This window comes from Oryctolagus cuniculus, chromosome 12 (assembly GCF_964237555.1).
Source record: "Oryctolagus cuniculus chromosome 12, mOryCun1.1, whole genome shotgun sequence".
Classification (NCBI taxonomy): domain Eukaryota; kingdom Metazoa; phylum Chordata; class Mammalia; order Lagomorpha; family Leporidae; genus Oryctolagus; species Oryctolagus cuniculus.
This window is the reverse complement of record NC_091443.1, coordinates 26,416,621-26,485,674: the sequence shown is the minus strand read 5'-3', so window position 1 is coordinate 26,485,674 and position 69,054 is coordinate 26,416,621. Positions and strand designations below refer to the sequence as shown.

Below are 69,054 nucleotides of genomic sequence, written 5' to 3'. Positions count from 1 at the left end.
GCCAGTATTTTTTTTTTTATAAATCCCAACACAGTTATTAAAATAGAAGGTTAGGGGGATGGCACCGCCTGCAGTGCCAGCACCCAATATGGGTGCTGGTTGGAGTCCTGGCTACTCCACTTCCAACCCAGCTCTCTGCTATGGCCTGAGAAAGCAGTAGAAGATGGCCCAAGTGCTTAGGCCCCTGCACCCACATGGGAGACCCGGAAGAAGCTCCTGGCTCCCAGCTTCGGATTGGCTCAGCTCCAGCCATTGCAGCCATTTGGGGAGTGACCCAGCGGATGGAAGACCTCTCTCTCTGACTCTCCCTCTCTTTGTCTGTAGCTCTGCCTAAACATAAAAAAAATAAAAATAAAAAGTGTACGTCTAAACACAAAGATACATAAACAAAAGACAGCAGTAATAATTGCTACCGTGAACAGACTGTTAGGCGCCAGGGATGGTGATTCTTGGAGGTATAAGAAACAACCAAAGTGCTTTTCGTATTCTCACATACTCAGTATAACACTTCTGATCGCAGATGTGTGGGGACTTCTCCCATCCACACCAAGCAATCAATTCTTCAGCAGACACCAACCGAGCGTTTTATAATTTAACTGCATTCTGACAGTGTCTGCCTGGAGCTGGTGTCAGATCCCACAGGCTAAGGGCTCCGTCCCACAAGGCCACCCTGACTTCAGGCGCCAGTTGCAAGCCCCAGGCTGCAACCTCTGTTACTCACTGATGGGCTGTAAGTCAGGGTTTCTACAACCTCCTCTTCGGGATCAATTAATTTACTAGAGCAGCTCACAGAACTCAGGGAATCATTTTAATTGTGTTTACCCATTTATTGTAAAGGGTATTACAAAGGAGACAGATGAATAGCCAGATGGAAGAGGCATACAGGGTAAGGTATAGGGAAGGAGGTGCAGAGTTTCCATGCACTCTCCGGGCATGCTACCCACCAGACACTCTATGTGTTCAGCTGTTTGGAAGCTTCTGGAACCCAGTGATTCAAGGTTTTTATGGAAGCTTCTTTACACAGGCATAATTGATTGAATCATGGGCAACTGAAGATCAGCTGAGCCTTCAGCTCCTCTCCCCTCCTGAAGGGTTGTCTCATCATACAGTTGGTTTCCCTGGCAAGCCCACCTGCCACATACATCTGATGCTATCCAGATGCCGGCAGTCATCAATGACCTTTCTTATGCACTATTAATATGCAAGAAGATACTTACCACTTAAGTGATTCTGAGGGTGTCAGGACCTGTGTGCCAGGGACTTGGAACACAGCCCAAACACATATTTCTTAAGATATCACATTATTGGGGCTGGCACTGTGGCATAGCAGGTAAAGACACCACCTGCAGTGCCAGCATCCCATGTGGGCGCAGTTCGAGTCCCAAGTGCTTGGGCCCCTGCACCAACGTGGGAGATGTGGAAGAAACTCCCGGTTCCTGGCTTCGGATCAGCCCAGCTCCCACCATTGCGGCCATTTGGGGAGTGAATCAGTGGATGGAAGACCTCTCTCCCTCTCTCTGTAACTCGGCCTCTCAAATAAATAAATAAATCTTAAAAAAAAAAAAAAAGATACCACATTATCACAGTAGTCAATCCTAACAATAACCCTAGAAACTGTATGGCTTGGATACTATTATAATATTAACTTTTACTAACAAATAAGGAAAGGCTTAAAGAAATTCTACAGCCTGGCCAAGGTCACAGCACTGATGTCAGCTTCATGGCCTGACACCAAAGCTCTCGACACCTCCTGCCCTTTTAGAGTCTCCCATGATTGCATAAGTTTTCAATCAAATACCTTAGATACTTTCAAGGTATTTGCATTTTTTCACTGATTATCATAACATAAAAGGGTAGAAGCATGCTTACCAGATGAAAACTATTAGGAGGAGAAACAAACACAACGGCTAGCAATTTAAGTAACAAGCTGATCATCAGAAGGGCTTCGAAAAGATTCCTCATTCAGCCTGTTGACAAGTCCAAATCCCTAACTCCACCCCTGGCCCTCTTTGAAAGAACATGAACACATAAAGTTGGCAATGATTATCAAATCTCGGGCATACGAGAAGTTTTCCTAACTTTTTTAAACTTTATACTTGTTTCCTTTAAGCCTTCACAAAAAACTATCCCTTTCCTCCCATTAAGACAGGAAGCAAGAATTTCATTTTTTTAATTTGAAGAAAGGTTTGGCTGTTTCCTGCAGCTGCATATAAAGCCTTTTAACTGTGTGATTACTCTGCCATCTAGCTTCCTAAGCCCATATAGCTGTTTGTGAGATTCTCCTGGGGCTTATTAGGACTAAGCACTGTTGGGTCTAAAAGACATTGTTTTAGATCACTTCAACAAATGTTCAGTGATGTTACACACACACACGCACACACACAGCAATAATAGGAAGCATCCTACCTCCTCCACAATAGGAAATAGTCCTTGTTTGAAAGGTCAATCCACAATGTTCTAAGAGACCCCTGAGTCAATTGCGAGTTCTTCCTATAAAATAAAGGTCAGATGAGCAGCATTCTTTCTTTTAAGAATCTGGAAGGCACTGGGGGTAGGAGGGTGGGAATGATGGGAAGAATCACTATATTCCTAAAGTTGTGCTTATGAAATCTGTACTCAGGCCAGCGCCACGGCTTACTAGGCTAATCCTCCCTCTGCAGCGCCGCTAATCCCAGTTGGGGGCGCCGGTTCTGTCCTGGTTGCTCCTCTTCCAGTCCAGCTCTCTGCTGTGGCCCGGGAAGGCAATGGAGGATGGCCCAAGTGCTTGGGCCTTGCACCCACATGGGAGACCTGGAGGAAGCACCTGGCTCCTGGCTTCGGATCAGCGTAGCACGCCTGCCGCAGCGGCCATTTTGGGGGTGAACCAACAGAAGGAAGACCTTTCTCTCTGTCTCTCTCTCTTACTGTCTAACTCTGCCTGTCAAAAAAAAAAAAATCTGTGCTCATTAAATAAATGGTTTCTTGGGGGAAAAAAAAGAATCTGGAAGGCAGATTTTGGACTTAAATTGAGTGAGGTTAACATGAAGGCCAACAGATAAAACACTGATCATCTATTTAGCAGTTCGACCAGGTCTTTTTTTTTATTTTTTATTTAGTAAATATAAATTTTCAAAGTACAGTTAATGGATTACAATGGCTTCCACCCCCATAATTCCCCTCCCACTCGCACCCCTCCCATCTCCTGCTCCCTCTCCCATTCCATTCACATCAAGATTTATTTTCAATTATCTTTATATACAGAAGATCAATTCAGTATATATTAAGTAAAGATTTCATCAGTTTGCACCCACACAGAAACACAAAGTGTAAAATACTGTTTCAGTACTAGTTATAGCATTACTTCACATTGGACAACACACTAAGGACAGATCCCACATGAGAGGTAAGTACACAGTGACTCCTGTTGTTGACTTAACAAATTGACACTCTTGTTTATGGCATCAGTAATCTCCCTAGGCTCTAGTCATGAGTTGCCAAGGCTATGGAAGCCTTTTGAGTTCACCAACTTCAATCTTATTCCGACATAGTCAAAGTGAAAGTTCTCTCCTCCCTTCAGAGAAAGGTACCTCCTTCTTTGATGGCCCCATTCTTTCCACTAGGATCTCACTCACAGAGATCTTCCATTTAGGTCTTCTTTTTTTTTTTTTTTTTTTTTTTTTTTTTTTCCAGGGTGTCTTGGCTTTCCATGTCTAAAATACTCTCATGGGCTCTTCAGCCATATCCAAATGCCTTAAGGGCTGATTCTGAGGCCAGAGTGCTATTTAGGACATCTGCCATTCTATGAGTCTACTGTGTATCCTGCTTCCCACGATGGATCATTCTCTCCCTTTTTGATTCTATCAGCTAGTATTAGCAGACACTAGACTTGTTTGTGTGATCCCTTTGACTCTTAGACCTATCAGTGTGATCAATTGTGAACTGAAATTGATCACTTGGACTAGTGAGATGGCATTGGTATATGCCACCTTGATGGGATTGTATTGGGATCCCTGGCATGATTCTAACTCCACCATTTGGGGCAAGTCTGATTGAGCATGTCCCAAATTGTACGTCTCCTCCCTCTCTTATTCCCACTCTTGTATTTAACAGGGATCACTTTTCAGTTAAAATTTAAACACCTAAGAATAACTGTGTGTTAATCACAGAGTTCAACCAATAGTACTAGAACAAAACAAAGAGAAAATACTAAAATGGATAAAGTATTACATTGTACATCAACAGTCAGGACAAGAGCTGATCAAGTCACTGTTTCTCATAGTGTCCATTTCACTTCAACAAGTTTCCCCTTTGGTGCTCAGTTAGTTGTCGCCTATCAGGGAGAACATATGATATTTGTCCCTTTGGGACTGGCTTAATTCACTCAGCATAATGTTTTCCAGATTCCTCCATCTTGTTGCAAATGACCAGATTTCATTGTTTTTGACTGCTGTATAGTATTCTATAGAGTACATGTCCCATAATTTCCTTATCCAGTCTACTGTTGATGGGCATTTGGGTTGGTTCCAGGTCTTAGCTATTGTGAATTGAGCTGCAATAAACATTAATGTGCAGACAGCTTGTTTGTTTGCCAATTTCATTTCCTTTGGGTAAATTCCAAGGAGTGGTATGGCTGGGTTGAATGGTAGGGTTATATTCAGGTTTCTGAGGAATCTCCAGACTGACTTCCATAGTGGCTCAACCAGTTTGCATTCCTACCAACAGTGGGTTAGTGTCCCTTTTTCCCCACATCCTCTCCAGCATCTCGACTGGGTCTTATAAACTTAGCTGAAAAAAGAAAGCTTTTTCTGGAGAGTCTATGTATGTCCTATGACAGGGAGTTTCTTTAATTCGCTACCCTTAAGTTACCAAGAATAGTATTTATTCTAGAAATTTTATTGTTCCAAGGCAATGGTAATACATCCCTCAGGAAATGAGGGGAAATCGCTACCATGGTCTAAACCTGTACTTGAGATTATTTTGAAACACTGGCCTTAAGTAGATTCAACCAATATTAAGAAATAAACATCCTCGCCTCCTTCAGGCTAGTGGACCCTGGGACCAGCAGAGTATGAACAGCAAGAGCACATATAGAGACAGGCTAATCCTATACAGAATGGGACCTGCCTATTCCAGTGAAATTGCTCCTTTGTTATTAAAGGATTTGTACTCAGTTGCCCTGGAGGTCTTGGTATATTCTGTGGTTTTCCAGAGTTGTCTCACAGCATGTGCGTGGCCACACACACACACACACACACTCACTTATGTCTTTCTGTTGAAGCATCAAATTCTAAAATGATTTCCATTTTCAACTGCATACGAATAATCATATCCTTCTTATCCCATCATCAGCTTTTTTTTTTAAAGATTTATGAAAGTCAGAGCTACACAGAGAGAGGAGAAACAGAGAGAGGTCTTCCATCCTATGGTTCACCCCCAGTCAGCTACATCAGCCAGAGCTGTGCTGATCCAAAGCCAGGAGCCAGGAGCCTCCTCCGAGTCTCCCAGGAGGGTGCAGGGGCCCAAGTCCTTGGGCCATCTTCCACTGCTCTTTCAGGCCACAGCAGAGAGCTGGATTGGAAGTGGAGCAGCCTGGTTTTGAACTGGAACCCATATGGGATGCCGGCACTGCAGGCGGTGACTTAACCTGCTATGTGCTGACCCCCATCATCAGCTTTTAATGATCAATTGAAATGCAAGAAAGAAATACGAAGTCATCAGATAGACAATGTGATTTGTCAGGGAAAAAACGTGGAGGATTTAGAATTGGACCCAAAAGTTGTCTGGGTGTTTTTAATGGAAAATATTAGTTGTCTATAATACTCCCTTCTTGATTATCTGGTTCTGCAGGCTTTTGTTGTTTTTGAGCTATTCATTAATTCTGTCAATAATTGGTAATAATGCAAAAAAAAAAAGTCTTGTCTACAGACATGCAAGCAGACTCTGCCTACTGGAAAGACTGGATTTCCCTCCACCAGTAATGTTAAAGAAAAAAAGTAGGCAATGATACTTAGTCAATCCTAGTGGTACACACTGTAGGAGCACAGGGAGAAGACGCAGCACTGCTGCAGTGGGAGTGTGCAGTAGGAAAGAGACCCAACTCAACTTCAGATATAGCATGGACAAGTTGGAGTCCACAGCCAAAGAGCCAGGTGGGAGGGAGTGGGTGGAAATCACTACAAGGAAACTCCGTGGGTAAGGAGATTCTGGCTAGCCCTCCCTAACACGGTTCATGCTGAAGGCACCATCTGGGAGATGGTGGAGGATGGGGAACTCCCAGCTATCAAAGTTCTTTGCTGATACTGGACCTTCAAGGAAGTACACAGATGGGCCTCGGAGAAGCTTCAGGACCCTGACCAAGTTTGGTCAAGCAAAGAATCTCTGTAATACAAAAAGCCAGCTTTGCACACATGTGTAAGTTCATTTCCTGGCCTGTTGCTTCTGCTCTTTGAGCCCTGCCTTTAAACTTGTAACATCTTACTGTTCTCTCATCAATGAATGGGCTATATCTGTAAGAACTAACAAACAGCAGAGGAAATGAACATCAGATCATCTCAAAACTCCTTTTATTACATTTTATTTTAATTTGGGAGAGAGTGAGACAGAAAGAGAGAGGGAGCTCTCATATGCTGGTTCACTCCCCGAATGTCTGCAGTGACTGCAGCTAGGCAGGGGCTGGAGCGAGGATCCAGGAACACAATCCAGGTTTCCATAAGAGTGCGAGGAACCTTCCTACTTGAGCCATCATCGCTGCCTCCCAGGGTCTACACTAGCAGGGAACTGGATTCAGGAATCAAAACCCAGGCACGCCAATGTGGGATGCGAGTGTCTCAATTGTTCAGTTACACAACCACTCCTTTGAGATCCATCACCACCCTGCCCCATTCCTAAGGTCTAGGCATCAGTTCTTACTGTCAGTATTCCCAAGCAATTTGCAACCTTCTTGTCACCACAGGAAAACAAAATACCAGCATTCTACCTCCATTTCCCTCCAAGGAATTGAACTAGGAGTATTCCTAACTCCCTGATAAACTCTGGGGGATAATTAAGGGAAGTCATCAAAACACAGGTAGATTTTGAGAAACTCTTGGGGAAATGAAAGGATGCTTTGTACTAGTGGAGGGGAGGTGGACAGACAGGTAGCAGCCCCACGCAGCTGCAGGGAACGCAAGGAGGGAGAGAGCTGTCCACATCCTCTTCTTGTTTCCCACTCCCCAATACTCTGGGACATTCCAGCCTGCTTCCCTATCAGGACTGATTCACATCAGAATGCAAGTATCCTGAAAAGCAGAATCATGCAAGGAGCCAAGGAAAAAAGACTCAGCAGCCTTGGGAAAGTATCACTGAAAACTGTAAGACAACCATAAGGCCGGCGCCGTGGCTCAATGGCTAATCCTCCGCCTAGCGGTGCCGGCACACCGGGTTCTAGTCCCGGTCAGGGCGCCGGATTCTGTCCCGGTTGCTCCTATTCCAGGCCAGCTCTCTGCTGTGGCCAGGGAGTGCAGTGGAGGATGGCCCAAGTGCTTGGGCCCTGCTCCCCATGGGAGACCAGGAGAAGTACCTGGCTCCTGCCTTCGGATCAGCGCGGTGTGCCGGCCGCAGCGCGCCGGCCGCAGTGGCCATTGGAGGGTGAACCAACAGCAAAGGAAGACCTTTCTCTCTGTCTCTCTCTCTCACTGTCCACTCTGCCTGTCAAAAAAAAAAAAAAAAAAAAAAAAGACAACCATAAGAGAAATCAGAAAACTCACCACGTGGAGGAATTTGCCATTGTGTGGCTACAGCTGTGCATGGCCTGAAGCCAGCTCTGGCTTTTGGCCTAGGTTTCCAGAAGATGATCTCTAAGCTCCTGGAATACCCAGATGCAAGCAGGGTCTTGGGCCAGCCTAAGAAGCACCACGATTCAGGGTGGGGGCTTTGGACCACACCACAATGTGAAAGGAGTAGGAGCGTTGTGTCCTCTGGTGTCCACTTGGCTTCCTCAGGGGCTGGAGACTGAGATCAGCCTTGCAGTCAGTCAGGCCTACATCATGGTAACCCAACAAAGACTCTAAGCTCCAGGCTGCTGGCTGACAATCTTCATGGGTGTTCTCACATGCCAATGCTGGGACGATCATGCTGTCTATGGTTCCAAGCACAGAAAACAGAAGTTCTGCATGGCCTACTCTCCTGGACCACGTGCTTCTTTGTTTGGGTGATTTCAACCTATATCCTTAATCCAAAATAAACCATCGCCCTGAGGGTAAGGATTGTCAGTGAGTTCTGGGAGTTCTAGAAATTATTGAAACTGGAAATAGCTTTGAGAAATTCTGAGCTTGCAGTTGGGTGTCAGAAATGGGGGAGATTGTTAGATTCCAGGAGATTTCTCCCCACTTCCCAGAAAAATCATGAATAGTCATCCATTGATTAGATCATGCCTCCCCTTTCATTAAACAACCTATATAACATTAAGCACAGTTCAGGCAGGGTGCCACTGTCCCCACCCCTTGCCCGACCTGGATGAGCCTGCACTCTGACTGTGCTGTGCATACCACTGTCTTCTCAATAAAACACTGAATGCCTGCCAATCGCTATCTTACAACTCGCTCCTAAATTCTTTCTCACAGCCAAGTAAAGAACTGGGCTACTTACTGGGCAGTGCTCACTATCCAGCGCCCACTTTGGCCAAAGTCTCAGGCATCCTGACTCCCAGCCCACTGTTCCTCCTCCGTTCTTTACAGCATGAATGGTCCAAGGACTCCAGCTTGTAGCCAGCGTACAGGAGTATCCCACACACTGACTGTTCAGAAATGACTTTCCCCCTTACTGGCTCTTGTCTCCCACTTGTGCAGGAAAGTGGTAACAGCATCCTGGGACACTCAGGCACTACACCTCCCAGAGAAAGGCCTGTCTTCAGGACTGGCCCTTGGCCCACTCTGGGAAGATAACCTCTGAGCCCTGCGAATATCACACCTGGTTAAAAAAAAAAAAGTTGTTTTTGTCCTCTTCCTGAGGCTTTGGGCCATGCTGTGTCAGTAGGACCTCTGAGGAGCTAGGTCTGAATAGCTCAGGTCAGTGGGTACTACGTGCCGATGTGACTGACCCCAGTCCAAACCTTGGTCCCCAAGACTTGGGTGAGCTTGCCTTGCTGACAATACTTAGCATATGTTGTCGTCACATAGTCCTGTTGGAAAGTTGAGCAGTATCCATGTAACTCCACTGGAGGGGACAACTGGAAGTTTCTACCCGACTTCTCAACAACTGCACCCTATATGTCTTTTCTCCTTGCCAAACTTTACTGTTTTATGGGCTCAGAAAACAGTACTCCAGAAGACAGGTAGTTTGAAATGCTGGGAGGCCTTACAAGCTGCTTCAAAGTCTCTCTCTCTCTGAAATTCCTTCTTTTTTAAGATTTACTTATTTATTTATTTGAAAGTCAGAGCTACAGAGAATAAGATCTTCTACCCACTGGTTCACTTCCCAGATGACTGCAATGGCCACGGCTGAGCCAGGCCAAAGCCAGGAACCAGGAACCTCACCCAGGCCTCCCATGTGAGCAGCATGGGCCCAAGCACTTGAGCCATCCTCCACTGCTCTTCCCAGGCCATCATCAGGGAGCTGGATCGAGAAGTGGAGCAGCTGGGGCAGCACCGGAGCCCACATGGGATGGCATCACCAGTGGCCCCATCAACCACACCACAACACCAGCCCCTGAAATTCCATTATTTGCATTAAGACCAGAACACAATTGCCTTCCTTTCCTATCCTGAAATATCATTTTCCATGAAAGAAAAGAGGACAGAGGATGGACTTAGTTAGATTTTATCTGTCTCTTGGGCTCATTCACATTCCAAAGAGAATCATTTCACAAGCTAATTGCTATCTCTAGGTCCATTCATTCCCCTAATAATCATTTATGACCCCTCAAAATTAATCCATTCCCCATCACCCTCTCCTCCCATTGGAAAAAGTATCTGGACTTCATTGGGTTATTGGGCTATCACACTCTTGTGACTCTCCCCTATATATATTCTGGGTGAATTTGTAAGGTACACATTAAAAAACCTGTGTACCTTTTCTCCTATTTAATCTGTTGTCAGTTCATTCCAGCAAATCTTCAGATGAAGCAAGGGGGTCCTTTCCCTTCACCTCTACACTGTAATAAGCTGTGAAACCTTACAATGGATCATCAGGCTTGAGGATGGATTTAGGAATCCTGAACTTTTGTTCCTCCAAAAACCCTAAAACAAACACACTATGGAAACTGACCTTTCATCAATACAATTCCAAGCAAAGACATACCCAACAAATTTACCAATTCACACACAAAAAAAACAGAGGCTACTACACGGAACAAATATAAATTGCATTCCAAGTTTTGATGCACCCAAACCTTTTGCTCTGGACACATGGCCAATGAGTAGGGTGAAGAGGATGTATCTTGAGATACATCAGTCTGTGTGTGTGAGTGCTTTTTCTGTGAGTTTAGGAGTAATTACACCCTAAACAATGACCCCTCAGAATTCTCTTCTTTTTTTTTTTTTTTTTTTTTTTTTTAAACTTTTTATTTTCATTTTATTTGAAAGACACACAGAGAGTAACAAATTTTTTTGTTGTTGTTGTTTTGACAGGCAGAGTGGACAGTGAGAGAGAGAGACAGAGAGAAAGGTCTTCCTTTGCCGTTGGTTCACCCTCCAATGGCCGCCGCGGCCAGCGCGCTGCGGCCGGCGCACCGCGCTGATCCGATGGCAGGAGCCAGGAGCCAGGTGCTTTTCCTGGTCTCTCATGGGGTGCAGGGCCCAAGCACCTGGGCCATCCTCCACTGCACTCCCGGGCCACAGCAGAGAGCTGGCCTGGAAGAGGGGCAACCGGGACAGAATCCGGCGCCCCAACCGGGACTAGAACCCGGTGTGCCGGCGCCGTTAGGCGGAGGATTAGCCTAGTGAGCCGCGGCGCCGGCCCAGAATTCTCTTCTACCAACCAAAACTCCACCACTGGCGATTTTTTTAAACAGATTTATTTATTTATTTGTAAGTATTTGAAAGGCAGAGTTACAGAGAGAGGTAGAGACAGAGAGAAATATTCCATCCACTGCTTCACTCTCCAAATGGCAGCAATGCCTGGAGCTGGGCCACATCAAAGCCAGGAGCCAGGAGCTTCTTCCAGGTCTCCCACGTAGGTGCAGGAGTCCAAGGACTTGGGCCATCCTCTGCTGCTTTCCCAGGCACATTGGCAGGGAGCTGGATCAGAAGTGGAGCAACTGGAACTTGAACCAGTGCTCATATGGGATGCTTGCACTGCTGGCAGTGGCTTTACCTGCTACGCCACTGCACCTGTCCCCTACCATTGGTAATCCAAGTAAATTTCTATTCATTGTGTTACATTGACTATACAATTTGCTTTTTACAAACTTTCTGTTATATAATAGAGAACTTGACTGGCTTTTTCCTGGGAGGGAGTCTTAAAATTCTTGGCATTTACTAGTGAGTACCTTGACTGTTCGGGAGTCCCTTGGTTCATACCTGAGTTTATGCTGAGAGATGAGGTGACTCAGGAGCAGTTACTAGAAAAACTGTGCCCATTTTCTCTGTTACTATAATAAAATGTCTGAGGTTGATGACCTTATAAGGAAAAGAGGTTTGTGTAGCTCACCATTCTGGAAGTTCAAGAGCATGACAGCAGCAGCAGTCTGGCTGTGGTGAAGGCATCACAGCAGGTGGTGTCATAATTGTGGGAGGTCACGTGGCAAAGAGAGACCGTATTTCTAGGCCAGAAACCAAAAAGGCTGGGGCATGTCAAGATGTGTGCTTTTATATAATCCTCTTGCAAGAATTAACCCAAGGGCTCCTTGGAGTGCTACTTCAATCCTTTCCAAGGGTATCGTCCCCAGTGACCTAAGGACAACCCCACCAAGCCCCATGTCTTAAATATCCCACCACCTCTTCATTGCCACACTGAGGACCAAGCTTCCAACACATGTATCCCTAAGGGACACACTCAAACTACAGCAAAGACCAATTGTTGATTAAAGAATGAGTGCATTGAGCCAGCCTGACTTCAATAGTGGGGGTGAACATTCAGGTTAATCACTTGGCCAATGATTCAGTCAATCATATCTAAGTAAAAAAATAAAATTAAAAAAAAAAGTTCAATAAAAACTCTGAACACTGAAATATGATGGAACTTCCCTTTTAGTGATCCATCAATGCACTAGGAGAGCAGTGAGCCCTGATTCCGCAGGGAACAGATGCAGAAGCTCTGCATTCGCAATCTTCCCATACTTCACCCTGGGTTCTCTTCACGTGACTGGTCCTGATGTGTACCCTTTATTATAAACCTGTAGGGACTGGCTCTGCACCCTAGCGGGTTAAGCTATGACCAGCATCCCATATGCACGCTGGTTTGATTCCTAGCTGCTCCACTTCCAGTCCACCTCCCTGCTAACCTGCCTGGGAAAGCAGCAGAAAATGGCCCTTGTGCTTGGGCCTCTGCACCCAAATGGGAGACTGGGAAAAATCTCCTGGCTCCGAGCTTCGGTCTGGCCCAGGTCCTGCCGTTGTGGCCGTTTGTGGAGTTAACCAGCAGATGGAAGATCTCTCTCCCTCTAACTCTGCCTTTCAAATAAAATAAATAAATCTTTTTTTTAATCTAATAGAGTATCTGAAATGTAATGTATTGGAGTAAAACAGACATTTTGAGAATCTATGATTATTTATAGCACTTGTCTCTTCCACTGAGGAACAGTGTTTGGTTTTGTTTTCTCTTCACACTATTTGTTGAACTCTTTTACTTAGAGTAGTATTAACTATATGATCACTAAGTATACTGAATAATAAAACAATCATTGTAAAAATTAAGAGTAAGATTCCAAGAGGGAGGGGGAGGAAGGGTTGGAGCAAGGGTGAGACGGAGGGTGGGGGGTAAGTATCACTATGTTCTTAAAACTGTATATATGAAATACATGAAATTTGTATAATAAAATTTGAAAAAATTTAAAAAATCTCTAATTGTAAGCATAGCACTTTGTTTTGTGAGCCATTCAACAAACTATGAAACACTTGGCGGGGGAGGATATCATAGAAAATCAGGTTTGCAGCCACTTGGTCAGAAAGGCAGGTGACTGAGAGACTTCCAAAGTGTGGCTGGCTGTGCTGCCCTTTAACTTGTGGGGCCTGCAAAAACTCCAGTAGTTAGTGCAAGACTTGAATTTCAGAATACTAGTTGATGTCAGAACTCTAAATGATCGCATTTTTCTTTTCACTATTTTAACTGGTATATTTTTTTGTTTGTGGGAATTACTTAGGATCTTGCGGCATGATGAAACAAAAATTTTTCCAATAAAATGGACTTCTTTTCATTTAATAGGCTTAAACTTAGTGATATGGTTGTCAAGAACAAATTAGGCCAGCGCCGCGGCTCACTAGGCTAATCCTCCGCCTTGCGGCGCCAGCACATGGGGTTCTAGTCCTGGTCGGGGCGCCAGATTCTGTCCCGGTTGCCCCTCTTCCAGGCCAGCTCTCTGCTATGGCCCGGGAGTGCAGTGGAGGATGGCCCAAGTCCTTGGGCCCTGCACTCGCATGGGAGACCAGGAGAAGCACCTGGCTCCTGCCATCGGATCTGCGCGATGCGCCGGCCATTGGAGGGTGAACCAATGGTAAAGGAAGACCTTTCTCTCTGTCTCTCTCTCTCTCACTGTCCACTCTGCCTGTCAAAAAAAAAAAAAAAAAAAGAACAAATTAACAAAGAGTCATTAACAAGGAGTGAATGTAAGTCATTAACAAGAAGTAACTGTATTAGAATATGTACAATGAAAGGCCCAAATAAGCAGCAGGTGTCTTGCTTTGTTCTCTTTGTACTAAGGAAGCTATAAAGCGCTAATACTCAGGAGTTGTACAGCAAAGGCTCCTGCCTACAGAGAAAAATGTTCAAGGAAGCAGTGCGGTGGTGTGGTAGCTAGGCCGCTGCCTGTGGTGCCTGCATCCCATATGGGCAACGGTTCGAGTCCCACCTACTCCTCTTCTGATCCAGCTCTCTGCTATGGCCTGGTTGTGGGAGAGGGGGCATTGCCGAGGCCCAAGTGCTTGGACTCCTGCCACCCACATGGGAGATCTGGACAAAGCTCCTCGCTCCTGGCTTCAGCCTGACCCAACCCCAGCCTTTGCAGTCATCCGAGTAGTGAACCAGCAGACAGATCTCTCTCTCTCTCTCTCTGACTTTCAAGTAAATAAATAAATCTTAAAAATAAAAAACTTAGGGGCTGGCACTCTGGTGCAGCGGGTCAATGCCCCGGCCTGAAGCGCCAGCATCCCATATGGGCGCCAGTTCTAGTCCCAGCTCTTCCACTTCCGATCCAGCTCTCTGCTAATGGCCTGGGATAGCAGTAGAAGGTGGTCCAAGTTCTTGGGCACCTGCACCTGTGTGGGAGACCCGGAAGAAGCTCCTGGCTCCTGGCTTTGGATTGGTGCAGCTCTGGCCATTGTGGTCATCTGGGGAGTGAACCATCGGACGGAAGACTTTCTCTCTCTCTGCCTCTCCTCTCTCTGTGTAACTCTGACTCTCAAGTAAAAAATAAATAAATCTTTAAATAAAAATAAAAAACCTAAACAAATATAAAATCCTGATAATACACAATTTCCTAGCTGAAGACCTCTCGTACAAGATCCAAAAAATAACCATTCTGATATTCAAAAGTAGTGTTTTTTCCAAGAACTATGAGTACTTTCTGTCCCAACAACAGATGGTTAACAAAGGAAGATGGAGAAATGAGAGAATTTAAAAGCAGCGTCCCCAAATATAGCCTCCAGTTTCCTATCAGGGATACAAAAGACACCTTCTCACCATGAGTCCTGACTGAACTTCAGTTTAAACCACCCTTGGCAAAGGACTGTTCACAACCTCAGGAGCTGTAACTATTTCACTGAACTTAGCCTGAGACCAAATCCTGCAATGGTGAAGACTGTCTTCTTTCTCTTTTATTTTTCCAGAAACCTTTTATTTAAGGAATACAAATTTCATGCATTTCATAAATAAAGCTTTGAGGAGGTGGGGCGGCATTGTGGCACAGTAGGTTAATCCTCCGCCTGTGGCACTGGCATCCCATATGGGTGCCGGTTCTAGTCCTGGTTGCTCCTCTTCCAGTCGAGCTCTCTGCTGTGGCCCAGGAAGGCAGTGGAGGATGGCCCAGGTCCTTGGGTCCTGCACCTGCATGGGAGACCAGGAGGAAGCACCTGGCTCCTGGTTTGAGATTGGTGTAGTTCCAGCCATTGCAGCCATTTGGGGAGTGAACCAATGGAAAGAAGACCTTTCTCTCTGTCTCTCTCACACACTATCCAACTCTACCTGTCAAATAAATAAATAAAATCTTTAAAAAATAAAATAAAACTTTAGGAATATAGCGATTCTTCCAACCATACCCATCCTCCCACCCTCTTCCTCCTCCCACTCCTATTCCCATTTTTATTTCTTCTGTATCCTTCATATTCTTAGTCAACAACCCTTGGATCTCCCAAGTATCTCAGCACTCTTGGGGAGACCATCTCTCTCTCTCTCTCTCTGTCTCTCTCTCTCTGCTGTTCTAAAGATGAATTACTTTTCACAAACTCTATCCTTTATTGCTCACCAAATGAATACATCATCTGTGCTAGAGGTCCACACTTAATATTCATGAATGTTAGTAAGAGTTAATTACCATCAAAGGCACAACAGATACACAAACAGCATCATGAAACAGGATTTGTGGGTTTGAGAAATAAGAACACAACGTGAACCAGACTCAATCTATGAAACGCAACTAAACAGACTATGAGGAAATGGCTTCCATTTCTTTTTATCCTTTTATTGACTTGCCTGTGATGCCGTGAATGTTCACTTTGTCAACTAGCCCTTTAATATGTAATCTTGTTATTATATAGAAAATACAAGAAAAATCCCCATTAGCATTAATATAATGACATATTACTCTTTATGGGCAACTGTTAAGGATTTTAGTAACCTACACATCGTTGTTTCCCTAGGTAAAAGCTTATTGATTTTTCCAGCACTTGTTAATATCTGATGTTTGGCAATGGCGTCTTGGTCCACACAGGGGAGCTGTTTACACGGTAAGCATAATTATTATTGGGTTGTACAATGTGCATGAGCCTACTGGTACTTACACTCTTTACAACATTATTAACCTAAGCCATTCTTTCATTGCTGCAGCAGATAAGAGCATAGACACCTACAGCGATTCCACTGTGAACCCAGGTCACATACAGTAAGAAATTAGTCATCTCCTGAGGGTGGCCTGTCCTAAAACATGCTCCCAGAGATCAATGGGACCCTGCATTACTGTTGACAGAACCACTGTAACAAGCCAGTGCCGCAGCTCACTGGGCTAATCCTCCGCCTACAGTGCCAGCACCCTGGGTTCTAGTCCCGGTCGGGGCACCGGATTCTGTCCCAGTTGCCCCTCTTCCAGGCCAGCTCTCTGCTATGGCCCGGGAGTGCAGTGGAGGATGGCCCAAGTCCTTGGGCCCTGCACTCGCATGGGAGACCAGGAGAAGCACCTGGCTCCTGGCTTTGGATTGGCGCAGCGCACCGGCCATAGTGGCCATTTGGGGAGTGAACCAACGGCAAAAGGAAGACCTTTCTCTCTCTCTCTCTCTCTCTCTCTCTGTCTAACTCTGCCTGTAAAAAAAAAAAAAAAGACCCACCACTGTAGCACACAGGCAGAAAGAAGCCATCAGCTGCCTCTCCCTCTTCCTCCAGACCTTAGCAACTCTAGCCACAGTCTCTGTGGAAATGTCGAGGGGAGGCTGGGTTCAGGTTGTCTCCAACACAAGAATGCAAGGACAAGATACAGGTAAAGGTCAGCAGAAAAACAAGACTTTTTCTCACCAAGTGCTACCACACACACCGCCATGAAGGAGGGAGGCTATGCTGGGAGAGAACTACACTCCTCGAGCTTCAGATCCACAAGTTTATATGAACTGGAAGCACAGGGGGTGGTGTCTGGGGTGGGGCTTATTAAGTATTCAAAGCAGTGGAGTTTGGGGCAGAGTTTGAGGATGTTCATGTTCTGCCCTTTTTTGGGAAACGGAAATGTCGCAGTGTCAGACGCATCTTGGGAGTAGGTGTCTCAGCCATGGTGATTTCATTATAATGACCTTATAAGGAGCTAAAAGTCATTACAGGGACACAGCTGGCAGCCATGTTGGTTATTTTAGTGGCGGGACTATAAACCACAAAACTTCTAAAGCTTCTGTTTCTGTTGCAAGGAAGTGGTGAGGGAGTTTGGGTGGTCTATCGGGGCTGCAGGGAGGGGCTGCAACCCCCTGCCTGCATCAGAAGCGCGCTGCCTTTCCCAGGTTAGTGATGCTAGTGAGGCCCCCTGAAGGATGTTTCACGCCAAACCTTGAGGGGCAGCCTGCCGCGTCTGCTGAGCTGACCAAGAACACCAAAGGCACTGGTCGGGAAGACTCACCCACGGAGGAACAGGAGGGGGGCTGAGGAACAGGAAGCTGACAGAGGGTCTGTGCTCACGGGGAAAGGGGATGTTGGTCATTTTGTCCCAGAGCACGGCGTCCCCCATGTCCTTTGGGCTCCTGGGACAGAAACCACTTGAGGCCCACACAGCCATCCGTAGTCACAGGCTCTCCATCTTTGAGCAATGGTTCTCAGACCAGAGGCAGGCAGAGAACTCTTCCTCAGCAGAGAGGCACCTGGAGGCTTCAGGCCCTATGCAAAAGTGCAGTGGGTGAGTAATGAAGGGAAGCGGGTGGGCCTTACGGTACTGAAGTTCTAAAGGCTTTCAATACATCTGTCAGGGAACCCAGCACTGGTGTACAGCAATCAGAAGGTTCAGTTTAGAATCCACTTCAGAGGAAGTTGCAGCTGATACACGTGATAGGCTGAATTTAAAAAGGATTTTCAGTAAACAAAGAAAGGCAGTGCTCGCTTTAAATTATTTTCAAATTAATCAAATGACACTAAATGATAATTAGCCCATCTATATTGTTTGTCATATCCAGTCTCAATTCTCTTGTCTGAGACAGAAGACACCTGGAACCAGTACCAATGATAATCTAGTCTTTGGGTCCTATACAGATAACTGTAATCCCCCCCCACACACACACACACATATACTCAACATTTCAATAAACTGAGCCTTTTATGATCTAGGTTAACCCACGAGAAACACCCAGGGGCTCAGCCTTCTCTTTTTCCTATTATCAATTTGAGTGGATATTGAGGAAGTTCAAACATCTACGCCCTTCTAATCATACCAACAGAACAAGTTTGTTCTGCCTATCCAAAAGCGCACATTGCTAAGGCACTGATGATTAGTTTCCAAGAACTATGTCCTAAAGTGCTTTAAAACTGTTGCTGTCTGAAGGTCAGGATGTCTGGTCTTTCTGTAATGCTAAAAGAAAACCCACAAAAACTGAAGAAGCAATATTGCTCAAAATAAAATCATTACCTCATCCAATAAATGCCTGCCCTATGAAATATTATGTCAGACACTGTCAGGGGCTAGGTGAAGAGGTATTCATTCAGAGAACACCAAAGATCACTCTAAAACACATCTTAGAACAGCTGAAATAATCAGGAAATGGTTATCCTGGAAATTAGCATCTTCTAGGAAAACATGGAAGAACTGCTACCTATTTAACCCATTTCTTGCAGGGAAGAGATTAAACTTGTTTTGCACAGAATCACAGATTTAATATCAGTGGGTAGCAACAGAAATCAGCAGAGGGAAGTCACAACGACACTGAGAAATAACTATCCAGTTGGTCTAAAAACAAATATGCAGTTTGGGCAAGGAACAGACTCGGCCAGCAACACTGGTACCAGGAAATTATAGTGCGGTCACTGGATACCCTATTCTACATGAATCCTAATCTGACACTGCTCTAGTTCACCCAAAGGCAATCACCACAAGCACTTTTACTCATTTTTCTTGTTGTTCAGTTTTGAAGCTGCATGGTCAAAGATGAGGTGGGGAGGATGGTAATGGTGAAGTGTGTGTGGAGGATCACATGGTGAGCCAGGAAGCACAGGCCCAGTCCAACCCACTTTTACAGCTCTCAAAAAGAATCACCTTGGAGAGCATTGTTGTGATACAAGCTACCACCTACACATCCCATTTGACCAGCAGTTCAACTCGAAGGTGCTACACTTCTGATCCAGCTCCCTGCTAATTTATCTGAGAAAAACATTAGATGGGTTATGAGCTTAGGCCCCTGTCGGCAACATGGGAGACCCAGGTCCCAGCCCTGGCTATTAAAGCCATTTAAGAGTGAGCCAACAAATGGAACATGTCTCTCCCTCTTTCAAATCTTAAGAAACAAAAACAAAAACAAAAATCACCTTCCAAGGGTAAACCTCCCAGTTAAGTACCATTAGGCCTACCTCCTAACCACCTTGACTTAGCCCTACCCTCCCAGCACTATTAATTCAAATCAACACACCCAAAACTGAGCATCTACCATTAATATACAAGGCATCTTATCCTGTGCTGTGGCAAATATGAAACACAGCTTGATACTGGGGACATTGGAACCAGTGTTATCCTTTAACCTTAGGGTGTGTCGTGAATGTTAAGGGCATAAGCACTGATGTCAGACCAAGTTCAAACCTAGTTTCGTCACTTTGGGAGACTTAGGAGAAATTAATCTCTAAGCTGGTTTCCTCAGCTACATACTGCAGATAATATCCAGTGAAAAGTACTCAGAGTTGAAGTAATGAACCTAAAGCTCTCAGTCTAATGTGATACACAAAAAACTTAAAACAGAATCGTTACCCTAGTTAGCCTAGTAGAGAAGCCAGGCCACCCCATTCGCAGCTTTCCCACTCACCACCATCATACACACAGAGGGTCAGGATGTCCTGCTAAGTGCTTCCCTCCCACAAGCTCCCTAAGGGATCGCTCATGTCTCAGGAGTGAACAGTTCATCACATTGGCCCAGGCTCCTCCAAACAATTCTCAAGACCAAGTCAAACACAGATTTGTCCTAAATCACCAACATGATTCTCCCATTTTCTGTACATCAGCTCAGCTGACCCAGCACCAGATCCAGCCTCACACCAGCTCATCCACTCCCAGAAAACTCCCCTACATTCTCATCTACCTCTTCACCCTGAGAAATCGTCCCTAAACTGCTTCCCCAACAGCAACTGCAGTTTATCATATAATCCTGATACTAAGGGTAATGGTCAGAGCTGGCTTCACTATGAAACTCCTGAAACTTAGGCATCTGTATCCCAACCTTCCAAGAGCTCCTAACATAACAGAAGAGCAACACTTGGAATCTCATTATCATCAAATTCAGGTAACAGAGCCACTATCATTAAGTCGCAGTTTCTTACTCCAGCTTCCCTCTCTTACCTTCCTTTCCATTCAATGCAAATTGTCGGGATCAACTCTCCCTTTACCAGAACACAGCTCAACTCCCAGCTCAAGATTCCCTACTTAGCTTCTAGCACATCAATTTCATGGCTTTCCTCCTTCCACGGAATTTTTTCCCAAAAGGTTCCACCCAGGAGGTACTTGGTAATCTCTGCCTAACAAGCTCTTAACCCAGACATGACTTTCTTCTGGCTTATCCAGCACCTATTTTGAAGTTGTTGAAGGTAACTTTTTATGCACTAGAGATTCCCTAGGCCTGGCACATCAGGAATTCAAATATTCTTAAGAATCTTGTCTGAGTGAAAGAACAGTACTTCTCAAACATGGATACTTATACCACCTAGATATTCCTTTTCTTCAGATACCAATTTAGTAGGGATGGGCCCAAGATTCAGCATTCCTAATTGGATCCCAGGTGATGACAATGTGACAAGTCCAACGTCTAAACTTTCTAATCATTCAAAACTCATTTCATATTAAACATACACCACCAATGTCAAACCCACCACACTACAGCTACGTTTCACCTTTTACTAACCTCCCTAGGTAAACTACTATCTAGACTGTGACTTAATCTGCACTCGCCTACCACTCCAAGTGTCCCAAAATACTGCTTTCCTCAGAAAATACACAACTGCGCTTCACATAAAGCAGGAATCCTACATAATGAACACACTTTTCAACACAACAAAAAACTGCCACTGAGAAAAAAATAAGTCAACTATTTTGAAAACAAATGCATTAAGAACACCCAAGCTTCAGGCGCAGGTGTCTGGTCCGGTGGTTAAGATGTCGGCATCCCCTAGCCAAGGGCTGAGTTTAGTACCAGCTCTACTACCTACCCCAGCTTCCCACTGACACATACCCTGGGAGGCAACAGGCCAACTAGCTAGGTTCCAGGACTGACCCCTCGGCTTTGGTATGCCCAAGCCCTGGCTGTTATGCACACTTAGGGAGCAAACTGGCAGAGAGGAGGTCTCTTCCTTGTACTCTCAACTAAAAAGAAATTAAAAAATACATAAAAAGGAGTTCTTTCCATAATAATTAACTTGCAGTCACTGAAACAGTCATCAACTGAAGTTCTTTATTTTATGTACAGAGAGATGGTATGACTTTCCCATAGCACTGATGTCTTGGAGGATCCATTCAAGGAAATGACTTAGTCCAACTGAAAAAAAAAAAAAAAGATAGAAAGTGAATTATTTAAAATGTTTAAAATCTCAACTTGACTCTCATAAAAGGCGGCTAATTTAAGACTGTTTCAACCCAAACTGTCTACTATCAAGATTTAATTAGCTTAAGATGATACAAGGATTAACAAGTAAATTCTACTAAATACTCTACGCATGACCAATGAAGATTTCATCAAGGAGTCAGCAAGAACAGATTAGCATAGGTTGAATATTCCAAATCTGAAAATAACAAAATCCAAAATAGATTTCTGAGAGCTATCATGAAGCCAAGCAGACATTCACACCTGACTTCACATGACAAGGTCACCAAAATATCGAATTTTAGCAAGTCTTTAAGCCACGTGTACCACACAAAGGAATTTCAGGTACAGCTTTAGGTCCTACCCGTCCAACAGCACACACACGTGTGAACTGCAAACAGGTCTGGTTGCAGGCATTTGGACTAAGATTCTCAACTCGTGCTTAAGGGACTTTCAGGACCAATAAAGGCGTCCAGAGACTCAAAGTCAGTACAATGACGCTAGAAACGTTCTGAGTCACTGTTCAACACACACATCTGACCAGATATAAAATCGAACTTCCAAAGTAAAATCTTCATGGCTGCGTGGAAAGAAACACATGGCTCCTACAACTGGCAGAGCTGGGTCAGAACGCCAAGGGCCCCCACCCTGCGCGGCCGCGACAGCCCGGCTCCAACGCCCACACTAGGGGGCCGCCGCCAGCACCCCCGCTCCCACACGCGGCCCGTGCCTACCTTAATGAAGCCGATGTCCTTCGCGTACTGACGGAAACACTGGCGGCACATGTTCAGCCCGTATTTCCGGATCAGGCCGTGCCGGTTTGAGCAGACGCGGCTGTAAAAAAAAGGAGAGATGACAGGTCTCGCAAGCCGCAAAAGCCATCCAGCCCTCCGAGCGCCGGCCGGAGCCCACCCGAGGCCTGAAATGGCGGAAGGTGCAGCTCCCATTCGGCCTCCTCCGCGCGCCGCCGGCGACCTCCCCCAGTAAGGGTTCTTGGCCCCCTCGCATCCCACGGCAACCCTTCCCGAGTGCCACAGCGCATGTCTCACCAAGAGCGGGAACCCTGGCCGAATTTTCGCGGGTGGCTCCAGTAAAGCTGCTGGTGGCCCATCTTGCTTTCACGAGCGCAACGAGGCAAAAGGAAGGAGAGACCGCACGCATGCGCTCTTTCAACCTTAGAGCGACACGGCTTACCCAGAATGCAGTGCTGAAAGATGACGCGTGCGCAATGGAGCAACATTGGCTGGATTGAGCGGCGAACTGAGAGGCTCTGAGTCGCTGGGGTTGGTGACGTCACCGGGCCTCAGCCTTTAGTATGCTCTCGGCGCTGCCGACGCTCGCCGGGCGCGGTGGCGCGCGCCTGTAGTCCCAGCTACTCGGGAGGCTGAGGCCGGAGGATCGCTTGAGTCCAGGAGTTCTGGGCTGTCGTGCGCTATGCCGATCGGGTGTCCGCACTAAGTTCGGCATCAATATGGTGACCTCCCGGGAGCGGGGGACCACCAGGTTGCCTAAGGAGGGGTGAACCGGCCCAGGTCGGAAACGGAGCAGGTCAAAACTCCCGTGCTGATCAGTAGTGGGATCGCGCCTGTGAATAGCCACTGCACTCCAGCCTGGGCAACATAGCGAGACCCTGTCTCTTTTGACTTCCGAGGAAGTAAATTTTGAGAAAATGAATGATTTTACTCTATTGATTGAACCTTTGGCGTACCTTTAATTAAAATTTTACGCCTAAAAAGAACTTTTTACCTTGACTCAGCACTGACACCTACTGGGACAGACTGACAAAACAGCTCAAAATCAGCTGTAATAATCAGACTGAACGGTAGGAGTATCTTTTCTGTTTTGTTCAACAGAATCCGTTTGCGATTGTTTTTTAAATTAACACACTCCCCCAGGAAATACACTTACACCATTCCAGAAAAAAAGAATGCAAGTCTCCTTAGCCCTTGTTGTACGTGTTTTCTCTAAATATAACTGAATTTAATGGGAGAACAAGAACTGTGCATGGCTTGAACCAGATAGCTTGATACTAAAAGAACTATGGCACAAAAAGCAGATCTCTAAGATGTCGAAGTTCCACGTAGTCATAAATAAGGTTTCTGGAAACCTAACATTGTACACGGTTTTGAAATCAAAGCTTGAACTACAAGTATAAAATGCAGCACAGGGCACAACAGTTCAAGAAACTTTTATGCGTAAACTTTTATATTAGGTTTCTGTGTACATACATAATACAATACTTCTTAAAGTTTGTTGTTTCAGGATTCTAGTGGGTTTCTTCTACCCGGTCTTTAAGTTAGGCCCTGTGTTATATGATGAAAGGGAGAGAAATTTTAAAACCAAATATGACTTGAGTTGTGCTCTCAAAACTTGCAAATCTGTTGTAGAAAGCAGAATTCTCTCAAAGAATTCTTCCAGTTAACTTTTGTGCCTCGATGACATGCATACAACTAAATATGCAAGATGTTCTATGACCAAGAACAGATGTTTTCACGAATTAGGAGAGGAGCAGAGAAGAGAGAAATTCCACCTTGGAGTACATGTGGGGGCCTTTGAGACAGACATGAAAGAATGGGATTTCTGCAGGCAGCGCTTTATGGAAGGGAACACCTGGCAAAAAGCGGCATTTGGAAAGGCTTGGGGGTTGTGAACAACCTGGCAAGAAGATGCACAGAGGCCTATTGACAGGCAAACCTATAAAGGTATTTTATTCTAAAGCCCGACTGTGGAAGGGTCCCATGCCTTGCTTCTACAACTTTCATGGAAATGTAAATCGATTGCTTATATAGGATTTCCAAAGTCTATCTTTACCCAAAAAATGGCTAGGAGCAGACATTGACCTAGCTGTTAAGACCTCAGTTAAAACACCAGCACCCCAGGTTACACTACCTGAATTTAAGTTCTGGCTCCCTTCCTGACTCCAGAAGACTGTGGACACACACCTTGGGAAGCAACAGGTGGTGGATTGCAAGGGAGACCTGGATTGAGTTTTCTGGCTCCCAGATTCAGCCTGGAAGCCCCAGCCATTGCAGGTATTTGGAGAATGAACCAGCAGGGGAGAGCTCTGTTTGCCTCGCTCTCACTCTCTCTCCTTCTCAAAAAATAAATATTTTAATGAAACAAGCCTTTTAAGACAGTCCCCAGCATCATACCAGCAGCCACCCAGCAATTACGTGGGAATAAGGAGCCGTGGACAGAGGTCACATTCCCTCGGCTGCTACCAGGATCCTTTTGAAAAAAAATTTTTTAAGAAAATCTGACATTTTCCCACTTACAGCCTCCTCAGACCTTTCAGAGTTGCTCTGTTTAACTATTAAAAGATAATTTTTCCAAAATAAATTCCCTCAATGTGATGGTTAATTTTATGATGTCACCTTGCTTGGATTGAGGAACACCTGGGAGCCTGGAAAACTGTGATTTGGGGTGTCTGCGTATAGCTGCATCCTCAGCTTCTTGGTTCTGAGGCCCTCAGACTTGGACTGAGCCATGCCATCTGCCTCCGGGGCCTCCACCCTGTAGCGGATCTGTCAGGTGCATTATCACGTAAACCAATTCCCCTAACAACACCCTGTCATATATCTACGTACATATCTTACTGATTCTGCCTCTGCAGAGAACCCTGGCTGATATAAAAATACTTTCAATACTCTGATATATGATCCTTTGAGCATAAGGTAGTAAGAGGGAAAGAAAGACAAGAAGCAATTTATTACATTTGGACAATCTTAAACTATCTTGGTTTTTTAAGTAGTAGTTAAAAAAATGTTCATTCTGGTGTATATGTTGTTGTCCTTGATAGATAGTGCAAACTAGATCTCATCATACTTCTTCTTGGTTTTAGGATAAAATGACAGACACCATCTATCTCAACCAATGGGATTACCAATTTCTTTTTCAATAAGAAAGCTGACAACAAAGCATTAAAAGTTCATTTTAACCCAGTGTTTGTTATAAAGATCTTTTAGCTTAATCCCATACTCTTCTTAAAATTTCCTGGTTCTCTTCTATACTTATACTTGGCTTTTAAATGCTTCTTCAGGAACACTGCTATTGTTTGGATATGGGCCAATTTTGTTTTCCCCAACCCCCAAAGCATCCATGGAAAAGAGGCTTGGTCCCCAGAGTGGCAGTGTTGGCACCTGCTGTGGATCCTTCAGGAGGCAGAATTTGGTGGGAGGTTCTTAGGCAGTTTTCACAAGGGTTGTTATAAAGGCCCATCCTGTCTCCCTCTCTGCTTCCTGCCTCAAGAATGTGACACACGATGTGACTGCTGGTCTGATCACATTTCTGCCATTATCATCTACAGCTTGCCATCCACCAGGGGGCTCTCTCACCAGGACTCAGCCAATGCAAGTATCATGCCCTTGAATTCCACAAAATTGAGCTAAACAAGCCTCTTTAGTTCATAAGTAGCATGTGTCAAATACAAATACATTTTCCTAATATAATATTTATTGGGTTTGAGTTTCTCTCTTTTAATACAGTAAAGTACAAAGTAAAAATACACTTTAATCTCCTTGCCCAGATGTTTATTTTTGAAAAAATGAAATTAATACACTTACATAATTGAAACATTCTAACAAAATAATACAAACCACATCATGTTTTTTAATTTAAGCACATTGGAATGATCTCTTTTAAGACTATTTTTCAGAGGTGCGGGTGTGTGAAAAAAAAAAAAGACTATTTTTCAAAGTATCTTCCATTTTCTTTCTTAAATTGTTCTTACAATCATCTGGATCACAAATCTATAATTTTATCACTCAAAGACCTGCATCTTGAATTATCTTCAGTTTCAGAACTTTTAGAGATAGAATTTTATCTCTTCTTTAAATCACAAAAAAAAAAATCTATTTTTGCCAAAGAGCTTTCGGCTACATGTTTTGCATGCCCAGCTATTACAATGTGTATGTCAGTCCAATACCCTACTTCTTTCCAGTTTATGACAGTTCATTAGTGATTTAATTGACCGTTTTCAAATATTTATTTATTTGAAAGGAGAGTTATAGAGAGGTGCACAGAGAGAGAGAGAGGTCTTCCATCCACTGGTTTACTCCCCAGATGGTCACAATGGCCAGAGCTGCCCTTATCCAAAGCCAGGAGCCAGGAGCTTCTTCCGGGTCTCCCATGCAGCTGCAGGGGCCCAAGGACTTGGGCCATCTTCCATTGCTTTCCCAGGCCACAGCAGAGTTGGATCAGAAGTGGAGCAGCCGGGACTCGAACCAGCGGCCATATGGGATGCTGGCCCCCGAGGTGACAGCTATATCTGCTACCCCACAGCACCAATTCTACCCTTTTTTAAAAGTCCAATGTTTAAGTATCAGTGTGTGCATGTGTATCTATATCCATTTAAAACAAATGTTAATAGTTTAACTATACACTTGAAAATAAAACACACATATATGCATACATTAAATATACTTTTTAAAGTCTTAGACCCCTGTGTCCATACTCTCCCTGCCCAGATCAAGTCATCCATTCTAGGGAAAATCTCCTTTTTCTTCTGAGAGGCAGACACAGAAAGAGACAGAGGGGTTTTGTCTCTGTCTCTCCTCTCTCTGTCTGCTTTTCAAATAAATAATTCTTAAGAAAAAAAATAAAGAATAAAGACAGAGAGAGAGCACACACTCCCACCCAATGTTCTTCAAATGCTCCCAACCTTTGGGGCTGGAGCCAGAGGTAGGAGCCACAAGTCAATCCAGGTTTCCCACATGGCTGGCAGGAATCCAATCCCACGTTCTATCACTGCTGCTTCCCGGGGTCTGCATTAGCAAGAAGCCAAAAACAGAAGCTGGGCCCGAGAATCAAACCCAGACACTCCAATATGGGACTCAGACATCTTCACTGGTACCTCAAACACTGGGTCACACGTTTACTCCTGGGGAATATCTTAAAGAAATAATCTGGAGCCCAATGGTGTGGTGTAGTGGGCAAAGCTGCCACCTGTGGTGCAGGCATCCCCTATGGGGGCTGGTTTGAATCCCGGCTGCTCCACTTCCGACCCAGCTCTCTGCTGTGGCCTGGGAAGGCAGAGGAAGCTGGCCCAAGTCCTTGGGCCCCTGCACCCATTTGGGAGACCGGAAGAAGCTCCTGGCTCCTGGCTTTGGATTGGCCCAACTCCACCATTGTGACCATCTGGGGAGTGAACCAGTAGATGGAGGACCTCTCTCTTTCTCTCTGCCTCTCTCTAACTCTGCCTTTCACATAAATAAATCTAAAAGAAAGAAAGAAAGAAAGAAAGAAAGAAAGAAAGAAAGAAAGAAAGAAAGAAAGAAAGAAAGAGAGAGAGAGAGAGAGAGAGAGAAAGAAAGAAAGAAAGAAAGAAAGAAAGAAAGAAAGAAAGAAAGAAAGAAAATATAGCAATATTTGGAATAGGGTAACTCAAAACCTCTCTTGCTGTGCCACCCAAACATTTTGGATGAAATATGACGGATTTATGGGTCAGTGTTGTGGCACAGCAAGTTAAGCCACCACCTGCACATGGGTGCCAGTTTTTATCCCAGTTGCTCAACTTCTGATCCAGCTCCCTCCTAATTTCCTGGGAAAAGCAACTAAAGATGGCCCCTGTATTAGGGCCCCTGCTACCTATGCAGGAGATCCAGATGAAGATCCTGGCTCCTGGCTCCTGGCTCTGGCCTGGCCCAGTCCTGCTGCAGACATCTGGGGAGTGAACCAGAGGATGGAAGATCTCTCCCTCTTTCTCTCTCCCTCTCTCTCTAATTCTGCCTTTGAAATAAATAATAAAATATTTTTAAAAAGAAATATAATACGTTTTAAATTAGTGTAGAGTTGACCTTCCAAGAAAGGAGGATCTCAATGCCCACGTCCTAAGCAGGGCCTTCGTGCAGCCAGGACACAACCTGAGTTCTGCCCCTGTTCCTGTGAGTCCTTTCCCCTTAAATTCTACATGCTTGCTTCAAAACCAGCTGAGGTAAGTGAGGATACCCAGTGTAAAGGACAAATTTTACCAGTGCCCTGGTAAAGAGAAAAGCAGGAAGCTGTTCAAAGGTTTCTTTGTTTCAGTCTACTAAGAACAAAACATTTGGATACACTCTAGCATGTCAGATCCAAGTATTTCAACTGTTAAAACCACCCAGCTGACCAAGAAAAAGGGGGTAAGTGGCACAAGGTCTCAAACACTGATGTTTGTCTATTTTTAAGTCTACTTAATAAAATAACTTTATTTAAAATATTGTGGGGGGGGGGTCGGCGCTTGGCATAGTGGGTAAGGCTGCCACCTGCAGTGTCAGCATCCCATGTGGGTGCCAGTTTGAGTCCTGGCTGCTGCTCCACTTCCAACCCAGCTCTGCTATGCCCTGGGAAGCAGCTGGCCCAAGTCCTTGGGCCGCTGCACCCGCATAGGAGACCTGGAAGAAGCTCCTGGCTTTGGATCCGCGCAGCTCCTGCCGTTGCGGCCATCTGGGGAGTGAACCAGCGGATGGAAGGCTCTCTCTGTTTCTCTGTAACTTTGTCTTTCAAATAAATAAATAAATGTTTTTAAAAATAAACTGTATCTTGGGAATCACAACTTGTTTTTGAAAATTTTACAATTAGGAAGAAACATTTTGGGCAGTGCAAACCACTGTCTCATGCTAAAATCATCAGTGAATTGTTATGTAGCTCTCATGTATTTAGATGAACATTTATTTACTGAATCCACGGCTCAACAACCTGGTAACACCAAAGAAAGCTTTAAGGCTTTGGGGTGGGGGTATTCTTGATATCTTTGCATGTCTATTTAAAATAACAATGTTTTTACAAGATTTAAGATTTCCCTCGCTCTCAGCTAAATCTAGAAGTCCAACGTATGCTAGTACTTTAGGCTGGTGTTTTATTATTTTCTTCTATGTCATTTCCTACTCAAATAATAGAAGTAACTCCTAGAGTTTCACGGTTTCTGAACATTGTAGTCTTTGTAGTCATGAGATTAACGGTTGCTAAATGCTGACTGGTGTCCACACTACTAGATGTACATGCAAGAACACGAAACAGCGGGAGAGTAACTGTCATTCTCATCACTAAGTTTTTTAGGACGCAGAATCAACGGGTAACACTTTGTTAGGGTCTAAAAAAAAGCCCACCACCCAAGGAACGACTCCAAGAGACTTTTTCTCTCATGCAACCAGCAAAGGGTTAAATTTATTGATCCAACATGTTGGGGCCCTCTGACAAGGACAGAGGAGCAGTGAGGAACTACAGCATAGGGTTTATAAAGGCAAAAACCGCAAAATCGGGAGGAGGGAGAGAATACACGGTTGCTAAGCGGTTGCTAAAATCTTACAATCAGCAATTATGATTTTAAGACATAGACAAATCACATCTTCATTATTAGCCCAGGTAACCCAGGTGCAACCTTTCTACTTTTAAGCTTGAGCAATCATGCTAGGGGGTTTTTGTGCGTTGCCAAGGGTGGTGTAGTGCACTGCTATTGTCCGACTATTTGAGATCATAGTTTCAGACCCGAGTCTCATGGTGGGGGGGTTGCTTTCCCAGAATGCAGTCTCAAGTGCTCCAAAATGGAGTCCCTACTGTCAAGGTGCTACTTTACTCTGTCTTATTTTCACAGCTGCACCAGGAAGGTTTAAACCTGTAAGCTTAAGCTTAACTTTTGACACTCATACATATACAATTTTAACTCTTCATTCCCCACTCCTTGTTGTGAGGATCTCTAATCTTAGAGATTATTCGTTTTTGTCTCTTTTAATGTGACATATTGTTGTCTTACAACCATGAGTTTAATATTTTTAACTTGTTTCCACACGAAGGTGATGAGTCTATTTAACACACAAGGTCCTATGGTTACAATTAGGAGTAGAACAATTAAGGGTCCTGTTAGGGCTGACAGTAGAGTAGTAAGCCACGGGGACCGGCTGAACTATGACTCAAACCATCCCTGTTGAGTTTCCCTCTCCCGTTGCCGTTTTTTCAGTCGTTTTTTGAGTTTGGCCATGGAGTTTCTAACCACCCCAGTTTAGTTGACATAAAAACAACATTTTTTTTTTTTTTTTTAGGGCCGCGCATAACCCACCCCCATGAAAATGAGATTCAACCCCCGCCTGTTCTGTAATACTGAAATGCAGATACTGGGCTGCATCTGGGAGATTGTGGAAGATTTGTCAGGCAGAAGGGGCGGGCATCTCCACCTGGCAGGTTATCAGGTAGAAGGGGGCAGGGCAGGATGCAAAGGCCAGGCTGCCCGTGAAACATTGTCAGGATGACTGAGATGCAGATGCATATGCTGGACACATTAGGCCTTTATGTCACACACACATAAGCTCATAACTGACTTTCTGCCTAATATTTTCCCCTCAAGAGGTAATACCCAAAATTCTTCTTTGGGATTATGGATGGAGTTCCGTTTTCTGTAACTTCTTCGAAGCTGGCATGTGGGCGTCGAGGGGGATTTGGGTATTTCCTCTTGCTACCTGTCTTATGGTGTGCAACAGTGGCCTTGGAAAGACTGTGTTGCTCGGTCCAGAGGGCTGCTCAAGTCGTCCAGTGGAATGGGCTGGAAGTCTTGCCTGATGACCATTTGGAGTTCAACAGCTTTTAGTCTGTTAGAGACAAAACGAACAAGGGCATTAAAAACACACGGTGCAAAGAGAAGCATCAAGATTGCAGAAGTTAGCGGGCCAAGGAGAGGAAATAGCCAGGATTTCCATGACCAGATGTCAGGCCAGAAATCCCAGCTCTGCTTGGCCTGGTCCTGGAGCTGTTTGGCTTTTTCCAGGAAAAGTACAAATCTGGGTTTGTGCCTGTCTAGTCTGATTGACCCAGAGACAATTTTTTTTTTTTTTTTGATATTTAGTAGCCAGTTTTGCTAGGAAGTTAAGCCAATGTACAAGACTAGAGTCTCAGGCTGGGAAAAGGACAGACTAATGAATTATTTACATTTAACCATTTATATTATGGATTATTGTGCACACCCCTTAAGAGATAGGCCCTTTAAGTCCTCAGTGAGGACCTGTTCAAATCGGTGTAGGGCTATCTGAGTTAGCTGTTACCGAAAGCCCTGTTTTTAGGAACTGGCAGGGAGGGCTTTCTAAGCTTAATGTTATTGGATAGACTTTTAAGGCCTGGCTGGGTGTGTGAGGCCCAGACCTATCCATGGGGTGCTGGAAGAGAATTGAAAGAGATGCAAATCTCCTTTAAGGGAGGCACCCTGTTGACTTGCATTACATGGATGGACTAGGAGGAGAGCTGAATAGGAGGCTGATGGAAATAGGCAACTTGCATGTCACTGACCCTAGGCCATCCCCTCAATAGCAGTGGCTGGAGCTGGAAGCTGGGCAGAGGCTGGGCAGAGCCAAAGGCTTTTTAGCTCGGGGCCACAGGGTCAGCGGTTCTGAACCAGGAGTCCTTCGACACCCAGGGCAGTTCCGTGTCCAGTGGCCGTGCTCTTGGCAGGGCTGACAGAAGGCATTTGCTGTCATGACAGCTGCTTGCCCAATGCCCTGTCTCCTTATATCAGCAACAGGTGCCATTTGGGGTGCACTGGCCTTGCTGGGTCTCCTTGATGGCAATCACCGTGTAAAGCAGCCATTGATTGGTCTGTTGCCTATCCTCTGCTGCTAGCTTGCTCCTCACTTTTCTGGTCTCTAATAAAGTAGACCAAGGAGGCAGCCTCTATGATGTCAGTCAAGGGGGTGCTTAACCCAATCCTGATTTTTGGAGATTTTTTTAAATATCAGGGTGAGCTAGAAAAACTATGGTCATGGGCAAATTCTGACACTTAGTATTTTCCTGCGAGTTAAGACCGTGCCCATGAGGAGAACTATGACTCTTTAGGTAAGATTAACTGTGGTGACCTGCTTGCATACTTTGAGGTCGTCAGTGTAACTTTTTACACCGAAAAATTGATCTAGTTGTTACATTATTTTATAGTTCAACCTTTTTTGTTGTTGTTGTTGTTGTTTGGGGCCCTATACTGTGGGCAGGCATTATTACAGAAAAGGTCAGTCATCCCTTACATAAGGTCTGGGGATCAAACCGTACATCACAGTGGAGAGTCCTGCAGAACAGTAGTAACTTCCCTTCTGGAAGAGAAAAGAGGAGAAGTGAGGCAGTGAGTTGGGTCTCTAGCCTGACTTTTTGGGCTTTTAGATTTAACTGGCAGTTTAACCAGTGTTTACTGTGTAGCCTGACTTAGAGGAGAAATTGTGGCAGAGGTCTCTGCCATTCTTTGGCTTCTGGGTATTTACCGTGTAGCCTGTGGACACTAGAGCTTTCTTGTGTTTCTGGAACCCAGTTTTCTAGCATCTGCCACATAACCATAACTTAACAGAGACAGTAGAGTACACAATGGATTAACATGAATTTTATGTCTCTTGTTGTCGAATAAACCAGAAATAAAAAAAACCTTGTATATAAGAGTTTACATAATTTAGGATTATTTAACAGAGTCAAAAAAAGAGCTTACAGGACCTAACTCTAGAAATGGCAGAGTAACCGAATAAGCAGACACTGTTAAAATAGGCATTACAGTTTTTGCAAAAACAGATTTTAAGATTTATGATTTAGACCATTTTTAGATATTTACTAATACAGAGGGATACAGAGGGATCCCTGTCTTCCTTCAGGAAACCCAGGGGCCCGACGCATGAAACGCAAAAACCTCACGAATCTGCCCCAAACCGTTAACAGCCACCCTCGGCTCCCACGCGCTGCGGGGAAAGGACCTTGAGCCCCTGCCAACTGCCGGTTTCCAAGAGTGCAAGCCCGGCTGTCAGACTTCGGAGCCCGCCACGCCCCTGAGGAAGACTCGGTCCCGCAAGGGAGTACGGACGCCGCCGGCCGCGCGGGACTCGAGGGGCCACGCGCCTGGGAGAGCCCGGGACGCGGGTGCGCCCGGCGGACAGGCGCATCCGCGGGCAGCCCGCGCGCTCGAGGACCCCGGCGGCGGCGGCGGCGGCGCGGGGTGGCGGGAAGGAGGAAGTTTGAAAGTCGTGGGGCCGAGTTGTCTCTGCTGGGGCGAGATGAGGCTGCATTGCGAGGTGGAGGTGGTCAGCCGCCACTTGCCGGCCTTGGGCATGAGGAACCGGGGCAAGGGCGTCCGAGCCGTGTTGAGTCTCTGTCAGCAGCCGCGGTCCCGGGCCGGGGGCGAGCCGGGCGATCGCCCCCGAGCCTGCCTGCTCATCTCCACCCTGAAGGACAAGCGTGGGACCCGTTATGAGGTGCGTGGAGGGGGCAGCAGGGGCCGTGGTCAGCCAGGCGATCGGAGCGAGAGGCGGCCGCCCTCGAGCCCCGCGCGCTCGTCTAACTCCGCGGTGGGGTGGGGTCTGCCTTGGGGGGCTTCCAGGGCTCTGGCCCCGAGTCGCGCCACCCTGGGACCCCGAAGGAAGAGGGCTTGGGGGAGTGCAGCTTTTCGTGAGTTTTCTGGTTCGTTTCTGCCGCTCGGGATCCCAAGTGTTGCTGTGCAGCCGCCCCGCCCCTTAAAGCCTGTGAATTTCAGCCTGCGTGAGTCAGGTGTGAATGAAGCAGCTGTCGCTGTTGGGGGAACCCTGAGCTAACTGCACTTAGCCTGTGTGCATTCTGTTTGTCACGGAGTCTTTTCCCCAGTTTGTTTTTCACAGGAGCCCCTGGGGTCAGTAGCCCAGCTTAGTTCAGCAGCGAAACGGCGATGCTTTGGGTTGCATCTTGACTTTTTTTCTTTTTTCAAGTTGTTGGTTATTGTCCTTTTATTTCCCTCCTTAAAATATTGCCCTGATTTCTTAGGTCCACAGCATTTGGTGCTTGAAGAGCAACAGTAAATTCTCTAGAGGCTATTGGAAGTTTACAAAGAATTTTTAAGAGCAGAAGATTTATAAAATTCCTTTTCCTCCATATCCAGCCATTGTGTGGTTCTGTGAAAACGACTGGAATACTTTTGCGTCCCCAAATACAGCCGCGAGGGGGCACTTCACCACCCACCCTTGTATCCAGCTCCTGACTGGATTGAAAGGGTTTCTGAGATGGTTTCTTTTACAGTGTTATATTCCACACTGGACATTTGTAGTTGAGGAAATGGAATGTTACTGTGTCATTGAGAGCCACCTAATTTTTTTTTTTTTAATATTTATGTATTGGGGCCAGCGCTGTGGCAGAGCAGGTTAAGCTGCCACTGCAGTACTGGCATCTTATATGGGCACCAGTTTGAGTCCTGGCTGTTTCACTTCCGATCCAACTGCCTGCTAATGCACCTGGGAAAGCAGTGGAAGATGGCCCAAGTGCTCGGGCCCCAGCCCCCACATGAGAGACCTAGAAAAAACTCCTGGTTCCTGGCTTCAGACTAGCCCGGCCCTGACTGTTGTAGTCATTTGGGGAGTGAACCAGCAGATAGAAGATCTCTCTCTGTAATTCTTTCAAATAAATAAATCAATCTTTAAAAGAAAAAAAAGAAGCCCAGTTTACTTACGCCATCCTTGCTGCGTTCTCAGGAATGCTGGCATCAGGACCTAGAGCTGAGATTTGAACCCAGGCGCTCTGATGTGGGACACGGGTTGCTTAGCTGATAGACTAAATGTCTGCTTCCCTAGTGGGGATTCTGAAGACTGACTGACTTACCTGAAAGGCAGTGTCACAGAGATCCTCCAGCCGCTTCTCTGCTTCCTGAATGGACGCAACAGCTGGGGCTGCGCCAGGCTGAAACAAGGAGATGGGAACTCCTTCCAGGCCCCCAACGTGGGTGATGGGAACCCAAGCACTGGGACCATCATCCACCTCTTCCCTGGCACAGGATCAAGGAGTAGCCAGGACTTGAACTGGGAATCTGGTGTGGGATGCAGCCCTCCCAGGCAGCTCCTTAACCCACTGTGTCTCAACACCACCTCTCCTAGTGGAGATTTTAATCAAAATTTGGTAGTAAACCTTGAAGGTTTAGGCACAATACTCAGGACGTCGTGGATGCTAAATGAATTTAGGTGGCACTAGGGTGGACCCTGAAGAATGGGTGTTCATACTAAGTGAAGGAAATACTTAGGGATTCTTTCTTGTTATACCCTCTGCTTTGCTGCTTCATGTCTTTAGCTACCAGCCGTCTGACTGTGACTCCTAAATCTATGTCCTCGCCCTTAACTTCGAACTAGAATTTAGTGTCTACTGGAAATGTCTTAAGTTTTTATTTATTTGAAAGAGACACCTATAAATATCTTCCATTTCCAGATGCCTGCACTAGCCAGGCTGGGCTAGGCCAAAGACAGGAGCCCAGAACCCAATCCAGATCTCTGTAGGTCACAGGGACCCAAGTACTTGAGCCACTCCCTGCTGCTTCCCAGGGATTGCATCAGCAGGAAACAGGACTCATACCAAGGCACTCTGATATGGGATGTGGGTGTTCCAGGTGGCATTGCAACTGCTGCACCAAATGCATTCCCTCTGGGAATCTAATTGGATTGTTGCAGCATTTCAAATTCATAATACCTGGATATTAATTTTTCTTGCCACACCCAAATCTGCTTTTCTGACAGTGTTCTACATCCACATCCAGAAACCTTAAGCCCTTGTGTTCCCACATGCAATATGGCATTGAACCCTTTTAAACTGACTTTCTAAATATGTTTCAGATTTGTGTATTTCCTTCCATTTCACCTGCGGTCTAAGCCACACCCTTCCTGGCTTGTCTCGTAAGGGATCTCTTTGACTCTCTCTCTCTCTCTCTTTTTTTTTTTTTTTTTTTTTGACAGGCAGAGTGGACAGTGAGAGAGAGAGAGACAGAGAGAAAGGTCTTCCTTTGCCATTGGTTCACCCTCCAATGGCCGCCGCGGCCAGTGCGCTGCGGCTAGCGCACCTTGCTGATCCAATGGCAGGAGCCAGGTGCTTCTCCTGGTCTCCCATGGGGTGCAGGGCCCAAGTACTTGGGCCATCCTCCACTACACTCCCTGGCCACAGCAGAGAGCTGGCCTGGAAGAGGGGCAACCGGGACAGAATCTGGTGCCCCGACTGGGACTAGAACCCGGTGTGCTGGTGCCACAAGACAGAGGATTAGCCTAGTGAGCCGTGGTACCGGCCTCTTTGATTCTCTTGTCCTGCTCTCCGGCCCATCCTCACTTTCCCCCAGAGTTCGTGCTTTATTCCATGCAGTTGAGGGAAATGTTTTTTAAGAACATTTATCGGGGCCAGAACTGTGGCACAGCGGTTGAAAGCCCTGGCCTGAAGTGCCGGCATCCCATAAGGGCACCGGTTCTAGTCCTGGCTGCTCCTCTTCTAATCCAGCTCTCTGTTATAGCCTGGGAAAGCAGTAGAAGATGGCCCAAGTCTTTGGGCCTCTGCACCCATGTGGGAGACCCAGAGGAAGCTTCTGTCTCCTGACTTTGGATCAGCTCAGCTCTGGCCATTGTGGCCATTTGGGGAGTGAACCAGCAAATGAAAAACCTGTCTCTCTGTCTCTACCTCTCTCTGTAACTCTTTCAAACAAATAAAAATAAATCTTAAAAAAAAAAAAAAAAAAAAAAAAAAAAAAAAAAAAGAGGAGAGACAGAGAGAGAGCTGCCACCTGCTCATTCACTCCCCAAATGGCTGCAACAGCCAGGACTGGGCCAGGCCAAAGCCAGGAGCCAGGTTCCACGTGGGTGCAGGGGCCCAAGCACTTGGGCCATCTTCCACTGCTTTCCCAGGCATATTACTGGGGAGCTGGATTGGAAGTGGAGCAGCCAGGACTCCAGTTGGCACCCATATAGGAATGCAGGCTGTGCTTTAATATGCTGAGCCACAGCACCAAGCCCCTATTTTGATTTTATTTGAGAGAGACATCTCTTCCATCCACTGGTTCACCCTTCAAATGCCCACAAAATAGCTGGGGCTGCGTCAGGCTGAATCTTAAGTACCTGGAATTCAGGTCAGGTCTCCCATGTGGATGGCAGAGACTCAAATGCTGAGCTGTCACCAGCTGCCTCTCAGGGTACACATCAACAGGAAGCTGGAATCGGAAGTCAGGCCAGGACTCAAACCCAGGAATTCCAAAATGGCGTGCAGGTGTCTCAAGTGACTTTTTAGCCACTGCACCAAATGCCTACCCCAAGAGGATTTTTTTTAAATATTTTTTATTTTCATCTACTTGAGAGGCAGAGCGACAGAGGTCTTCCACCTGCTGGTTCGCTCCCCAAAGGCCTGCAACAATCAGGGTTGGGCCAGGCTGAAGCCTGAGGCTTAAACTCAGTCCAGGTCTCTCCCACATGTGTGGCAGGGACCCCAACTATTTGAGCCATCACCTGTTGCCTTCTAGAGTGTACATTATGACGAAGCTGAAATCAAAAGTGGAGCTGGGGGCCTTCAAACCCGAGTACTCTATTATGGGATGCAGGTGTCCAAAGCTACATCTTCATTGCTGCACCAAATGCTGGGCTCACACAAAAATGCTAAAACTTGAAAGCCTAAAACACCCCACTTAAGGACTGAGAACCAGACCCAAGCCTGACAGAGTGACTTGCACATTCTAGTTGCTATAAATGTTATTGCATAACACTACCTAGTTTTGTCCCTTTTTTTCTCGTTGATTTTAAGCAGCTGAAGGAGAACATTGAGCAGTTCTTCACAAAATTTGTGGATGAAGGGAAAGCAACTGTTCGGTTGAAGGAGCCCCCTGTGGATATCTGTCTAAGTAAGGTATGGATTAGAACCATGAATAGTTAAGGTGCTTAGCTGTGTTTTCTTTAAAGAAGTCTGAGCATAGTGATACCATGTATAGCTTACTGGGCCTGGGCTGTTGCAGGTGTGTTGAGGATGTGACGGCACAAGAGACAGCCTCTTAAATGTGCTGTGTGCCTTGTAAAGGGCGGAGTCTGTCTAAGTAAGGCTCTCAGGATAGTTAGAGAAAGTAGGTTTGCTTCTGTGCCGGAGATGGAATCTTAACGGTGTTTGACTGAAACTATAAAGCAAGTAGCACAGGTCTACATTTTTGCCAGCTAAACCTCAGGTTCCAATTTGATGGAAGGAAAGGAATAAAATGCATCTTTTCAAAATTTTTTAAAATATATTTACTTTTTTTCTTCCCATTTATTTGAAAGGCAGAAGTTTTCCATCTGCAGGTTCCATGTTTGCAACAGCCAGGGCTGGGCCAGTCTGAAACCAGGAGCCTGGGCCCCATCTAGGTTCTCACATGGGTGGCAGGAACCCAAATCCTATCACCTGTTGCCCATCAGGGTCCACATTAGCAGGAAGCAGAGCCTGGACTTTAACCCAGGCACTCCAGTAGGGAATCTAAGTATCCCAAGTGATGTCTTAATTGCTGGGCCAAACACTTACCTCTAGAATTAATTTTCTTTTTTTTTTTAAGATTTATTTGTAAAGAGAATAACACAGAAAAAGCAGTCTTCTAGCCTCTAGCTCATTCCCCAAATGGTCACAACATCTGGGGCTGGGACAAGGTGAAGTCAGAAGTGGAGAGCTCCACCCAGGTCTCCCACATGTGTGGCCCAGGCCCCAGCAGTTGGGCCATCATCCACCATCTTCCCAGGCAGATTAGCAGGACGTTGGATAAAAAGCCAAGCACTTCCGATGTAGGATATCATTTTCCTAAGCAGTGGCTTTTTTTTTTTTTTTTTTTTTTTTTTTTTTTTTTTTTTTTTTTGACAGGCAGAGTGGACAGTGAGAGAGAGAGACAGAGAGAAAGGTCTTCCTTTGCCGTTGGTTCACCCTCCAATGGCCGCCTTGGCCGGCGCGCTGCGGCTGGTGCACTGCGCTGATCCGATGGCAGGAGCCAGGTACTTCTCCTGGTCTCCCATGGGGTGCAGGGCCCAAGTACTTGGGCCATCCTCCACTGCACTCCCTGGCCACAGCAGAGAGCTGGCCTGGAAGAGAGGCAACCAGGACAGAATCTGGTGCCCCGACTGGGACTAGAACCCAGTGTGCCAGCGCCGCAAGGCGGAGGATTAGCCTAGTGAGCCGCGGCGCCGGCCAAGCAGTGACTTTAACCTATTGTGCCAGTATACCAGCCCCTTGTCTTGTAATTAAAAAAAAAAAAAAAAAAAAGATTTATTTATTTATTTTGAGAGCCAGTTACAGGGAGAGAAGGGAGAGACAGAGGGGGAGTGAGATCTTCTGTCTGCTGGTTCGTTCCCCAGATAAGGCAGTGCCTGGAGCCAGGAGCTTCATCAGGTCTCCCACATAGGTATCAGGATCCCACACACTTGGCCATTTTCTGCTGCCTTTCCCAGGCCATTAACAGTCTGTTGTCATCCTGTATTTCTAGTCCTTTCCTGCTCTCCTCAGCCCTCACATTCCAACAAAACAAGATCACTCGTCCTTCACTATACATTTTACACAGCTCCAAAAGCGTCGTAAGATGCTAGCTGTTTTTATAGATGACTTAATTTAAATGCCATTTTGTTAGTGGTTTCTCCATCTCACTGGGGACAGTCTCTCTTGCTTTATGTGCTCCTTTCCAGAGGGATGTCACTTTGTATGACTCTAGTCTTTGTGAGTGGCACCCTGGGTAGTTTACAGTACACGGCTTCCAGCGTGGCCTATCCCAGAGGCAGTTAAGGTTCTGGTCAGTTCTTCCTAAACTCAAGTCTCACATGGAACCTGTCTTTATTTTATACTTTTATGCTTCTGCCTTTGAACAGTTTTTATTCCCCTTTATAGAACAGTTTTACTTAGAATGTATATTCTAAGCATTCTCAATGTAATTTTTTAAGGTTTATTTATTTATTTGAAAGTCAGAGTTATAGAGAGGCAGAGAGAGAGAGAGAAGTCTTCCATCCACTGGTTCACTTCCCAGTTGGCTGCAGTGGCTGGAGCTGGGTGGATCTGAAGCCAGGAGCTTCTTCTAGGTCTCCCACACAGGTGTAGGGGCCCAAGTCTATCTTCTTCTGCTTTCCCAAGCCATAGCAGCCTGCAGAAGTGGAGCAGCCAGGACTTGAACCCATGCCAGTATGGGATGCCGGCACTGCCGGTGGCGGATTTACCACTACACCACAGCAACGGCCCCAGTTATTTACTGCCTTTCAAGTAAATAACTAAATGTTTTTTATAAAGTTTTTGAAAAAAAAAAAAAAAAAAAAAAAAAAGGCAGTTGCCCAGAAAGAAAGAGCAAGAGACAGAGAGGGAGAGAGAGAGATGGGGCTGGCATTATGGCACAATGGGTTAAGCCACAATGCAGACATCCCATACAAATGTCAGTTGGAGTCCCGGCTGCTCTGCTTCCAGTCCAGCTCCCTACTAATGCCCTGGGAAAGCAACAGAAGACGACTCAAGTGCTTGAGTTACTGCCACCCATGTAGGAGACCTGGATGGAGTTCCAGACTCCTGGATTCAGGCTGACCCAGCCCTGGCCATTGTGGCCATTTGGGGAGTGAACCAGCGGATAGAAGATCTCTGTCTCTCCCTCATCTCCCAAACTTTGCCTTTCAAGTAAAAAAAATAAATAAAATCTTTAAAAAAGAGAGATCTTCCATCCATTGATTCATACTTCAAATGGCCACAATAGTAGGGTTGGGCCAAGCTGAAGTCAGGAACCAGGAACTGCATCTGGGTCTCCCGTGTGATTATAGGAGCCCAAGCACTTGGCCATTCTCTGCTGCATTTTCAGGCACATTATCAGGGAGCTGGATCAGAAGTGAAGCAACCAGGACTCAAACTGGCACTGTCTTGGGATGCCAGCATTGCAGGCAGTGGCTTAACCCCTGCCTCACAACACTGGCTTCTCAAAAAGATCTAAGCTGAAATGTCCAAAATCTTTTTTTTTTTTTTTTTTTTTTTTTTTGACAGGCAGAGTGGATAGTGTGAGAGAGAGACAGAGAGAAAAAGGTCTTCCTTTTGCCATTGGTTCACCCTCCAATGGCCACCACGGCTGGTGCGCCACCCTGATCCAAAGGCAGGAGCCAGGTGCTTCTCCTGGTCTCCCATGGGGTGCAGGGCCCAAGCACTTGGGCCATCCTCCACTGCTTTCCCGGGCTACAGCAGAGAGCTGGCCTGGAAGAGGGGCAACCGGGACAGAATCCGGCGCCCCAACCGGGACTAGAACCTGGTGTGCCGGCGCCGCTAGGTGGAGGATTGGCCTATTGAGCCGCGGCGCCGGCCCCAAATTCTAAAACATTTCTGATTTACAGCCAATTTCAATAAGTGATTGTATCACCTTCACATATATCACTCTCCAGAATTCCTTATGGGAAGAATTAGCATATATGTATTATCTAATGTGGAATTTGCAGTTGTACAACTTACTTTTATTCATTCAGGCCAACTCCAGCAGTTTAAAGCAGTTCCTTTCAACTGTGAGACTGGCTCATAGAGGCTGTGAAGTTAATGCACAACTTTCAACACTCACTCCAGTGAAGACTTCAGAATTCGAAAAATTTAAAACTAAAATGGTTATCACATCCAAAAAGGACTATCCTTTAAGCAAGAACTTTCCGTATTCTCTGGAACATCTTCAGACTTCTTATTGTGGGCTTGTCCGAGTTGATATGCGTATGCTTTGCCTAAAAAACCTTCGGAAATTAGACTTGAGTCACAACCGTATAAAAACGCTTCCAGCTACGATTGGAGACCTCATACACCTTCAAGAACTTAACCTGAATGACAATCACTTGGAGTCGTTTAGTGTAGACTTGTGTCAGTCTACACTCCAGAAGTCTCTTCGAAGCTTGGATCTCAGCAAGAATAAAATCAAGGCACTCCCTGTGCAGTTTTGCCAGCTCCGAGAGCTTACGGATTTAAAACTGGATGATAATGAATTAATTCAGTTTCCTTTCAAGATAGGACAACTAACAAACCTTCGATTTTTGTCAGCAGCTCGAAATAAGCTTCCATTTTTACCCAGTGAGTTTAAAAATTTATCCCTTGAGTACTTAGATCTTTTTGGAAATACTTTTGAACAACCCAAAGTCCTTCCAGTTATAAAGCTGCAAGTGCCATTAACTTTGTTAGAGTCTTCTGCACGGACCATACTTTGTACTAGGTAAGATTTTAATGCCAACCTAGGTTTCTCATCAAACTGTTCCTTATCATAGCTCACACACTCCATTCAGCTCACTGCCCTGGTGTCATTCCAGAAAGGTCTCACCTGTCCACCCCATCTAAAGGATTATTCCCTACCTACCTACATTGTTTGATTGTTTTTTTTTTTTTTGGTCATAGGATCTATTACTTGAGCTTATAAATTTTTGAGCATTTGTTTATTTGCTGTCAGTTTTCCCTACTAAAATGAAAGATCCGTGTCGGCATGGACTTTCTTTTATTCTCCACTATTTCTATAGAGTCTAACATGTAGTATACTTGTCCTGGCATAAATCAGCCACTTAATATGTACTTGAATAGGGGTAGGTATTGTGGTATTGTGGCAGGTTAAGCCCCTACTTGGGGCTCCCACGTTGTATATCAGAGTGCTGGTTTGAGTCCCGGCTGCTTAGCTTCTCATCCAGCAGATGATGGCTCGAACACTTGAGTCCCTGCCACACATGAGACACTCAGAATTCTGGGCTCCTGCCTTTGACTTGGCCCAGCCCCATCTGTAGTGGCCATTTGAGGAGTGAACCTACAAATGGAAGATGACTCTTTCTCTTTGTCTTTCCCTTTCATCACCCTGCCTTTCAAACAAACAAATAAATCAATCTTTTAAAAAAAAAGATGTTAAATGAATGAATGCATTTGAATGAATGCATTGCTTTTTGAAGTGTAGTACTCTGATCTGCATCATAAGCATCACCTAGGAACTTGTCAGTGATGCAAGTACTTGGGCTACACCTCAGACCTACTAAGTCATGAGACGGGTGTAGCTGTGTGTTTCATTTTTAAAGATTGGTTTTATTTATTTGGAAGGCAAAGTGACAGAGAAAGATCTTCTATCTGTTGGTTCACTCCCTAAATGCCTGCAATGAAGCCAAAGTTTGTAACTGTATCAGGGTCTGTCACATGGTTGGCAGGGGACCAGATACTTGGGCCTTCACCTGCTGCTTTCCCAGGTGCATTAGCAGGAACTGGATTGGAAATGGGACATCCAGGATGCAAACTGGCACTCCAGTATGGGATGCTTGTGTTACAGGTGGTGGCTTAACCCAGTGCATCACAATGCCAGCTCTTCTAGCTGTGGTTTAATAAGTCCTGATTCTGATGCACCCTAAAGTTTGAGAACTCCAATCTGCCATAGTGGTCAAGTGAGTAGTCTCTGGAGTCAGACTTGGTTTTGATCCCTAGCCTTAGTCCTTTGTGTGATATTAGCAATTTATTCAACCTTTTTGAATCAGTTTTCTCATTTGTGACACAATACCTACTTTACAAAGTTGTGAAGATAATTGAGCTAATCTAAGTTCAAAGCATTGGGCAGATACTAGGGTTCAGTAGCTGCTGATTCTTTCTCTCTGGTGTTGAACACTGACCACGGTTGTTTTCAGTGACACTCTGAACTCCAATTATTCCTTTTGTTCATGTTTCTTGCATGTAGGTATAGAAGCTAAGATGTGATCCAAATGGTAGGAATATCATATATATTTTTTTAAGATTTATTTATTTGAAAGGCAGAGTTATAGAGAGAGAGCTTCCATCTATTGATTCATTCCCCAAATGTCCACAACAGCTACGGCTGGGTTAGACCAAACCAAGAAGCCAGGAGCTTCTTCTGGGTGCAGGGGCCCAAGCACTTGTACCATCTTCTACTGCTTCCCCAGGCACATTAGCGGGGAGCTGGATCAGAAGTTGAGCAGCCAGGGCTTGAATCAGTGTCCATATGGGATGCCATCATCACTGGCGGCGGCTTAACCCGCATCACCACAACACCAGCCCCATAGAGGAGCTTTTAAATAATATGCTAGATATATAGAGGCCAGTGGGTTAAGCTGCCACCTGCGATGCCAACATCCCACATGGGCACCAATTTGAGTCTCAGCTGCTCTATTTCCGATACAGCTCCCTGATCAAGTACCTGGGAAAGATGGCTCAAGTCCTCAAGCTCCTGCACCCACATCGGAGACTGGATAAAGCTCGTGACTCCTGGCTTCAGCCAAGCTCAGTCCTGGCCATTGAGGCCATTTGGGAAATGAACCAGCAGATGGAAGATCTTTCTCCCTTTCTGTGTCTCTGTAACTCTGCTTTTCAAATAAATAAATGTTTATAAAAAGGGAGCAAGGAGAAATACAGATTCCTAGAGTTAACCTCAGTCCCACTGTTTCAGAATCTCTAGGTTGCTTATTATTTGTTAGGTATTTGAAGTATACATAAAGGAAAGATGACTTTTTCATTCCTGTTTAGTGGGTTATCCTATTAAGTGGCCATGCTGAAAGATATTTTATTGAATGGCATATAGACCATCTTTTAAGTTCACAATATTCCATATGCTGTTTTTAAGTATATTTTCCCCATTCTTACCAGATAAAACAATATAAGTCATTAAGTGATCATTTTATTTTTCCATCATTGTAATTCAGTGTCCTTATGATTCCTGTCCTGATACTTGAAGTTATGAATCTAGTAACATATTATAAAATATTTTTAAACATTTTTTTCCAATAGGATTCCATATGGCTCTCATATCATTCCTTTCCATCTTTGCCAAGATTTGGATACTGCAAAAACCTGTGTTTGTGGAAACTTCTGTCTGCGCTCCTTCATTCAAGGGACTACTACCATGAACCTACACGCTGTTGCTCACACTGTGGTCTTAGTAGATAATATGGGTGGTACTGAAGCACCTATTATCTCTTACTTCTGTTCTCTAGCCTGTTATGTAAATTCATCTGATATGTTAAAGTAACAAATAACACCACAAAAAAGTTCATTCACTTAGAGATTATGTAAGATTCATTCATTATTTAACAGTGTCAAATTGGAGAAAGGGAAGCTTTTTGTATACTTGCTTGAGAGGAAGACTATGTCACTCTACCATTTTAAGTCATTTGGTTCTGAACTTTTAATTTCATTAAAGCAAAATTTACTTTTATTGTGGGGTTAAGTTTTGTTTTTGTGTTTTAAACATTTATCTGTTTGAGAGGTTCTCTGATCCACTGGGTCAATCCAAAGCCTGGAGCCAGGAGCTTTTTCTGGGTCTCCCATGTGGGTGCAGGGGCTCAAGTACTTGGGCCATTTTCCACTGCTGTCAGAGACACATTAGCAGAGAAATGGATCAGAAGAGGAGCAGCTGGGACATGCACCGGTGCCCATATGTGATGCCGGTGCAACAGGCAGAGGCTTAACCTCCTGCGCCACAGCCCCGGGGTTAAGTTTTTAATCTATCTGTTGCACTTGTGTGGATTTCAGCCTAAAGTTTCCAGGATAGATAGGGGTTATCCATTAAGCAGATGTTGACCCTTCAGTCACTCTGATTGTAAGAATTTTCTTACCAGCTTTCCTCCTTAATTTCAATTAAAGATAGTGAGTTTGGGGGCCAGTGTTGTGAAGCAGAGGGTTAAGCCACTGCTTACTGTGCCGGCATCCCATATCTGAGTGCTGGCCTGCTTCTCATCCAGCTCTCTGCTAATATGCCTGGAAAGGCAGTGGAATATAGTCCAAGTACTAGGGCCCCCGCCATGCAAGTGGGAGACCAGAATTGAGTTCCTGGCTCCTGGCTTTGGCTTGGCTCAGGCCCAGCTATTGAGGCCATCTGGAGGGTAAACCAGATCTCTTAATCTCCCTATCTCTCTTCCTCTCTCACTGCCTTTCAAAATAAGTAACTGCTTTTAAAAAAACAAATTGAGTTTTTGTATGCAGAAAAATACACCATTTATTTATTTATTTTAGTTTATTTTATTTATTTGAAAGAGTTATAGAGAGGGGTAGAGACAGAGAGAGAAAGAGATCTTCCATCCACTGATTCACTCCCCAATTGGCCGCGACGACTGGAGCTGTGCCGATCTGAAGCCAGGAGCCAGGAGCTTCTTCCAGGTCTCCCACGCAGACGCAGGGGCCCAAGGACTTGGGCCATCTTCTACTGCTTTCCCAGGCCATAGCAGAGAGCTGGATCAGAAGAGGAGCAGCCGGGGCCGGCGCCGTGGCTCACTAGGCTAATCCTCCGCCTAGCGGCGCCGGCACACCGGGTTCTAGTCCCGGTCGGGGCGCCGGATTCTGTCCCGGTTGCCCCTCTTCCAGGCCAGCCCTCTGCTGTGGCCAGGGAGTGCAGTGGAGGATGGCCCAGGTGCTTGGGCCCTGCACCCCATGGGAGACCAGGAAAAGCACCTGGCTCCTGGCTCCTGCCATCGGATCAGTGCGGTGCGCCAGCCGCAGCGCGCCAGCCGCGGCGGCCATTGGAGGGTGAACCAACGGCAAAAGGAAGACCTTTCTCTCTGTCTCTCTCTCTCACTGTCCACTCTGCCTGTCAAAACAAAAAACAAAAAACAAAAAAAAAAAAAAAGAGGAGCAGCCGGGACCAGAACCGGCACCCACATGGGATGCCTGCACTTCAGGCCAGGGCTTTAACCCTCTGCGCCACAGCGCCGGCCCCAAAATACACCATTTATAAGACGTTCTAAGTTACAATGAATACTTACTATGAAACTAGTCTATATAAGATTGAACATCCTTAACCTAGCAATCTTAAGTCCAAAATGCTCCAAACTCTGAAACTTTTTGAATGCAGATAGGACATCACAAATAAAAAAATTCCACAACTTTGTGTGACAGGTTACAGTTAAAATGCAGGACCACTAAAAATAATGCATAAAATTACCTTCAGAGGTCGGCATTGTGGCTTATAAGTGAAACCACCACCTCTAGTCCCGGCATCCCCTGTGGATGCTGGTTTGAATCCCAGCTACTCTACTTCCAATCCAGCTCTCTGCTATGGCCTGGGAAAGCAGTAGAAGATGGCCCAAGTCCTTGGGCTCCTGCACCCACATGAGAAGACCCAGAAGAAGCTCCTGGCTCCTGGCTTCGGATTGGCCCAACTCTGGCCATTGTGGCCATTTGGAGAGTAAACCAGCAGATAGAAGACCTCTCTGTCTCTCTGCCTCTGCCTCTCTCTTTAACTCTGCCTTTCAAATAAATAAATAAATCTTTAAAAAAAAAATCACCTCCAGGGGCGGCACATTTGCCCTAGCACTTAAGATACCTATTGGATTCCCATATTGCAGTCTGGGTTTGAATCCTGGATCCACTTTTGATTTCACCTTCCTGCTGATGTGCACCCTGAGAGGGAGTAGTGACAGCTCAACAGCTGGATCCCTGCCAACCATGTAGGAGACCTAGATTGAGTTCCATCTCCCAGCTTTAGCCTAGCCCAGCCAGCTGTGGCCACAGCAGACATTTGGGGAATGAGCCAGAGGATGGGAGCTCACTCTTGCTCGTTCTCAAATAAATACAGGGTTTTTTTTAAGATTTATTTATTTATATGAAAGAGTTACACAGAGAAGGAGAGGCAGAGAGAGAGAGAGAGAGAGAGAGAGAGAGAGAGAGAGAGAGGTCCTCCATCCAGTGGTTCACTGCCCAGTTGGCTACAACGGCTGGAGCTGTGCCGATCCAAAGCCAGGAGCTTCTTCCAGGTCTCCCATGCGGGTGCATTCGACTGCTTTCCCAGGCCATAGCAGAGAGCTGGATTGGAGGTGGAGCACCCAGGACTTGAACTGGTGCCCATAGGGGATGCCAGCGCTGCAGGTGGCAGCTTTACCCACTACACCACAGTTCCAGCCCCAAATACATTTTTTAAAAATTACCTTCAGGGGGCTGGCATTGTGGTGCAGCAAGTTGAGCCACTGCCTGTGATGGCAGCACCCTATATGAGCACCTATTCGAGGCCCAGCTGTTCTACTTCTGATCCAGCTGCCTGCCAATGTGACTGGGAAAGCAACAGAAGATGGCCCAAGTGGTTGGGTTCCTGCTACCCTCATGGGAGACCTGGTTGGACCTCTAGGCTCCTGGCTTCAGCCTGGCCCAGCCCTGGTCATTGTAGGCATTTGGGGAGTGAATCAGAGGATGAAAGATATCACTGTCTCCCTCTCTAACTCTTGCTTTCAAATAATCTTTTGGTTTTTAAAGATTTATTTATTTATTTGAAAGGCAGCATTATAAAGAGAGAAAGAAGGCTTCCATCCACTGGTTCACTCCTGCAATGGCCGGAACTGGGCTGATTCAAAGCCAGGAGCCAGAAGCTTCTTCCTGGTCTCCCACATGGGTGTAGGGGCCCAAGGACTTGGGACATCTTGCACTGCTTTCCAGGCCATAGCAGAGAGCTGGATCAGAAGTGGTACAAACGGCAAAGGAAGACCTTTCTCTCTGTCTCTTTCTCACTGTCCACTCTGCCTGTCAAAAAAAAAAAAAAGAAGTGGTACAGCCAGGTCTGGAACCAGCACCCTTATGGGATGCCGGCACTGCAGGTGGCAGCTTTACCGCTATACCACAGCGCTAGCCCCTTTCAAATAAGTAATTTTTTTAAAAAATTTACCTTCAGAGGCCGGCGCCGTGGCTCAATAGGCTAATCCTCCACCTTGTGGCACTGGCACACCGGGTTCTAGTCCAGGTCAGGGTGCCGGATTCTGTCCCGGTTGCCCCTCTTCCAGGCCAGCTCTCTGCTGTGGCCTGGGAGTGCAGTGGAGGATGGCCCAAGTGCTTGGGCCTGTACCCCATGGGAGACCAGGAGAAGCACCTGGCTTCTGCCATTGGATCAGCGTGGTGCACTGGCCGCAGCGCGCCGGCCGCGGCAGCCATTGGAGGGTGAACCAACAGCAAAAGGAAGACCTTTCTCTCTGTCTCTCTCTCACTGTCCACTCTGCCTGTCAAAAAAAAAAAAAAAAAAAAAATTTACCTTCAGGCTACATGGATAAGTTGTATATGAAACATAAATTAATTTTGTGTTTTGACTTGGGTTCCATCCCTGAGATATCTTGTTAAATGCAGATATTCCAAAAATCTGAAAAAGTCCAAAATGAAATACTAGTCCCAAGCACTTGGGATAACAAGTGCTCAACCTGTATTGTTAAGCATTCCTTATTTTGTTTCTCATATTCCTTTCTTTAAAAAATTATTTGACACCTGCAGCCTGGGCGCCTCGCAGGGTCGGAGGTCCCCAGCGCTCACCAGACTTGCAGACACAACATACTCCAGAGGGAGCTGAGGCATGGCTGCCCCAGAGCTGGGGGCTCCATGTGCAATTTTCCTCTGATAGCTCCTGGCTGCTATTGCCATGGAGATGATGGCTATGCCCTGTCATTATCGATCCACCAACAAGAAGAGAAGCTTTGCAGTCGAGATACTGTTTGGCAGATGGAGTGGTTTCTTTTTTTTTTTTTTTTTTTTTTTTTTTTTTTTTTGACAGGCAGAGTGGACAGTGAGAGAGAGAGACAGAGAGAAAGGTCTTCCTTTGCCGTTGGTTCACCCTCCAATGGCCGCCGCGGTTGGCGCGCTGCGGCCGGCGCACCGCACTGATCCGATGGCAGGAGCCAGGAGCCAGGTGCTTTTCCTGGTCTCCCATGGGGTGCAGGGCCCAAGCACCCGGGCCATCCTCCACTGCACTCCCTGGCCACAGCAGAGGGCTGGCCTGGAAGAGGGGCAACCGGGACAGAATCCGGAGCCCCTACCGGGACTAGAATCCGGTGTGCCGGCGCCGCTAGGCGGAGGATTAGCCTAGTGAGCCGCGGCGCCGGCTTGGAGTGGTTTCTGTTGGACACTAAGTACTGCTACAAATGAAAAAAATAAATTAATTAAAAAATTATTTGAAAGGCAGAGTTAGAGGAAGAAATGGAGAGATCTTCCATCCTCTGGCTCACTCCCTAAATGGCTGCAATGGCTGGACCTGGGTCAGGCCAAAGCGAGGAGGCAGGAGCTGCTTCTAGGTCTCCCATGTATGTGGTGGAGGCCTAAGCACTTCAGCCATTTTTTCTTGCCTTCTTAGGCACATAAGCAGGGAGTTGGATCAAAAGTGGAGCAGCCTACTTACTCTTAGCTCCTTGATAATGTGTCTGGGAAAGCAGTGGAAGATGGCCCAAGTACTCATGGGAGACCTAAAGCTCCTGGCTCCTGGCTTTGGACCAACCCGGCTCTGGCCACTGCAGCCATTTGGGGAGTGAATCAGGGTATGGAAGCTCTGTCTCTTCCTCTCTCTGCAGACTCTTTCAAATAAATCAATCTTTAAAAAAGTCAGTGTCTCCTGTTCATTCTCTTCATTACCACTGCTCCACTTCAAATCAGACTTTCTACTAGACTACTCAGCCTCAGCTTGTTTTGGGGAACAAAGGAAAGACTCAGTTTCTGGAGAAAAGCCTCCTTGGTGTTGGCATGTCATTGCTGTTTTGTGCTTGGAGGTAGGTTCTCCAAGAAAACTCTTTCAGAATAACCGCATCTATTGTCCTTAAAATGTTTGAGAATGTTTTTTGTCTTCTCAAAATTCAAATATTCGTGAATAAATTGTTTTAAATGTTAGAACAGTTATGCTCTCCAAAACAGTTTTGGGTGTGTAGCCTAGTGGTCATGATGACTGCATTCTGCATCAGAGTGTCTGCGTTCGATTCCTGGCTCCAGCTTCGTACCAGTTAAGACCCTGGGAGGCAATGGTAATGACTCAAGTAATTTGGTTTCTGTCACCACTTGGGAGACCTAAATTCACTTCCTTCCTGCAGTCCTGGCAATTGCAAGCCATTTGGCAAATGAAACCAACAGATAGGATGCGGCTATCACTCTGCTTCTCAAGTTAAGAAAAAAGCTTCTACTCAGAGATCTTTTCTCTGAGAGGGTAGGCATTGGTCCAAAGAAATAATTATTTGTACTTAAAATTTGTATTGCTAGAGGTCAAATTCTTTTTTTAAAGATTTTTTTTTTGAAAGTGTTACAGAGGTAGAAAGATAGGTCTTCCATCTGCTGGTTCACTCCTTTAAATGGCCACAACAGCTGGACCTGAACTGAGCTGAGCAGATCAAAGCCAGAAGCCTCTTCTGAGTCTCCCATTGGGTGCAAGGGCCATCTTCTACTGCTTTCCCATATAGCCTACTATGTCACAGCAGTGGCCGCTGTTTATTTTTCCTCTTACTTAATACTCAGCTTGTTTTTGGCTTTCACAGGTTATTAATAGTGTTGATTCTTTTCTGAGTTTCAGCTTTACTTTGTCTTCACTCATAAATGCTTGCCTTCCACTCTCTTGTTAAGAACTTTAACATTTGTGTATTCCTATTGGATATGTTCTAAGTTCAAAAAGTTTATACTTTCATGGACTGGTAATTTTTTCACTTCCATTAGCTTCCTACTTTTGAGGCTGGAAGTCAACTTTAAACTCCTGCCTTTATATTTAAGACCATGTGTTGCCCAATAAACTAGCCACATGCAGCTACTTAGCACTAGATCGGAGTATAATTCAGGAACTGCATTTTTAATTTGAATAGCTATATGTGGCTAGTGGCACAAGGTCATTTCTTCTAAGTTCTGTGGCCTAACTTGGATCTTCTGCTCCACCTACTATGTACAGGCCTGGTGTAGCCTTTTTTCTTGAAGTTCAATTGAGGTCCTTACCAGCTGCTTATCAATCAAGATTATGAAGTCACTCAACATACACAGTAACCATCCCTCATCCTGAGTTTGTTACCCACAGTCAACCAGGTTCTAGAAATATAAAATGGAAAATTCCAAAATTCAAACTTTACATTGCATGCTGTTCTGATAGCATGATGAAATCTGCCATTTGGGGCTGGCACATCATAAAATTGCCAGCATCACTACTATTGCACTTTAGTGCTTTTTTTTTATTTTATTTGAAAGGCAGAGTTACAGAGTGACTTCCCCTACAAAGGTTAAGCCTCTGGGATCCCACATGGGTGCCAATTTGAGTCCCGGATGCTCCTCTTTCAATCCACTGATGGTCTGGGAAAGCCATGGAAGACCCAGAAAAAGACCCTGGCTCCTGGCTTCCAGTCAGCTCATTTCAGCTCAGCTCTGGCCATTATGACCACCTAGGGAGTGAACTAGTGGACGGAAGACCTCTGCTTTCCCTGTCTGTAACTCTGCCTCTCAAATAAGTCTTTTAAAAGTGTGATCAAATAACACAAACTTAAAAAATCTTGCCATTCTGCTGAGAATGTAAAACCATTGGTCACCTTATACACATGTTACTATCACATTATCAGTGTGGTGTGTCACCCTTGCACCAGGGACCAGTGCAGCACCAGCATCCCATATGGGCACTGGTTTAAGTCCCAGCTGCTCCACTTTTGATCCAACTCTGCTATGGCCTGGGAAAGCAGTAGATGGCCCAAGTCCTTGAGTCTCTTGCACCCACGTGGGAGACCTGGAAGAAGCTCCTGCCTCCCAATCCGCCCAGCTCTGGCCATTTGGGGAGTGAACCAACAGATGGAGAACCTCTCTCTAACTCTGCCTTTCAAATAAAATCTTAAGTGATGCTGGCAATTTTATAATAGCACATTGTTATTACTGTTCTTAATCTTACAAATTAAACTATCATACATAGAGGAAAAAACAGTATATATAGATACCATCTACAGTTAGTCTTTTTTAACATCTCCAGTTTATAAGGAGAGACTACTATGTATTTGAAACTAGCAGGAAGGCAAAGTTTAAAATGCCAGGTTTTTCCCCTATTATTTTCTATAATCAGGTTATAAGATTTGAGGCAGGATTCCTGTAAATACAAAGTATCAATTCTTAGGAAAAGAACTGTTATTAACACTAAACACCCGATTCCATATATTAGCCAAAAAATACAAAAGACTTGGGTATGAATATCACTGTATTTATTTTCCTACAGGTTAATTTTTATAAAGCCTCAACATATTTGTCCCAAAATTAAGTAAGAACCAAAAAAAGAAAGAAAAAAATCCCCCAAGTTTAGAACTGGATCACTTGGCCCTTTCTCTTCTTATCTCCACCCAGTTCAAAATGCTTGCATCTCTTAATGGCCAGCATCCTCTTGGATCTGCAGTTGGGCTCAACACATTCAAGCCGTAGCACAATCTTCTTCGTGGTTTTAGCTTTCTTCCGGAAAATTGGCTTTGTCTGCCCACCATAGCCACTCTGCTTCCGATCATAGCGCCTCTTCCCCTGGGCATACAGGGAATCCTTGCCCTTCTTATACTGGGTCACTTTGTGAGGCTGATGCTTGCCACACTTCTTACAGAAAGTCCTTCGGGTTTTAGGTACATTGACCATTTTTTTCTTTTTTCAGTACGATGAAAACTGTAGTCACAGATGTAAAACAAAGTAGCAGGCATTAGACATTTTTCGAAGTCAAAGTGCTATACAAAATAAGCTATTTATAGGAATGCAGCACTACCTAAGTGATTTAGAACCGCACCAGGCCCTCATGCGCCGCACCGTCACGTGCACACCTCTATGGAAGGCTTTTAAGCTACTGCGGCATTTACAGAACAAGACTCGCTTTAAAAAGCAAGCGCAGGAGGCCCAGTACGGTCACTTCTCTATACAAAGTGGCTTCCCTTGACGCTTAAGTTTCCTTAACTGTGGCCCAAAAAGAAAAATCGTGGCGATGGTGCGATCTAACCTTCCACAGAGGGAGATGCTGAGACGTGAAGTTTCTTCGCTACTTCCTGCCCCACACCCACCTGCTCCATTTTCTAGCTCCCGGCTATGGCTACTCAGTACGCAACGTAGCAGGCTACGGCTATGACCCGCCCCGTTCCTTCTCCGAGAACCGCACCAGTCTGGCTTCACGCTTCCTCCCCGAAGCCCGGGCCCCGTCAGCAGCCCCGAGAGCTGACGTGTCCTTCACAAGCCGGCGTGCCTTGCGGCCCGGGAGCCGCCATGCCTGAGCGCCTTTCCCAAACGGCCACGCCGGCTCTTGACTTCAACTAAGCCAAGGCAGCAGGTGTTGCTCTCCCTTTTGCACGACGCCCTTATCCACCCCCCGGATTCTGAGCGACAGCGCCTCCCGGTCAAACGGCTACAGCCTGGCTCTCAGCTTACCGGGAAACTCAGCGACCGCACTCCTCGCCTCGCGCCGCTCGCGCCTCACAGGAAAGGGAGGGAGGAGGCGGAAGTAGGAACTGAACCTGAGCGACAGTGCCGCGAGCCAATAGGCAGCCGGCCACGGCGGCCGGGCGCCTCGGGACGCGTCTGGGAAGCGCCAACCAACGGCCTAAGGGGGCGGGCCGGAGGGGTGTGGGCCAGAGGGCCGCGGCGTTCCGCGGGCAAGTCGCGGATTGTCAGAACGGTCGTCGCCGAACAGGGGCGAGGTTGCGTCGCTCGGTGCTGCCGGTCCGGGGCTCGCCTAAGAATGAGAGCGCAAAGGACGCAGGGCCGCTGGAGGCGCAGGTAACGGAGCTGGGGCGCGGTGGGTCTGCTTCCGGGACCCGTGGTGCTGAATGGAGGGGACTGAGGCGACGCCAAGCCGCGGCTCCTAGCCGCGGGGCCGCTGCTTGAGCTGCAGCTGCCAGGCGAGGATGTGTGGAGCCCGAGCGGCGTGAGGCAGCTGAGAGCCTTCGGGTCCCAGGACCCCTGGGGCCCGATATGAGTTAGCGCGGGCCGCCGCGGGGGCCAGTTCCTGCCGCTGCAGGCCAGAGCGACGGCCGCCGCCCGCCCGCCCCCTCCGTGCAGAAGCCGCCAGCTCCTTTCCGCGCCCGCCTGCCCTCTCTCCCGGTCCTGAAGACCATGAGGTTCCGCATCTACAAGCGGAAGGTGCTAATCTTGACGCTCGTGGTGGCCGCCTGCGGCTTCGTCCTTTGGAGCAGCAATGGGCGACAAAGGAAGAACGAGGCCCTTGCCCCGCCGCTGCTGGACGCCGAGCCCGCGCGGGCTGCGGGCGGCCGTGGCGGGGACCATCCCGCCGTGTCCGTGGGCATCCGCAGGGTCTCCAACGAGTCGGCAGCCCCGCTGGTGCCGGCGGCCGCGCAGCCCGAGGCGGACAACCAGACGCTGCGCTACCGGTCCCTGGTGTACCAGCTGAACTTTGATCAGACGCTGAGGAATGTCGATAAGGCTGGCTCCTGGGCCCCCCGGGAGCTGGTGCTGGTGGTCCAGGTGCATAACCGACTCGAATACCTCAGACTGCTGCTGGACTCACTTCGCAAAGCCCAGGGCATTGAAGATGTCCTGGTCATCTTCAGCCACGACTTCTGGTCCCCAGAGATCAATCAGCTAATCGCCGGAGTGGATTTCTGTCCGATTCTGCAGGTGTTCTTTCCTTTCAGCATTCAGTTGTACCCCAACGAGTTTCCGGGCAGTGACCCCAGAGACTGCCCCAGAGACTTGCAGAAGAACGCAGCTTTGAAGTTGGGGTGCATTAATGCTGAGTACCCTGACTCATTTGGTCATTATAGAGAGGCCAAGTTTTCCCAGACCAAGCATCACTGGTGGTGGAAGCTGCATTTTGTGTGGGAAAGGGTCAAAGTTCTACAGGATTATGCTGGCCTTATCCTTTTCCTAGAAGAGGATCATTACTTAGCCCCAGATTTTTATCATGTCTTCAAAAAGATGTGGAAGCTGAGACAGCAGGAGTGCCCTGAGTGTGATGTTCTCTCCCTAGGGACCTATACCGCCAGCCGGAGTTTCCACGGCATTGCTCACAAGGTAGATGTGAAAACTTGGAAATCCACAGAGCACAATATGGGTCTAGCCTTAACCCGCAATGCATACCAGAAGCTGATCGAGTGCACAGACACTTTCTGTACCTACGATGATTATAACTGGGACTGGACCCTTCAATATTTGACTGTATCTTGTCTTCCAAAACTCTGGAGAGTGCTGGTTCCTCAAGTTCCCAGGGTTTTTCACGCTGGAGACTGTGGTATGCATCACAAGAAAACCTGTAGGCCATTCACCCAGAGTGCCCAGATTGAGTCACTCTTAAATAGTAACAGACAGTACATGTTTCCAGAAACTCTAATTATCAGTGAGAAGTCTCCTGTGGTATCCATTGCCTCACCTAGAAAAAATGGAGGGTGGGGAGATATTAGGGACCACGAACTCTGTAAAAGTTATAGAAGACTGCAGTGAAAAAAAATCACAGTGGCAAAAGTGACAGTCTTCTATTTTTGATATTTGTCCAAACAGGATATACAGTTGAATAAAAGGGTTTAGGAACTGGTTTCTGCTTTAATACAAAAAAAGAATTCTTGTAAAAGGTGTCCAAATATATAGTATTCTTTTTGTTGTGTCTGATTAAGATTTAAAACTGAAGTTTTCACTTTGGGAGTTGGGTTTTAAAGCTCAAATCTGTATTGCTAAAGATTATGATTATTGTTGATACGAGGGGAAATTTTATTTAAATTGCATCTATTAATCTTTTTATCTGAAACTTTGTACACTTTTCCACTTTGAAAACTTATTTTACGTACAGCAAAATTTATTTAAAACTCATAGCAGCAAAAAGTATTATAATTAAATCATTAGAGTATTAATGGAACAAGCCGTTTCACTCTTGACACAGTTATTAGGAAAGGGATTGCTTCACTGGTTCATAATTCAGAAGTTTATGTTTTTTAAACACCTTGGCAGAAAGTCATTTGCAGTATTATGGATTCATCTGTTGTGTTAAGATTTGCCTGTGCTTTGGAACCTTCACAGAACACACTTTGTTTGGAATGTATTTGAGTGATAAGAAAGTTTAAACATTGTTTTCACCTCAATATAGAAATACAATGGTCTTTTTTTTTTCATTAGTGCTACCAAAATAAAGTACTCATTTTTGCATAAAAAGGTCCCTAATCATTTTGCAGAATAAGTTGTTCACTCTTTATACTGAAATTTAGCAGACATTCTAGAAATACTGCAAGTTAAAATTACATTTAATATTTGCTAACTGTACCTGGTAGAAACGAGTTTGAAATAAAACTCAGCTTATGACAGTACATTCCCTCCAGAAGAAACTGGCTTTCAAATTAGCCAGGCATAGATAATGAACAATCAGAAGCTGCTATGTAAGGGAAATACAGCCTAAATTGTTTCTGAAGGCCAGAAATGATACCAACTTCAGTGGTGCCAAATGAAACTTGTTCTAGTGCCAGATTTAACTTTAAACATATAAATAGGAAATAGGTTTAACATTTAATCAAAAATTACTCAAACTAATTTGCATAAAGGTATTACTATGTCATTTTAACCTAAGAAAACTTAAATGGTCTCGACTGCATAAATTTTAGATTCATAGTGTTTGAAAATTGTGTATGTTCATGTAAGGCGAGGTAAATAATTCTCTATGAGCTACATTCTACCTTCAAAGTCTGTCTGATGCTCGATTTGCCTGGGGATTGTAAATGTACGTCAGGATGAAGCCAGGCTTTCTACCAGCTTTAGTACTTTGACCTAATGTCAACAGTTCAAAGGACTAAGCAAAGGCCAGAGTCTGTATTAGCTGAGTTTAGAACAGAGATACATCAGCTCAGGGCCCTGGGGGTACTGATTAGATCCACAAGTATTTCCTTTTCTACATTTTCTTTAATGCTCTCCTAAAAATTTGTGAGAAATAGTGTTAGATTTTTTTTTTTTTTAAGATTTATTTGAAAGAGTTACACGGAGAGAAGAGGCAGAGAGAGGTCTTCCATCCACTGGTTCACACTCCAGTTGGCCGCAACGGTCGCAGCTGTGCCAATCCAAAGCCAGGAGCCAGGAGCTTCTTCCAGGTCTCCCACACGGGTGCAGGGGCCCAAGAACTTGGGCCATCTTCTGCTTTCCTAGGCCATAGCAGAGAGCTGGATCACAAGTGGAGCAGCCATGTCTCGAACCAGCACCCATATGGAATGCTGGCACTTCAGGCTAGGGCATTAACCCGCTGCGCCACAGTGCCAGCCCCAAGATTTTCTCTTTTTAAAAAAGACATTTATTTAAGGGAGTTAGATGGATGGATCCCCAAAATGTCCGCAATGGCTGCAGCTGGGTTGATCTGGAGCCAGCAGCTTCTTCCAGGTCTCCCAACTGAGTGCAGGGTTCCAACCACTTGGGCCATCTTCTGCCTTCCTAGGTACATCAGTAGGGAGTTAAGGGAGCTAGAGGGGAAGTGGAGCAGGTGCCCATATGGGATGCAGTAGAAGACGGCCCAAGTCCTTGGGCCCCTGCACCCACGTGGGAGACCGGGAAGAAGCTCCTCGCTCCTGGCTTCAGATCAGCGTAGCTCCGGTTGTTGTAGCCAGAGTGATCCAGCGGAAGGAAGACCTCTCTCCCTAACTCATCTTCTACTGCTTTCCCAGGCCACAACAGAGAGCTGGATTGGAAGTGGAGCATCAAGAGCAGGTATATGGGAAAAGTAAAATGTAGCTGAGGCAAAAATCCTGAATTTCATTTAGTTTATCTGCAGTTGTTAACATGGTTCATATTGGTTAGTGAAGTTCTTTCCCCTCCAGAGAGCCAGCATTGGAGCACAGTAAGTTAAGGCCGCTGCTTACTAAGCAAACATTCCATAGTAGAGTGCCAGTTCCAGTACAGGCAGCTCTGCTTTCCACCCAGCTTCCTACCACCCATGTGGGAGATCAGGATGGAGTTCTTAGTTCCTGGCTTTGGCCAGCCCCATCTCAGACCTGGTTGTTGGGACCACTGTGAACAGGTTTCTTTCTCTGTTGCTCATTCAAGTTAAGAAAAAAGCTGCTTTAGTTGAAGCATAAATAGTGAGACTTAAAAACAATTAGTTTCTACCCCCTTACAAGGATACTAATATTTCTAGTTATTGCATTCTTGAGAAGTACTTCATGGGACAAGTTAGTATTTTGAAACTTTGAAAAAATAATGGGGCCAGCCGCCTGCAATGCCAGCATTACATATGGGCACCAGTTCGAGTGCCAGCTGCTCCACTTCTGATCCAGCTCTCTGCTATGGCTTGGGAAAGCAGTAGAAGATGGCCCAAGTGCTTCGACCCCTGCACCCACGTGGGAGACCCGGAAACAGCTCCTGGCTTTGGATTGGCGCAGCTCTGACCATTGCAGCCAATTAGGGAGTGAACCAGCAGATGGAAGACCTTTCTCTCTGCCTGTCCTTCTCTTTGTAACTCTTTAAAATAAACAAATCTTAAAAAAAATACACATTTATCAGAAAAATCACAAAATTTATCTCCATAATTAAGGAAACAAACTCTAGAGGCAAAAAGACATATCTCCAATTTCTCCATCAGAGTAAAAGTTTTAATTTTATATTTTGTTGAATATCTTTGGTTTTAATGATTAACAAAAACTTAAAAGATCCCCAGATTTTTTCACTCTTAACGTTCAAATCCCAAAATTATATATAATTAGTCCAAGTCATATAGCAAGGAATTCTGAAAACTGAATGCACAGTGAGTCACATGATCTTTAATAATCTGCACACTACCATCCTGCATATTGATTTCTTTTATGCTGTCAAAATCTGGTATATTGTGAACTGCTTTTGTGGTCAGTGATGAAGATAGATGATCTCCACGGAATTCTTTCTCTTCATTTATTACTGATTCTTTTGAAGTGTCTTTTTCTTCAGCTGAGTAAGTAGCACTCATTTCTTTGAAAACTTGAGGTTCCATTTTTGACTCAGGTTTCTGAGATTTTTCAAATAGCATCTGAGAAGCATTGAGAGACTCCTGTTCAGTTGCAGTTGAACCACAACTATCTATTTCTAGTGCTTTAGCTGCTATTGATGAGTCAGAATCAGTTGTACGAGTGATAAAATGGTCTACATTTTCCTTTTCAGTTAGATGACTTCCTTCATTGACTTTGTCTTCCTTTCCTTGAAGCTTATCAGAGTTACTAGATTCTTGTACCTGTGTCGTGAGAAAGAACAAATTAATTCTTTGCAAGAAGAGAAAATTAAATTGTATCCCCTGGAAATAAGGGTTTTTAAAAACCTTTGCAGACCTACACGTACGTTTCCAGGCTTCCCCCTGAAGTCATCCTCCAGATGCTACCACTTTTTAAAAAGAGTTATTTATTTGAAAGTTACAGAGAGAGAGGGGGAGACAAAGCTTCCGTCTGCTGGTTTACTCCCAGATGGCCACAATGGCCTTGGCCGAAGCCAGGAATCCCATGTGGGTGGCAGGGGCTCAAGCACCTGGATCATCTGCTGCTGCTTTCTCAGGCCATCAGCAGAAAGCTGGACTGGAAGTGGAGCAGCCAGGACACGAACTGGCATCCATATAGGAAGTCAGCAGGGCAGGCTACGGCTTTACTCGCCAGCCCTGCCAGTTATTTTTTAACAATGCAAACCTGGCATTAGTTTTCTGATTAAATCCTTTCTCTAATTCCTCATCTCCTTCAATATAAATAATCCAGGTTTTTTATAAAGGCCTACAAAACTCTTTAACAGACATTCTTTTATAAGGGCATTGTTGAATTTCTTTAATTTCTGTGATTAGAGCCACTGTTCTCCCATTTATATATCAGTCATTTGTTGTAGTCAGTAAATTATTGTGTCCAATATTAAAGACAAAATGATCAAACTGGGGCCGGTGTTGTGGTGCAGTGGGTTAAGCCACTGCTTGTGATGCTGGCATCCCATATGAGTGCCAGATGGCCCAAGTACGTGGGAAACCCAGATGGAGTTCCAAGCTCTTGGTTTCAGTTTGGCCCAGCCTTTGCCACTGCAACCATTTGGGGAGTGAATCAGCTGATGGAAGATCAGTCTTTCTCTGTAACTCTGCTTTTCAAATAAATAAACAAAGATTAAGAAAACACCTCCCCCCGCCCCCCCAAAAAAAGCAATCCAACCAAACTGAAACTGCCTCATAGGTCAGTCTTGACATAAATGTACCCAGGAAGAATGAACGAACTGACATAATTCTCAAGGTTTGAGAATGGCAAGATTTAGCATTTACTCCTGGATGAATATTCAAACTTACCAAATATTAGTTTTTTTGTTCATTAGAAGGTTATTTTTGAATGAAATGAGGTAATGTGAAAATGTGAACATTTAGTAAATACACAGACAAAAGTCTAAACATCACTCTTCCCTGCCATTAAATATCATTTCCTTTAAAGTTACGACATTAAGAAATCAAAATTTAATGATATCTTTAGTCACTCCTTTATAAAGCCCACTGAAATCCTTACCTCTGCGTGAATTTGAATCTTTTTATCATTAACTTGAAGGACTTCAATTAATGGTGGGTTTGGTGGCACTGTCTGTCCCACTGGACTGCTCAGAACCTCTTCAAGAAACTCATCAACATTTTCTTCATTGACAAACAACCTTTCCTAAAAATAAAAAAAAGATAACCTTCCTTAAAAGTTGGATTCAATGCAGTGTGCCTAAAAACAATTCACAAAAACTCTCATAAAGTTATGGGTTATACTTTTTAAAATATTTTAAGGTATTTTCATGTGCTGTTTTGGAGAAAGAAAATTGAGCATTGTACAGAGCAGTAGGGGTTGTACCAAGTGTACCTAAAAAGAAAAACCCTTAGTACTTTTTCTAGGTCTATTACATCTCAGGTATGTTTTTTCTTCCAGAAAATACTACATACAAATGATATTTGTTTTTCCTTTTTTCTCTTTTCCTTTTTTTCTTAAGAGTAACATCACTTCTAAGGAAATAAATGGAATCCCAACTATAAATGTATTTCAGTTCTAGAGCACTTCTTGAGTCAGCTAAGAAATATATGTAACAGGATCTACTCAGATTTTGTGTGACCAGTTTACCTCTTAGTTCTTAGGTAAGGGCCAACTGTAATTTATTTAGAAAAAGTGCATTTTATTTCTAAGAACTGAGATAGTCCACAGTGACACTAATATATAAGAATCAGGTAGATGCTGACATGGAAAGATTTCAAAGCTGTTAGAAAATGCAAATATCACTCTTTCACCTGAATCCCAAACACAAAGCATTCTGTTTATATTCATGACAAATGAGTAAGTATATTAGGTGTTGGGAGGAGTAATCATATTAATCATATTTAAAATTACTTAAAATCAGTTCATTGTTGCTCCAAATAATCTTCCTATACACCTTTTATATACAACTTTTATAATTACAAAATAAACAGCTAATTATTTGGCCCAAATGGGAAAAAAAAAAACAAAGACAAGTTTCAAGTCTTCTGTTCAACAGTATTTGACCTTGTAAGCACCAAACAAAAGTGAACCTGGCTTTGGATCGGCGCAGCTCCGGCCACTGCGGCCATCCGGGGAGTGAGCCAGCAGATGGAAGACCTCTCTCTCTCTACCTCTCTCTGTAACTCTGTCTTTCAAATAAATAAAATAAATCTTTTTTTTTGTTTTTAAATGAACCTCTACAACAGAAAAACACCTCTATAGCTTTTCTACTGTCCATGTCTTGGGAAAATATACTCAGCCCTCAGCACTGTCTCACTGCCAGAAGCACACCAACTATTTTAACTTTTAGTAAATCCGAAATCTGTAATGGAAACGGTTATGATTAAAAGATCTGTATATACTTACCTTGTCATTCTAATAACTGATTTCAGTTTTACAGTAAAATAACACGTGGTCTCTGAGGCTCTGGGAGAATTCCCAGTGAATATTGAAGGGTTAAATAAACATTTAGTATTTTTTGTGCATAAAGCAAATTTGACCTTGATAGTTAAAAAAGTCTCTTTACATAGCGGTTCTTTTCATATAATGCACATGATGATATATTCATGATATATACCTCACTATAATGCTTTTTAAAAATTTGCTTTAATACTCACACCTGGTCCAGTACCATGGAAAGCAAAAGAATACATCATAATTCCATCAACCCTAGCAAATATTATAATTACATAATTATTAATTTCAGACTTCAAAGATAAAAAGTTGTCCTATTTTGCTCTAGTTTCTTGGCCTAAATGTTAGCATACTAGAAAATCTTATTGAAATAAATTATAAAACAGGAACTGCTGTCCATAAAGTTTTCTTCCCACACTGAGAGTTACTTTCACACTTATAAAAACAATGACAGGAAAACGACTGCTGTTTCCTAAATTTCCTCCTTCTGATAACATAAACGTACTCAGTCTCATAAAGTAGCTTACTTAGCCTATTTTACCATTTTTGGAGGGTTTCAAATTAATCACTTCTCAAAGAGACACCCAGCTCATAAAATACAGGTGTAACCGACTAGCAAATTTCTAGAAAAACAACAGGAAAAGTAAAAGTTTCAGTATAAAGCCATGGTCAAATAATTTTTATTATATAATGTGTGTAATTAGTGTTGTTTCTGGAACATGACTCTAGAATATGTTAAAAGAGGTTAACAATCTACATGTAACTTCCATACAAAGCTATCAACTGTTCATTTATGATTTTAAACTCTTTAGAACTTCAAATTTTAAGTAGGTTTTTTCAATATTTGCCAATACTTGTGCTGAATCTAAAATTCAAGAACCTCAGTAGCCTAAGAAGTATCAAACTACCAGAGAACATATGAAGTTATTCCTTCCCAGTTACTCTGCTGAGTAGGCCGGGCAACGCTCGGCCCAGTTCTAAAAGCCTTTGCCCAGGAAGAGGGCAGCTAGCGGAGGGGATGTCGAGCTCCACAACTACCCGACTTCGTTCAGTACCGGCCGTGTGTTCGCTGACCAGCAGGGACCAGAGAATGATTACAACCGACAGACGAAGAAGCACAACCCTACACTCGGGACGGAGATGCGATTTAGAGTCACAACTTCGTTTTCCCACATAAAAGCTGTGTGACACTGGCGGAGGTCCGTGACCTCTCTGGACGTCAGCTGCTGTTATTACTGCCTTTCTAAGTTGGGAAAAAGTGCTTTAAGCACTTCCAATGTGGTCATAAACGCCTGGGGAAATACGACTAGAGTCACAGCCCTTCTGCCCAGAAGCAGGCACCCTCCGCTGCTGGCCACCCCTGCCCTCCGCTTCGCAGGCGGGGGACCCAGGAGGGCAGTGCGCACACGTCGAGGACCGGAAATCCATGCGCCACTTCTTAAAAATGCTGACTGTGCACTAGCTTTCAACGTGCATACCAATTTCTAGTATTTACAGAAAAATTAAGGGTGGCTTTACTTTGTTTAGAATATATTGAGAGGGTGCCTAACAGGACACTTTAAAAGTGGCATGAAATATGTCAAACCTTAAGACTCTAAAAAGAACTGTTACCTCCAAAGATGCGTCGTTTAAGCCGTAAAACCACTGCTTCCAGTGTCCATAGCTCCCCGGAGATTTGGCCAGTTCTATCACGGCATTGTCTGAGGAAATACTAATCACGGGCTCTCTGGTGCTCAGCTTATTCTCGGGCGCAAACTGCAGAAGGAAGGCGTAAGCCGAGTCCTGCGCGGAGAAGCACACGTGGTACCCGAGGGGGCTCACGTCCCCTCGAAGGCTTTGCGGCTGGATGCGCGGCACGCCAATGAGCAGGGTCAGGGTTTCCTCATCCTGGTTACACTGCAAGGGGGGACACACAGGTCCCCTCCTCTCGGGGCAGGGACCACCGCCCATGGCCGGGTCCCCGGGCTCGCGGCCCGAGCCCGGCCGGCGCACGCCCCCTCCTCCGGCGGGAGGCTGCCCGTCGAGGCCCAGCGCTGAGGGACCAGAGGGGTCTCCGTCCCCGTCCCCAGGAGGCGGCGGCGACCCCGCGACCCCGTCAAAGTCCCGCTCCTCTCCAGCGCCAGCCGGCGGAGGTGCCACCTCGGGGCCACCTGCGGCGGGGACCCTATCGGCCGCGGTTCGGCCGGAATCCGGGGCTCCGTTCCCCACCGCGAGACCCCCGGCCAGTCCCGCCTCCTCCTCTTCCTCCTCCTCTTCCTCCGAGGCGCGGGTCGCGTCGTCAGTTCCGGCCCGGCCGGGGCTCTCTTCCGGCGCGGCGGTGGCGGCCGGCACCACGGGCAGCGTGACCACCAGCTGCCGTCGCGCCTTGTGGAACTGCGCGTGGCCGCGGCTGTCGTCCACCGGGTACGGGAGCGAGAGCCGCAGCCGGTAGTCAGGCTTCCGCGAGTCCAGGCACAGCAGCTTGCCCGTCACCTCCAGCGCCGCCTGCTCGGCCGAGCGCAACAGCGGCAGCTCGATGGTGACCACCAGCTCGCGGGGCACGGGGCTCGGGGCCGAGTCCCGGGAGCAGCGGTAGTCCTGGAGGTCCACGTGGTGGCGCTGCACCACGCTGTAGCGGGGCTCGGTGGGCGCGGGCGGCGGGGCCGGCTCCGGCGGGGACGGCGCCCGGGGCCGAGGGCCGGCGGAGCTTCCGGAAGCGGCCGGGTAGCTGTAGGGGTAGGGGAAGGCCAGGAGGGGGTCGTCTGGATCCCCCTCGGGCCGGGCCGGGGCGCCGCCGGGCAGGGGCGTGCGCAGGACGGCGGCCTCCGGGGTCCCCTTGTACTTGACCTTCAGGGTCTTGGCGTTCCTGCGGTCCAGCCTGACGCCGAACTGCTTCTGCACGGCCTCCAGGGCCGTGTCGTCCAGCATGTGGCGGAGGCGCTCGTGGCGCCGCGCCAGCGCCAGCGCGTCGGGGTGAAAGACCACGTCGTAGACGGTGTAGCGGCTGCCGCTGCGCCCCGCGTACTCGCGGGCCGGCGCCAGGCTGTAGGGCAGGATCCAGTGGCTGCCGGGCGCCCCCCGGTCGGAACCGGGCCGGCAGCTGGGCGCGCCCACCAGCGCGTTGCAGCACACGTTCACGAAGCAGCGCCGCGTCCCGTCCAGGCTGGTGCGCAGCACGTGGCCCGGCTCCGGGTGCACGAACCGCACGTCCACGCCGCGCTCCCGCTCGAGCGCGGTGATCTCCGCCTCGTAGAGCCGCCGGTTCTCCGGGTCGTTGAGCTGCTCGGCGTACTCGGAGAACATTCGCCGGAACTCGGGGTCCTGGAAGGCGGAGGTGAGCCTCTGGACCTCCTCTCCGCTCAGGTCCAAGTCCTCCAGCCGCGAGGAGGCTGCCCCTTTGGCCATGCTGCTGCCCCGCGGCTCCTCACCCTCCGGGCCAAGCCAGATGAGGGCCCGGCCGGGCAGACGCGCCGCCGAGTGCAGTGCGCGGAGCCCTGGGCAGCAGCGGCGGGTAACGGCTGGAGGCCGCGCGTGCCTGTTGCCATGGCGACAGCTCCGCCGCCCGGGGGAGGGGCAGGAATGAGCTAGGCGCCGAGGAAAGGCCAGCCGGAGCCGCTGCTGCCTTCACACCTGCCGGCCACCCTCCTGGCTGTGTTTTCTGGAGTCCTGTCCCACAGTGCATTTTCTTCTGCAGGCCGTGATTTCCAGCACTATGTGTGTTGTCCCACTCATAACGCTGTAAGATGAACTTCCCATAGAATTATAAATAATTCCCTAAATATTACTTACTCCGTAGGTGATATGTAGTTTCCTATCAAAATAGCAGGTTTTTTAAAAATTGTGTTTCCTCAGAGTGGGAGTAGACTTTAAATGCCTGCACTTTTGTGTTGACTCAGATAATCTCAGAGTATTTGACTTAGTCCTGGCAGAGTGTGTTCAAGGCAATACCATTTAGTTTGTTTGTTTGTTTGTTTGTTTTTAAGATTGATTTATTTGAAAGAGTTACACAGAAAGAGGAGAGGCAAAGAGAGTCTTCCATCCCATGGTTCACTCTCCAATTGGCCGCAACGGCCAGAGCTGCACTGATCTGAAGCCAGGAGCCTCCTCCGGGTCTCCCACATGGGTGCAGGGGCCCAAGGACTTGGACCATCTTGTACTGCTTTCCCAGGCCATAACAGAGAGTTGGATCGTAAGTAGAGCAGCTGGGTCTGGAACCAGTGCCCATATGGGATGCCAGCACTGCAGGCCAGGGCGTTAACCCACTGCGCCGGCCTCAATAGCATTTACCCTAAAGGTTTAGGAAGAATCTACAGTGGAAACAATGGAGCTAATTTTACTGCTGCCATACGATGGAATTTTATGCATTTGAAGGGATCTCATAGAAGTATATTTATTGACTGGGGTAGTTATTTAAGAATTAGTATTAGTCCGGCGCCGCAGCTCAATAGGCTAATCTTCCACCTTGCGGCGCGGGCACACCGGATTCTAGTCCCGGTTGCCCCTCTTCCAGGCCAGCTCTCTGCTGTGGCCAGGGGGTGCAGTGGAGGATGGCCAAGTGCTTGGGCCCTGCACCCCATGGGAGACCAGGAGAAGCACCTGGCTCCTGCCATCGGATCAGCGTGGTGCACCGGCCACAGCGCGCCAGCCGCGGCCGGCCATTGGAGGGTGAACCAACGGCAAAGGAAGACCTTTCTCTCTGTCTCTCTCTCTCTCTCACTGTCCACTCTGCCTGTCAAAAAAATAAAAAGAATTAGTAGTGAATCTAGTGATCGTCTGCTTTCAGCAGTACTTAGCACAGCCGGTGCTGCCGCTCCCCAGTGAGGCGGTCTCCCCAGGTTCCTCCCCTGCCTTCTCAGCGCTCGCTCTTACTCTGCCCTGCCGTCTGCCTCTGTTCAGTCTCCGGGGCTCCATCCACATTCTCCCTTCACATTGCTTACACTCACGAATACCAAACTTGTGCTTCAGGTCCTTCTTTCTAGACTTGTTTTTTATTTATTTGAAAGAATTACAGAGAGAGAGGTAGAGACAGAGATATTCCATCTGCGGGTTCACTCCCCAAATGGCTCCAATGGATAGGGCTGGGCCAGGCCAAAACTAGGAGCCAGAGGCTTCTTCTGGGTCTCCCACCTGGGTGCAGGAGCCCAAGTGCTTGGGCCGTCTTTCCCAGGCACATCAGGGAGCTGGATCAGAAGTGGAGTGGAGCCCACCAGGATTCCACCAGATGCCAATATGGGATGCCAGCACTGCAGGCGGTGGCTTAACCTGCTATACCACAACGGCGACCCCATACTTCGGGTTCTGGGTTTCAGACTCCTGTACCCAGCTGCCCATTTGACATCTCATTGAATAATTACTCATTGTCTCTCAAGCTCGAAACAACCAAAACCAGAACTCCTGACTTCTCTCCTTTTCCAAATCCCTGTCTTGCATATGATCTCTTGGCAGCATTCAAAGCAGGAGACCGTCCTGGGCTTCACGCCTATTTTTCTCTTGGCTTACAGAATGCCAAGCTCCCCTGTTCCGGCTTTGTAGCAGTTCTGCCAGTTCTCTAAGTGTGCGGATCACTCAAGGCTCTGTCCAGCACCCTCTCATCTAATCACTTCCTTTTACGATGTTATCTGAGCCCACACCTTTAAATGCCATCCATGTCAAGTCCTTTTGTTAGATAATTATTCCACATTTCTGCACTTACTATCTAGGTTATCACTAAGTCAGTGTTCCCCACGCTGCAGCAGAACATAAAATCATTGTCCCTTGAGGATATGAAGCAGCTGGCCCACTTGGGAAGAGCTGTTACTGCTGGAAGTCTAAAGATATGCATAACGCTATCTTTTTATAGGAAGATTATTTATCTAAGATTTATTCATTTGGAAGGCAGAGTTAAAGAGGCAGAGAGAGATCTGACCCAGCCTCTGCTATTGGAGCAATTTGGGGAGTGAAACAGCAGATGAAAGATCTGGGTTTTTTAATTTATTATTTATTTATTTATTTATTTTTATTTGAAAGATCTGTTTTTATCTCTCCCTCTCTGTAATTCAGCCTTTGGAATAAATAAGTCAACTTTTTTTTTTTTTTTTTTTTTTTTTTTTTTTTTTTTTTTGACAGGCAGAGTGGACAGTAAGAGAGAGAGAGACAGGGAGAAAGGTCTTCCTTTTTTCATTGGTTCACCCCCCCCCAAGTGGCTGCTATAGCCGGTGCGCTGCGCCGCTCCAAAGCCAGGAGCCAGGTGCTTCCTCCTGGTCTGCCCTGCGGGTGCAGGGCCCAAGGACCTGGAGTATCCTCCACTGTACTCCAGGGCCACACCAGAGAGCTGGACTGGAAGAGGAGCA

The 69,054-nt window shown here is 46.1% G+C and overlaps 5 protein-coding genes and 2 non-coding genes across 10 annotated transcripts; 4 read left to right on the top strand and 3 right to left on the bottom strand.

Annotated features, from left to right (window-relative positions):
• Positions 1–21,406: 21,406 nt before the first annotated feature.
• Positions 21,407–22,673, bottom strand: RPS29 (ribosomal protein S29). The gene is made up of 3 exons (NM_001289812.1): positions 22,607–22,673; positions 22,292–22,391; positions 21,407–21,512 (listed from the first exon to the last, which is right to left on the bottom strand). The coding sequence occupies exons 1-3, from the start codon at positions 22,666–22,668 to the stop codon at positions 21,504–21,506; spliced, it is 171 nt and encodes a 56-aa protein (NP_001276741.1). The 5' UTR covers positions 22,669–22,673; the 3' UTR covers positions 21,407–21,503.
• Positions 22,674–22,896: 223 nt separating this feature from the next.
• Positions 22,897–23,194, top strand: LOC102723302 (RNA, 7SL, cytoplasmic 1). The gene has a single exon (NR_110379.1).
• Positions 23,195–33,120: 9,926 nt separating this feature from the next.
• On the top strand, positions 33,121–45,405 carry LRR1 (leucine rich repeat protein 1). Of its 3 annotated transcripts, none has more exons than XM_002718227.5 (4): positions 33,121–33,730; positions 38,037–38,135; positions 41,711–42,432; positions 44,979–45,405. In XM_002718227.5, the coding sequence occupies exons 1-4, from the start codon at positions 33,533–33,535 to the stop codon at positions 45,217–45,219; spliced, it is 1,260 nt and encodes a 419-aa protein (XP_002718273.2). In that variant the 5' UTR covers positions 33,121–33,532; the 3' UTR covers positions 45,220–45,405. The 3 variants fall into 3 exon arrangements, with proteins under 3 accessions (XP_002718273.2, XP_051678768.2, XP_008267844.2); XM_051822808.2 differs by having other exon boundaries at positions 33,434–33,730; positions 38,034–38,135; XM_008269622.4 differs by lacking the exon at positions 41,711–42,432 and having other exon boundaries at positions 33,449–33,730.
• A 4,016-nt stretch (positions 45,406–49,421) lies between these two features.
• On the top strand, positions 49,422–49,695 carry LOC127484029 (small Cajal body-specific RNA 13). The gene has a single exon (XR_007910810.2). It is a non-coding gene; the product is annotated as a small Cajal body-specific RNA 13 (non-coding RNA).
• A 3,408-nt stretch (positions 49,696–53,103) lies between these two features.
• On the bottom strand, positions 53,104–54,435 carry RPL36AL (ribosomal protein L36a like). Its single transcript, XM_002718228.5, has 2 exons — positions 54,315–54,435; positions 53,104–53,567 (listed from the first exon to the last, which is right to left on the bottom strand). Exon 2 carries the CDS (start codon positions 53,538–53,540, stop codon positions 53,220–53,222), a length of 321 nt encoding a protein of 106 aa, XP_002718274.1. The 5' UTR covers positions 53,541–53,567; positions 54,315–54,435; the 3' UTR covers positions 53,104–53,219.
• Positions 54,436–54,496: 61 nt separating this feature from the next.
• Positions 54,497–57,044, top strand: MGAT2 (alpha-1,6-mannosyl-glycoprotein 2-beta-N-acetylglucosaminyltransferase). The gene has a single exon (XM_008269624.4). It carries the CDS (start codon positions 54,999–55,001, stop codon positions 56,340–56,342), a length of 1,344 nt encoding a protein of 447 aa, XP_008267846.2. The 5' UTR covers positions 54,497–54,998; the 3' UTR covers positions 56,343–57,044.
• Positions 57,045–59,433: 2,389 nt separating this feature from the next.
• DNAAF2 (dynein axonemal assembly factor 2) lies at positions 59,434–66,260 on the bottom strand. 2 transcript variants are annotated; one of them, XM_008269626.4, is made up of 3 exons: positions 64,358–66,260; positions 61,352–61,495; positions 59,434–60,066 (listed from the first exon to the last, which is right to left on the bottom strand). In XM_008269626.4, exons 1-3 carry the CDS (start codon positions 66,128–66,130, stop codon positions 59,563–59,565), a joined length of 2,421 nt encoding a protein of 806 aa, XP_008267848.3. In that variant the 5' UTR covers positions 66,131–66,260; the 3' UTR covers positions 59,434–59,562. The 2 variants fall into 2 exon arrangements, with proteins under 2 accessions (XP_008267848.3, XP_069909797.1); XM_070053696.1 differs by lacking the exon at positions 61,352–61,495.
• Between the last annotated feature and the right edge of the window lie 2,794 nt (positions 66,261–69,054).

What these genes read in the sequence shown, in the direction of transcription:
- RPS29 (NM_001289812.1), bottom strand. Translation starts at nt 22,668, where the DNA reads ATGGGCCACCAGCAGCTTTACTGGAGCCACCCGCGAAAATTCGGCCAG. An exon ending in GGCCAGGGTTCCCGCTCTTG is followed by an intron (nt 22,392 to 22,606) that starts GTGAGACATGCG and finishes TTTTTTTTACAG; the next exon opens with CCGCGTCTGCTCAAACCGGC.
- LRR1 (XM_051822808.2), top strand. Translation starts at nt 33,533, where the DNA reads ATGAGGCTGCATTGCGAGGTGGAGGTGGTCAGCCGCCACTTGCCGGCC. An exon ending in AGCGTGGGACCCGTTATGAG is followed by an intron (nt 33,731 to 38,033) that starts GTGCGTGGAGGG and finishes GTTGATTTTAAG; the next exon opens with CAGCTGAAGGAGAACATTGA. An exon ending in CGGACCATACTTTGTACTAG is followed by an intron (nt 42,433 to 44,978) that starts GTAAGATTTTAA and finishes TTTTTCCAATAG; the next exon opens with GATTCCATATGGCTCTCATA.
- RPL36AL (XM_002718228.5), bottom strand. Translation starts at nt 53,540, where the DNA reads ATGGTCAATGTACCTAAAACCCGAAGGACTTTCTGTAAGAAGTGTGGC.
- MGAT2 (XM_008269624.4), top strand. Translation starts at nt 54,999, where the DNA reads ATGAGGTTCCGCATCTACAAGCGGAAGGTGCTAATCTTGACGCTCGTG.
- DNAAF2 (XM_008269626.4), bottom strand. Translation starts at nt 66,130, where the DNA reads ATGGCCAAAGGGGCAGCCTCCTCGCGGCTGGAGGACTTGGACCTGAGC. An exon ending in TAAACGACGCATCTTTGGAG is followed by an intron (nt 61,496 to 64,357) that starts GTAACAGTTCTT and finishes TTTTATTTTTAG; the next exon opens with GAAAGGTTGTTTGTCAATGA. An exon ending in AGATTCAAATTCACGCAGAG is followed by an intron (nt 60,067 to 61,351) that starts GTAAGGATTTCA and finishes CTCACGACACAG; the next exon opens with GTACAAGAATCTAGTAACTC.